The sequence below is a fragment of the Sturnus vulgaris genome, chromosome 5 (genome assembly GCF_052056855.1).
Source record: "Sturnus vulgaris isolate bStuVul1 chromosome 5, bStuVul1.hap1, whole genome shotgun sequence".
Lineage (NCBI taxonomy): Eukaryota > Metazoa > Chordata > Aves > Passeriformes > Sturnidae > Sturnus > Sturnus vulgaris.
This window is the reverse complement of record NC_142247.1, coordinates 71,370,461-71,432,070: the sequence shown is the minus strand read 5'-3', so window position 1 is coordinate 71,432,070 and position 61,610 is coordinate 71,370,461. Positions and strand designations below refer to the sequence as shown.

General features: G+C 45.7%; 5 protein-coding genes and 2 pseudogenes across 5 annotated transcripts; 5 read left to right on the top strand and 2 right to left on the bottom strand.

The window, feature by feature from the left end:
* The first annotated feature begins 1,398 nt into the window (after nucleotides 1-1,398).
* Nucleotides 1,399-7,740, top strand: LOC148223780 (endonuclease domain-containing 1 protein-like). Its single transcript, XM_088165977.1, has 3 exons — nucleotides 1,399-1,564; nucleotides 3,609-3,924; nucleotides 5,936-7,740. The coding sequence occupies exons 2-3, from the start codon at nucleotides 3,643-3,645 to the stop codon at nucleotides 6,485-6,487; spliced, it is 834 nt and encodes a 277-aa protein (XP_088022103.1). The 5' UTR covers nucleotides 1,399-1,564; nucleotides 3,609-3,642; the 3' UTR covers nucleotides 6,488-7,740.
* A 7,177-nt stretch (nucleotides 7,741-14,917) lies between these two features.
* Nucleotides 14,918-16,167, bottom strand: LOC148223779 (uncharacterized). Its single transcript, XM_088166121.1, is given in 4 exon segments — nucleotides 14,918-15,073; nucleotides 15,263-15,485; nucleotides 15,550-15,758; nucleotides 15,760-16,167. Coding segments are annotated over 4 exon segments (996 nt in total).
* A 4,677-nt stretch (nucleotides 16,168-20,844) lies between these two features.
* Nucleotides 20,845-22,791, top strand: LOC148223778 (uncharacterized; annotated as a pseudogene).
* A 3,431-nt stretch (nucleotides 22,792-26,222) lies between these two features.
* Nucleotides 26,223-32,433, top strand: LOC148223777 (endonuclease domain-containing 1 protein-like). Its single transcript, XM_088165975.1, has 3 exons — nucleotides 26,223-26,328; nucleotides 28,378-28,693; nucleotides 30,705-32,433. The coding sequence occupies exons 2-3, from the start codon at nucleotides 28,412-28,414 to the stop codon at nucleotides 31,254-31,256; spliced, it is 834 nt and encodes a 277-aa protein (XP_088022101.1). The 5' UTR covers nucleotides 26,223-26,328; nucleotides 28,378-28,411; the 3' UTR covers nucleotides 31,257-32,433.
* Nucleotides 32,434-39,707: 7,274 nt separating this feature from the next.
* Nucleotides 39,708-40,936, bottom strand: LOC148223776 (uncharacterized). The gene is given in 4 exon segments (XM_088166120.1): nucleotides 39,708-39,842; nucleotides 40,032-40,254; nucleotides 40,319-40,527; nucleotides 40,529-40,936. Coding segments are annotated over 4 exon segments (975 nt in total).
* Nucleotides 40,937-45,613: 4,677 nt separating this feature from the next.
* On the top strand, nucleotides 45,614-47,560 carry LOC148223775 (uncharacterized; annotated as a pseudogene).
* A 3,423-nt stretch (nucleotides 47,561-50,983) lies between these two features.
* On the top strand, nucleotides 50,984-57,277 carry LOC148223774 (endonuclease domain-containing 1 protein-like). The gene is made up of 3 exons (XM_088165974.1): nucleotides 50,984-51,089; nucleotides 53,139-53,454; nucleotides 55,466-57,277. The coding sequence occupies exons 2-3, from the start codon at nucleotides 53,173-53,175 to the stop codon at nucleotides 56,015-56,017; spliced, it is 834 nt and encodes a 277-aa protein (XP_088022100.1). The 5' UTR covers nucleotides 50,984-51,089; nucleotides 53,139-53,172; the 3' UTR covers nucleotides 56,018-57,277.
* The last annotated feature ends 4,333 nt before the right edge of the window (nucleotides 57,278-61,610 follow it).

Genomic DNA, 61,610 nt, shown 5'->3' with positions numbered 1-61,610 from the left:
GTTATTCCTGGACTTTTGGAAATGGAAGGGAATGAGTCCAGTTTAGTTTGAATAAATGAATGATCATTGAACCACAGAAGATTTTGGATTGGAAAGGACCTTAATGACCAGCTAGTTCCATGCCCTCTCATGGACAGGGACACCTTCCACTATGCCAAATTGTTCCAAGCCCCAGCCAGCAGGGCCATGGACACTTCCAGGAATGAGGCAGTCTCAGCTTCTGTGGGCAACCTGTGTTGTGGCTTCAACGCTCCCACTGTACCAAATACCTTCCTAATATCCAATCTATACCTACATTCAGTCCAGTTCAAGCTGCTTCACCTTGTCTTAATGTCCTGGTTTAACCCCAGCCAGCAGCCACGCCCCCCACACCCACTCCATCAATCCCCAGACACCGGGATCAGGGAGAGAAATGGAAGGATAAAATCTGGAATACTCGTGGGTGGAGATAAAGACAGCTTAACTGGGAAAGCAAAAGCTGTGCACACAAACAAAGCACATTCAAGGAATTCTTTGCCCATTTCCCATGCACAGAAACGTGCTCAGCACCTCCAGGTGAGCAGGGCCCCATCCCACATAACATGGGAAGACAAAACACACCACTCCAAATATCCCCTCCTTCTTCCTTCTTCCCCTCACTTTATATTCTTAGCATGATGTCATATGGTCTGGAATAGCCCTCTGGTCAGTTAGGGTCAGCTGTCCTGACTGTGTGTCCTCCCAACCTCCCAAGTACCCCCAGCCTGCTGGCAGAAGTACAAAAAGCAGAAATGGCCTGGGTTCTGTGAAAGCTCTGCTCAGCAATAACAAAAATATCTCTGTGTTGTCAACTTTCTGTATAACAGAACTCCCAAAACACAGCCTCACACCTGCCAGTGTCAAGAAAATTAACTCTGAATCCAGCAGATCTAACAAGTCCATACCCTTGTCCAAAGTCTCGCTGCAGCTCTCCTGGAGGCTCCTAAAGTCCTGGCAGGTGCTCTGAGGTATCCCCAGAGCCTTCTCCTTCCCAGACGGCTGGGATGAAGCTGTTACAAAGCCATGGCCATCAGGTAAGAGAGTATTTGTTGCCTGGCCATGGGAATGATGTTATGTGAGGCTGCAGAAGAGCAGCCTGTGACTATCTGAGTGTACTCAGAGACAGGCCAGTCCATCTCATGTCACCAGAGATGTTGTGTTGGGAACAGAAACACATGTAGGTGCTGGAGCAGCAGCAGCAGCAGCTGGTGGCATTGATGAAATGATCAAGGAAGTCACCAGACCGTGTTAACTGATCGTGACATACCATGCTGCAAGTCAGCAAATTTCAGAGAAATTCTGAGGAAACTATTACAAGCAACTGTCAACCTATTTCATGGTGGGTATTAACCAAGGCCCCTAAATAAAATTTTAAAAAAAACCAAAAAAAACTTCTCATTTCTGTGGAATTTCCTTTTTATAAGAAGGGGCCAATCTATGAGTGGGTATATATTGCAGTGGCACTCCTGAGGATTCAAACAGTTCTTTCTCCAGGGAGAAGACTGAAGGAACGGTTCAGCTGCCTGTTCTGAGACTCTGCTTCAAGGTACGCTCCTGCTCCTTCCTCACCATTCATTAAAATATACAAAGGTTTTCCTGAGCTTTGCAAAAAAATATCTATAAAAAAACCTAGGCTGGTGTTGCTGAACTCCAAGGACCAATCAGAGCTGATCCATGCACTGAATGTTGCAGCACTTTAGTATTCTCTGTCAGTCAGGAGGGCAAGGAGAGAAGGAGGGATTTGGGAAAGAAACTGAAGCCAGCTAACCTGAAAATGAATATGCAAGTGTTGAATAAGAAAGAGGGTTAGTTTATTGAGCAGCAGAACTCCACCCATGATCTTGCATGAGGCCTTTGGACAAACACAGATGACCGTACTGGAAAATTCACTCTAGGTCCTGTTTGGGAAATCCAACAACTCTGTCTACTTGGAAATCATATAAAAGCAGCCAATCTGAGACTGCAGCAGAGGCATTTGAGAATCCTCTGCCACTTTGGAGCTGCAATCAGAATTCTGAGCTGCTCTTTGTCATTGAAAGTTTTTATCTATGTATATATTAAGTTAGATTTGAAGTTAGTTAGATAAATTTTAATCTCATTGTGTGGGTAACCCTAAAGGACTTCTCAGTCACTTCTCAGCTTGATTTGGGCAAATAGGGCCGTGATCTGCAGAATACTGTAAGAAGTCACTGCCTGTGGGTCATGTTCTCAGTTTCCAGCTCATGGGTCACCACGTTCCTGGTGCAGGGGTTGAAAAGAGAAATAGGACAAGATATCTTGGGTCAGAGTAGGTCTGTGTGTAGCTCAACATCCTGAATGCAATAGAAATGGAGATATGAGGGTCAGGGAGAAGAATAAGAAAAGAGCAAATGTGCAAGGTGACTTGTCAAGCCTTCAGCAGCCTTCAGCTCAGACCCTTCCCAGCCAAAGGTGGGCTTTGTGCTTTAGAGGCTGTGGCAGCTTTCTCTCCCAGGAACCCTTTGACCTGCCTGTCCTACCTGCCTTATTCCAAATCCTGATGATAAGAAATTACTCCACTGAGTGTCTGTCCATGCAAATGGAAGCATCCCTGCTATCCCAAACCTGTGCTGCCTCTGAAAGGACACAAAGCCCCTTGCTTGGTTGCCAGCATCCCAGGGAGATTTTCAGCAGTTTTCTCATAAAGGAATGATCTTACTGACTGCTGAGAATCACATCAGTACTGAGAAAGACAAAATGGGACAGCTGGCTGTGTGAGAAATTCCTGCAATGGTGCCTTTGACTGTACAGGAAAATCCATCATCACAGCTGAAGATGGGCATCAGCAGGAATCCCAAGCACCCACAGGAAGAGCTGCCCCCCTCCCTTCAGTGCTTGCATTGCAGCAGGCATTGTGTGATAAGACAGAGGTGTTATCCCTCGTGCTTGCTGCTACCATCTGCTTGGCCTCTTCATTTTCTCTCTCCACGTGTCTGCAAGTTCAGAGTCTGGGGTTGGATAATGTGGAAATGCAGGGTGAGCAGCAGGACACCCCTTGCCCAATGTCAGCTGAGAGGCAGGGCCCCAAGTGCATCATTTGGGTTCAGGATTGGGTGTGACAGGAGGAGCTGTGTCTGTGTGAACCTGGATGGGGCCAGAGACATGTAGGAAGTGCAGCAGTGCTGTTCTTTCCCTGCCCAATGCCCCATGAGATTCAAGCCCAGCTCAGCATTGCAGGGGGCTGAGCAGAGTCCATGCCCAGCTGCAGGTGTCTGCTGTGGGGAGGTGCTCAGAGCAGGAGGGAGGTGGGAAAAGGTGACCTTGTCCAAGGGCTGTGCCTCACTTGCAAGATAATTTGCAGTGAGAGATGATTACACTCGTGGAGGATTTGTCTCCTTCCTCACCCAGGCTGACTTCTCCCACTGCTGCCTTCTCCTCTGGGCACCTAAACCCTGGTTTAGATTTCACTCTTATTGCCCTCATGATTTTTCCATCTCCAGGAGGACAGAAATTACTCCTTTCCTGGTCTCTCATAATCCCCTCCTCTGCCAGTTCTGTCCCCCTGCACAAAAAGCCTCCAGGCCATGCCCAGCTCTCTCCCAGCTGAGTGTCCCTCTTCATTTGCCTTGCAGGGGAGCAAGAGCCCTTCACTGAAATCCTCCCACGATGCTGGGGCTGCTGCTGCTGCAGATGTTGGCGAGCTGCCTCTGGCTGGGACACAGCGAGGTGGTGAAGTCCTTTACACGTTGTCCTCAGTTTTTCTATGCACAGACCCCCCCAAATGATGTCCTGCGTCCAACGAACGCAGCCCGGATCTGCCAGGTCTATGCAAACAAATATCGCTTTGCCACCCTGTATGACAGAAACAGGAGAATTCCAGTGTACTCTGCTTACAAATACGAGCGTGGACCTGGAGACAGATATAACTCATGGTTTGTTGAGCCCCAGGTGAGTGTCTCTCTTACAGCACATCACACTGCACTCACTCAGAGATGAGCTGCAGCATTTATATTACCACTTCTACTTCCTACCACCCCACTGCACACATGAAAATTTACACACTGGATGGGAATTTAATTCTTTTACTTCAAACACCTGCACCACATGGTTCCTCTGATGCATCTGAGACATCAGCAGGAGGATGAGATGAATCATATTCCAGAGTTGCCCAGTTTTCTGCCTTCACCTGACAGCAACAGCAAATCAGATTAATTTGCATTACATTACTAAGTCAAATGATTCCCCTCCCTATGTCCTGCTGTGGTGGGGGACCAAGTGATGGGGAAAAGGCACCCAAGGGAGGCTAAACTTGAGGGACCAACTGTCCTGTTGGGATCTGCTCCTCACTTTGCCCTGAGTTGTTCTGCACCACTGACAGAGCTCATCTGCTCCCAGTGAAGAGTCAAACATGCTTGGTGAGGGGTGTGAGAGAAGTGAGGAGAAACTCAGAAGGGGTGAGATGGCCCAGGGACAAAGCTTTGGGGGAAGAGGCACAGGAGATGAGAGGGTCAGCTTAACTGTGGAGAGATTTCTATAGTGATGTTTCAGGCAGTGAAAGGTGAGGAGCATCAGTGTCTCTCCAGTCAGAAGGGTGTGATCTCCATGCATGGGCAGTGACCCCTGAGCACCTTTGGCTCAGGCTTGATCCAGAAGGATCCAGCAGACAGACAAAACTCAAAAGCTATGGAGCCCTCACAAATGTCCTTCAGACCTGCAGGAACACAGTCCAGGCCAATTGTAGAATAGAAAGGCAATAAATTCAGGACCTTTTCATGGGCAGAGTAGGGGGAGAATTTTGTGTGAAAAGTGGAAGATCATAATGTCCAGTTCCAGAAGAAGGCTAAATATGCTTCCCTACAGATGACTAGCAACCTGTTGGAGTGATGAAAAAAATAATGGTTCACAATTCTTACTCACGTGAACATGAGCAATTATTCTCCTCTTGCACCACTGCAGCCTCCAAGTTAGCGAGGCATAAAAACTTCTGTCATTTTGTAGAATCGGAGAGTGATTTGTATTGGTAGGAACCTTAAAGATCATCTCAATACAAACCCCCTGCATTGGCCAGGCCAGAATGCTCCAATCCCATTACTGGTCTTCTCTTCCTACACAATAGACACAGGGTACCTGGAAAATCTTTGATTTTGTTAACTTTCTCCAGAGGCCTTTTTGGAGTACTAGCAGTTTCGCCAGGAGTCTTTTGGGATTACAGGATCCTCTCAGAGGCTGATCATTTGTAACTTCTTTTCAGTGATGCTGCAGAAAATGCTCCCTGGCCCAGATCAGCTCTCAGACACATTCTTAGCACTGCTGGAACGGATTCCATTTACATGGAGATCTTTTGGCTTACTGAGAAAATACGTTCATCCTTGAACAAACTGCAGCCCTCCCAGGGAATCCTCAGCTCCAGGACTAATTTCCTGTCACATCTGCCTGGGTATGGGGTTAGAGGAGGCAACCTCTGGTGTTCCAGGACTGGGGTACACCTGCAGCAACCACATATAAAATCACAGAATCACAGAATCACAGAATCACAGAATCACAGAGTGGTATGAGGGTGTCCATGGAGAGCCCTGGGCAGATGTGGGCTGTGGAGACAGGAGGAAAGAGATGCAGATTTGTCAGGGAAGGTGTCTCACCAAAGTCATCTTTCAGTCCTAGGAGGGGGAAATGCTCCTTGTTTCATGCATCCATCCATGCTCCCAGCACAGGCTGCAGACTGAATCACAAAGGTCAAAAGACAAAATGAGAGCAGTCACATTCTGACCTGCATTCTAGTTAAATATTTGTGTTCACACAGGAAAGGCATGTCTATGATTTCTCTCAGATTCCTCCATTTTTCTGCATTGAGATGACAGAAAATGGGCTTTTAACAATCAGAGATGTCTGTTTCTTGGTAATCTGTTTCATTCCATGCCTGCTTAGTACTGACACCTTTTCCTCTTCTTACCCTGTCAAGCTCATCAATGAAACTTACGACAAGTCTATGGATGAAGAGGCTTCCATCGTAAAAAAGTACAACATCACTCCACCGGATATTGCCCTGAGTCAGGCTATTGACCAAGACTACAGAGATGCCCTGGGTCTGGACCGTGGTCACTTGTGTCCCAGTGGCCACCAAAATGGCAACCACAGCAAGTGGGCTACCTTCACCCTCACCAACATAGTGCCCCAGGATATGGTATTCAACCAGGGTACCTGGCATGACTACGAGGAAGTAACAATGCCCGAAAAAACCCAGGGCTGTGACACCACCTATGTCATCACAGGTGCTGTGCCTGGGAACACCTTCATCTCCAATAAGAGGGTTAATGTACCCAGCCACATCTGGTCAGCTGCCTGCTGCCTGAAGGGCAAAAAACCCATTAAGGCTTGGGGAGCCATTGCGAAGAACGAGAGAAACCAGAACAGGGTAAAGATCATTGATCTGGCAGAGCTGGAGAACAGGTTGGCCCAGCTCTATGACATGAAAGGGGTTGATCTGTTCAAGAATGCCTGTGGCCAGAAATAAGTCTCACATCCTTGATGGAAAAGGCTCAGGAGATTTTCCAACATGTCACAGAATCACAGAATGGGTTGGTTTTGATGGGACATTAAAGCCTTCAAGATCATCTCATTTTGACTTGCGTGCCAAGGGCAGGGGCACCTTCCACTACCCTAGGATATTCCAAGCCCTCCCCAGCCTGGCCTTAAACGCTTGCAGGGATGGGGCAGTCAAAACAGCTCTGGGTAACTTTTGCTCGTACCACAGCCTGCTCCCAGGAATTTCCTTCTTTAGAATATCCCTGCCCTCCATCAGTGTGAAACCATTCCCTCTTGTCCTGTCACTCCATACCCTTGTCCAAAGACCCTCTCCAGCCCTCTTAGACATCCTGGAGGTACTGGACTCTCTGGAGTCTTCTCCAGGCTCAACATCCCCAGCTCTCTCACCCTCTCTCCAGAGCAGACGTGCTCCAGCCATCAGAGCACCTTCATGGCCTGCACTGGACTCCACTCCAGCAGCTTTGTATCCTTCTCGTGCTGTGGGCCCCACAGCTGGAGGCAGCACTGCAGCTGGGCTCTCACCACAGCAGAGCAGAGGGGGACAAATGTCCTGTGCAGCTTCTGTGCTGCTTCCTTGTCTGCTGTGTTTCCAGCTCTGTCCCTCAGGGCACCTCCTCCTCTGCCCAAAGGCACAAAGACGTGGGCACAGCCTCCAGCTGCTTTGCTTTGCTGCCCATCTCAGGAGAGAGCTCTCAGGGACGAGTCCTCTCCTCCTTAGCTGTCCCCGACAGTGTGCAGCTGACTTGTCCCTCACCTCCTTAGCAAGGCTGTGGGACCAGGGCACCTCAGGCTGCCCAGACATCTTGTCTGCACATCTCCATGTCTGCAGATCCCCAAACCCCAACAAGGATTCTGGACAACCTGCTCTAGCTCCTCCTGCTTGAGCCTGGAGTGTGGACTAGAAGATCTTGAGAAGTCCCTCCAAAACCCAACAATTCAGTGATTCTGTGTTTCTTTGTTTGCTTGCTTTTGAAACTGCACCTTGAGAGCTGCACCTGTTGTATCAGACAGGCAGGCTTTGGCATCAGATACATAGAAAGCTTAGAGCAGCCAAAGATAAATTCCTGGGATGTACTCCTTGCAAACCTTCATTCTCTGCTCTGCTTCTGAAGCTTTTCTGCAACTTAATGGGAAATTGATTTGTGGAAATGTATTTTATGGTTTTAAAAGATCAATGTATGCCTCATCATTTTGTTTCAAGAGCTTCCAATAAAAGTAATTTGCTGCAGTGCTGGATTGCACGGTCATGTCTTATATAAACCACAAGTTGCTTCTCTCTGAAATTTCTACAACCACCAGTGATATCACAGTGCCCAGAGCATCCTTGCAGGACATTGGGGGTCCAAGTGCAATCTGAGGATGCCATAACACCCACATAACTGTCAGCATTAGACACTATGTATTTTTCCCTTGTAGACACCTGTTCTGTACCTCAGGAGGTTCCTGACTTTCTCAGCCACCTCTGCAGACTGGATGGGGCTTGAGACCACTCTCATCCTCACCCTTGCTTAAGCCATCCCCACTGTCCCTACTTTCCAGGCTCTGGAACCACTGGCTGCTCCAGCCTGGGAGCAGGGGACTCCTCTCTTCATTGTGTCCCCCACTGGATCACAGCCTCCTCCACGCATTCACCCACTCTGGTGTGAGCACCAACCCGTGGGCTGTGGGTTGATCTCTGCATCCCCCTTGGATCCATGGGCTGCAGGGGCACAGATGCCTCACCATGTGCCAACACAGAGGGGGGGTCGTGATGGTTCATTCAGTCTCAGAGGTGCATAGAGGCAACAGTGGGGGACAAAATCAGTTTTATTCACAGCAAGGCATTTTTATTAAATGCTATATATTTAATTAATTGCTATAGAGGGGAGAGATGTAGGACAGAGAAAAATAGAGAGAGAAAAGGAGGGGAATGGGAAAATAGCTATCAACAGATGAGATGGACATCCTCGTGGGCCAGCCAATGGATGGGTCTTCATCCATGGGGGAATCCCAAGGGTCTTCTCCAGAGGATGGCTCTTTTATAGTCCTTCTCCAAAGCGAGTGGCTTCTGGCCAAGAAGTGGGAAGATTTATGGACCATTGTGAGGTGCTCTGAGTGACAAGTGGTTACGTGCAGTACATGCAGGCTTCAGATGGTACCAGGACAGAACAGTGCAGTGAGCACAACACACGTGCACACAGTCACTTGGCAAGCATCCACCTCAGTCAGGCCAGTAACCCATTTTCCGGAGTCATCCTGGGTGGGGGTCCTTGAGTCTTCTTGCTACGGTCGTGAGGCAAAAATGAGGGAAACTTCAGACCGACCCTTACGCCACCTCAGGACTCACGATCATTGTCAAGAGCGCTCCTTTCTAGTGTTGTTGCGAAGTCTTCAGGACTCGTCCAAGCTGGTAGCATATCCTGGAAAACAGAGACAGTCAGACAGAATAGAGAAGTAGGAAAAAATAAGGGAAAGGAAAAGGAAAAAAAGGAAAAGGAAAAGGAAAAGGAAAAGGAAAAGGAAAAGGAAAAGGAAAAGGAAAAGGAAAAGGAAAAGGAAAAGGAAAAGGAAAAAGGAAAAGGAGAGAAAGAGATAAAACAAAACAAAACAAATAATCAATTCCTAATTAAAATATACATTCAATTTTGATTACAAAGAAATAAACCATTTTTAATTTTTTGATTACCAAACACAACAAAATAAAAAGTAAATTTTTAATCTTTAACAACAACAACAAAAAAAGTGATTTTAATTCTAGAAAAAACACCATACCACACAATTTAAAATGAGCAATTTCAGTCAATACCACAGTTTATCCTATTTTTTAATACCTGGGTAGTTCGTCTTGTGTCAGTAACCTTAGGGATGTCAACAGTGACTGATTTGGGTACATCCATTACAGATGCCAATTGTGTTAACCGTTTCATCATCCTCCAATTCATGATGTACAGGATTGCTGGTAAAACCAATTAAAACCAAAATCAAGAGAACAATGATGGGATGACACAATTTGTTCTGGACACCTGTAGCAGTAGGTGACCACCCAAAGAGAGCATCCTACAACCTGTGTTTGGCATCTTTCTTTACTCTTTCTAAAAGATGTATTTCTTCCACATTGTGATGGATGGTTATTAAGGTTTTTTGTCCGTTTTTCTTGATCCTCTCCAAAATGTCAATTAGATCCTGGTGGAGCAACAGTTGCTTCAACAGAGAGAGGTTCATTCCAATGGGAGTGAGCAATAGAAGGTGGATCAAAGTGTGATTTGACTGCAAAAAGTGATAAGAAGTAACTGGAGCTACATAGGAAAAGTCACATCCTGAAATTCTGGTAAAGTTACAAACACAAAGATTTGAATAATATTTAGTGTCCACTACAAAATTTTCTATGAAAACACTATCACAAACAGTTCTAAAGCATGCACATCCATTGCCTATATACACCAGTACTGTTTCAGGAATGTTGTTTAGATGAATTTCAAAACTACAAACATTCTGTTCTGTGCCCAAGCAAATATCTTGAGCTCTAATTGCATTACCTTCACAGATAAACCCTTGTTGTTCCTGGACAATGCAAGTTCCCAAATTAACAGTTTGCCACTTCTCACCAATTTGACAGGCCCGTTTCCCATGCTTGAAAGGATACAGAATAGCTCCATCATGGTTCTACCCTAATGCAATGATGGGGAGTACTGAATGCACTGAAGCATTGTGTATCGTCAATATAAAGGCTGTGGCTGTGTTTGTGTTGCGGTCATAGGTAAAATTTACTAAGTTCCACCAGGATTGGAATTCTCTTTCAAAATATAGTCCCAGACTATATTTTGAATTTCAGTAGGAAAAGTGCCTTCCTCACCTTCTCTTATAATTGAGGCAGCAACCGACTGCATCCACAACTGGACCTGGATACAGCTGAGAGCCAGAGAGATGTTATTTTGTGTAACACCAAGTGCATCGATTATCAATTTGTGGTCATTTACATTTACCTTTTCCCAACTTGGCAATATGTTTGATAACAACCACTGTTGGGTTCCCAAAGCTGCTAAGGATGATTGCAGGGGCTGTGTAATTTGGTTACATCTCCAGCTGTAGTAGTCAATTTATTCGTTAGTACTTCTGAATCGATGTTATTCAAAATTCCCAATCCTGTTCCCACAACACCGGTTATGTCTCTTGTCATTCGTTTCTTGGAAGCATTCCATTTTCGCAACCAGGTTGTCCATCCCTCAAAAGAAGTTTGCAAAAAAGGTGAACAAGCTGGCTGAACTTCTGAGACATTATATTGCATCGACAATTTGATTTGTTTAAGAGACCATACCAGATTAAACAATATTTGTTGTTGGCCAGTTTTTCTGATTACCTATGGTCCGGTTTCAAAAATTCTCAGACTCAGCATAACCGGGGGTTGGGTGGTAGGTGTTGCAACATGAACATCAAGTTCTCCCAAGTATTTTGTATTGTTTTTACTACACATGATTTTATGGGAAAATTGTACAGCAGTTTAGCCAACAATCCTGATTTTGAATTTTACAGTATAAAACACGGCCATGAGGTCCTATGCCATAACTGTATGCAGGTTCGATGAGGGACTCAGCAATTAATTTACAGGTTATTACGACATCATCACCTTGTGTTACCATGAAAGGAAGAAAAACCTTGCTTTTGTCATCCAACACTAGGGGAGTACTTACACCATGGTGTGTCATTACTGCAGTCAGTGTGGGTTTTTCTACAGCGTTTATTTTGAACCTATAGGTTAAACCTTTCAAGCCGGACTCATCTGCTGTGTCATTCTGCCAATAGCATGTTACATAGGTTGGTCTGGTTAAAGTTATGCCAACAGTCGGTAAGTTTGTCCACACAAAGCTTTGTAATTTCGACATTGTTGGTGTTGGAGTCCAAGGCATAGTTACCAACCTTTTTCTGGCAACAACATGGTATAAGAGGGACTTGTTTTTCACATGTTCATACTGTTGTGGGGCAGAGACTCGCCATAATATTGGGGTGCAAGCTACTAGTTATATCTGATTCTAAAAAATTCCCATCAATTGCAATGGTGGTAGTTTTCTCGTGAAGGGATTTTTTTTACTTTTCTGCATCCTACCTTAATTTCTTCACCAGTTATTCCCGTTAGTACCCTAGCCCAATCCTTTTTGTCCCAACCCCAGTCACTTGAACGGTATACCTCAGAATTGTGCAGCACTACGGTCACAAGGTTTGGGTGACGATCTCTGGGGTAGGGTCCTAGAGCACTGGTATACCTGATGGTAGCTTCAGACCATGGTGTTGTGGTAGGATACAGAGAAGTATCAAAAAGTTTATCATGGTTTAACTGGTCTTCATGTCCCTTGGTGTTCTTCTGTGAAAAGTAAACACAACAGAGTCTGCCACCAAGAGGCAGGAGATCAAAATGATGGAACGATCCAACAGGTACTTATCCCATGCTTCTTGCCCAAAGCATTGGTGGCTACCCATGCATATTTATTCAGAGGGGTTTTTAGCACTAGTGGTACTTCTCCTACAGTAGAGAGATTTACTAAGACAGGTTGCCCAGGGGAATGGGCTGGATTTTTAGGATCATCTGGTCCCTGGAGTGCAGGCATGATGCTAGGGGCTTTTGGACAAAAAAAAGTTATTTTGGGACACCCATTTACCTCCCATCTGTCATTTATACCTTTTACAGCTTGCCATAATTGAAGATCCTAACTTCCCTCATGTGGTTTAAGGAGTCACTTTAGGAGACCATTGGTTCTTTCTACAATTCCGTTAGCTTGGGGGTAATAGGGGGTGTGAAAAGTCCATTTAAGTCCTTCCTCCTTTGCCCAATCCTCTACTACTTTAGCAGTAATGTGAGACCCATTATCAGATTGAATTTCCTGTGGTTTTGGGAAAGTTCCAAACCACCCTTGCAATGCCTTAACAGTATTATCTCCTGTAGCTCTATTAAAAGCTTCAGCATGAACTAACCCCAATATTATCTCCAGTCCCACCAGCAAGAAATGTTTACCACCTGACTTCTCAAAGGGACCGATATCATCTACCTGCCACACATCCCATAAGCCTTTACCCTTTCTTAAGTGCAAAAGGTCGTCTTCCAAAGGATGCCTTTCTAATTGTCTGTGGCATTGACCACAAGCTGATATGCATGTTTTACACATTTCCCTAGTGACAGGCCAGCCAAGGGCAAAAGCTTATTTGTATAAATCTTTTGCACCTGTATGTTGTCTTTTTATATGCAGCCATTCTAACAGGTGCTCCCAGTCCTCTATAATTTGTTCCTTTTTCAGGGGACTTAGTCTTGCTAACTCATCAACTGTATTGTTCCATTCACCAACTGGATTTGCATCTGTCTGGCGAGAAGCAACCCAACCTACGGCAAAATTCCCATGACTTGCTCTATTTAGAATCTCTTGCCACCTTTCCTTTTGCCATACTGGAATTCTGTTAACTTCCCAATAATTTTGCTTCCAGAAAGGAAGCCACTCTGTACATCCTTTAAACACAGCATAGGAGTCAGTATAGATGCAAACAAGAGCGGTATTCTGTGTCTCACGCTGGAAAACACTCCAAACAGCAATCAGTTCACCAACCTGAGCACTGCCTTCTCCCTCAGTAATAATTTGTTCACCAAATGGAGAGCTACTGCCCTGTATTTCCACACCTTTCCCTCTTGTTTGGCAGAAGCACCAGTGAACCAAGAATTTGCTGATTGTTCAGGAGAAAAAGGAGGGGCCACTTTAATTACTGAGGCAGGTTTGTCATGGATGCTAGCCAAGCTTTCAGTTTCTTGTATTGCCAGAGCTTTTACAGCTCCTTCTGTTACTGAAAAGATGTTACAGTAATGTTCGATCTGGGCATACCACTTCGTGACCGAGGATCTTTGGGCTACCCTGTCAGGGGGAGGGGTCCCGCTGGTAACTGCTTTAATAACTTTGAAAGGGCCTCTCAGTACAATTGGTTGTTGTCGTGTAATTTTCTCCACTTCTATAAGAGCTAAGATAACAACAGACAGTCCTTTTCCCCAGGTAGTGTATCTTTTTTCAGCATCTTTAAAACAACAGGAATAAAATCCAACAGGCCTTGTAAGGCCTTCTGGGCCCTGTTGCCAGTCATATGTGTACTGACAATCCCGAGGTGGCAAATCCCCATTCTACCTGGAAAGGATCTGTGGGATAAATAGGGCCCAGAGCTTGATGTGCAGTTGCTTCAAAAATCAACAATTGCAGTGCTTCCTCCTGAGAAGGAGTCCAATCCCATTTTATCCCTTTCCTCAGCACATCATAAAGGGGCCTGGCAATTATTGAAAAATCTGGAATGTGTTTTCTCCAGAACACCAACAGACATAGAGCCTGTTGGAGCTCTTTCCTGGATTCAGGCATTTTAATTTGATCTAAAGAGGTTAGAGTGTCAGGTGGAATACATGTCATACCTCCTTTCCACCAAATTCCCAAAAACTTCACCTCCTGAGGTTTCTGAATTTTCTCTGGGGGAATTTGTAAATCAAGGCTTTCCAAATCGGAAATTATTTTTTGTTGGATATCCCCCACTACTTGAATTTCATCCCCTCCCACCAGAATATCATCAATGTATTGATAGACAGCTACATTGTCAGGTTTGGATATCTTTTCTAATTCTTGTGCTAAAGCATGGTGGGCCAAAGTGGGGGAGTGTTTATATCCTTGAGGAAGCCTAGTGAAAGTGTATTGCTGTCCTTCCCAGGTGAAGGCAAAACAGTCCATGTCCTCTGTCTGTACAGGTATCATAAAAAAACATGTCTTTGACATCTATAGTTGCCATAATTGAATGAGCCTTTTCCTGAATTGAAATGATCAATTCAGCTAAATTTGGGACAGCTGCTGTGAGAGGGTCTACTGTCAGCCTCCACTTTCCGTTAGGTTTACGGACTGGCCATACCGGAGAGTTAAAAGGAGAATGAGTGTCAATTATTATGCCCTGATCTCACAAATCCTGAATAACCAATTTGATTCCTTCCTTGGCACCAGTGGGAAGAGAGTATTGTTTTACATTAGTAATTTTGCTGTATGGTAAAAAAGGTGCAGCTTGGAGCAGTCTAATATTAAGATGTGGTGTGCCAAAAGACCAAAGGCGACCCTCTTCGTCTTCCCACTGTCTCCCAGCAAGGACATCCATTCCTAATAAATCATTTGGAATATCTCCAATTACAATTTTAATAAGTAACAAATTCTCCTCTCCAGGAAGTAAGACTTTTATCAGGGCTATATCCATAGCTTCTGTGGTTCCTAATGCAGTGAGAACAAAACATTGTGTCCTTGTTGGAACAATTCCACATTCCTGGGCAGCTTTTCTTGTTAATGCAGAAATTTGGGCTCCAGTGTCAACCACAAAGGTAACAGGTGCCCTTTTAGGACCAACTATTGCTGTTATCAGGAGGTCCCCAGTATCAGGATTTCTGGTGAGAGCTCTTATAAATAACCAGTTTCTCCTCCTCGTCCCTCTGCTCACCCATGAGAGATGGAGTTTCTAGTTTCCCTGCTTCTGAAGCTGTTTTGGTTCCACTCCCAAAAGTTGAGAAGGAGAAAACTTTGGCTCCCAGAACCTGTGGAGGAGATTGCTTTGGCTCACTGCCCAGAACCTGTGGAGGGGTTCTATTTAGCTCACTGGCCACAACCAGTGGAGGAGGGGGTGCACTAGGCTGGACAGTAGGGGAGTTAGGTGCAATAGACTTGGGGCAATGCCAATTCAATACAATTTTTATCAACTTGTCAAGTGGTAAGCCATCCATTACATCTTTAGGAACTTGTTTCTTTAGCCCTAACGACCACCAATACTGGCGGTTAGAGGTCTGTTTCCCCTTTTCTGGTTTATCACTAGGAGAAACAATGTGTCTAACACCTTTAGTTTTCTCTAATTTTTCCTCTGGAACTTTTATAGGTCCATATTTCCTGCTGTAATTCATCAGCTCTTCTGCAACTTTGCTCCATGTCAAAATTTTATGGTTATTGTCAAGGAGACTCTGGAGCCCGTCTAGAAAGGGTTTCAGAGGGAGGGAAAAAGTCCATGGAATCAGATCAGTCTCCTGAGTGCCCAAGGACTCTATCCAATCTATCTACAGGTGTCATGGATGCCATAGTTTTTTGAAGGAGAATTGCGGTAGATTTGAGTGTTTCTGGGAGACCACGAATTAAAGGGGTCATGATTTCAGGCATTACAGGTAATTGCATAGGTGATTCATAGTTAGTATTCAATTTTCTCTCATGCATCATTTGCAAGCTTGCAGCTTTTGTGAATGTTTTCCAAAAGTTGGTCCGGGGTACCAACTAAAGTTCCAGGATCTCCCCTTTCTATGGAGTTAAGCCTCTCGGCCCAAAAAGCTGCATGCTGGGTAAAGAACCATGGGTAGTTTCTATCTCCTGTTGTTAAGAAAACCCCATGTCTCCAATACCCACCAGCTTCTCTTTCTGATAATTGAATTTGATCTCCCCCAGTAAGAGACACTCGAAATATATATCCAGTCTCTGTCTCATGAGGGAGTCGCCCATATTCCTTTTTCAGTTTAGCCAATTCAGTAGCAGAATATGGGATTTCTTTTGTAGCTATGTGTGGGTCAAAATCTTCAGGACCAAGATAACTGTATTGTGTTTTACTCACAGGTCTCAATTTTGGGCAGCAGTGTTCCCCATAATCCTTCATTAAAGTTAACTCCTTTTGGTGATAGATTTGATTAATATGAACAATTTCCTTCTCCTCTCTTTCTGTTAGTGTTTCAACCTGCTTTGAATTTTGGGCACATTCTTCTCTTAGGGCAGCTTGTAACAAATGGTTTTCATCTCATTCCTTTCTTGAACTAATTGTTTTTGCAAAATTTGAACGAGATTTTGCAGGGAATCTATGACTATATTTTCCTCACTTCCTCGCTTAGAGAGAGTTTCTATGGCAGTTACAAGACAAGCTCCCAAAACTAAGCAGAGTACGGTTTTATTTTTGCCTAGTTTGATCTTTTATTCGTGTTGCAAAGAACTTCTTCTATCAATCACATTTTCTACATTAAAACAATTATTGTTTGCCCATTCCTCCCTACCTTGGGACGGTCTGGCACTATATTTAGCTATTAAAGCATAAAATGCAGTTTTATCTGTTGCACTGGAATTTTCAGTCATTTTGTGAAGGGATAAGTAAAAAACACAACAGGGAGGTCTATTGCTTAAGTTACACACACACAGAGCAAAACAACTTTCTCTGTGTGCCCCTCTTCACTTCCCTGTGCGGGTGAAGAGACCAGAGCAACTTGGGAGGCGCTCCTTAGTTACAAAACATCGATTTGCCTCTTCACTACACCAAGTAATCAATTTTCACACAAAAGTGACAAACAATAACAACAGCAGTGTCCCGCCTTTTGCACTAAGAGATCTTTTGTGAAATTCTGACAAGAGAGCATGGGGATGCTTTCCACCAAGATGTCTGTATTTTGCAGGAAATCTGAATGGCCCCCCTTGCTTTCTAGACAGGCTCACCCTTTCAAGGTGGCCAGCTAGGTTTGGCCGGAGCAAGATGTCCTTTCCCCACTACAGAAAACCTTGCATCACATCTTTCTGCCAGAAAATCCTGTCCACGATGCCAATTTAATGTCATGATCCGCCAACACAGGGTGGAGATCGTGATGGTTCATATGATCTCAGAGGTGCAAACAGGAAGCAGCGCAGGACAAATCAGTTTATTCACAGCAATGCATGTTTATTAAATGCCAACACCTCAATTGCAATAGAGGGAAGAGATACAGGAGAGAGAAAGAGAGGAATGGGGAAAAAGCTACCAACAAATGAGATTGACGTCTTCGTGGGCCAGCCAATGGATGGGTCTTCATCCATGGGGGAATCCCAAGGGTCTTCTCCAGAGGATGGCTCTTTTATAGTCCTTCTCCAAAGCGAGTGGCTTCTGGCCAAGAAGTGGGAAGATTTATGGACCATTGTGAGGTGCTCTGAGTGACAGGTGGTTACGTGCAGTACATGCAGGCTTCAGATGGTACCAGGACAGGACAGTGCAGTGAGCACAACACAGGTGCACACAGTCACTTGGCAAGCATCCACCTCAGTCAGGCCAGTAACCCATTTTCCGGAGTCATCCTGGGTGGGGGTCCTTGGGGTCTTCTTGCTACGGTCGTGAGGCAAAAATGAGGGAAACTTCAGACCGACCCTTACGCCATGGTCTCACCATGACCTGCAGTGGAATCATGGCTCCAGTGCCTGGAACAGTTCCTCCACCTCTGTCTCCACTGACACGGGTGTCTCCATGTTGCTTCCCTCACATGTTCTCACCTCCTCCTCTTTTCTGATTGGAATTGAAACCACACACCCTGCTTTGTTTTGATACTCTTCTTAAATATATTCTCACAGAGGCATTATCAACATTATTCATTGGCCCAGCCTTGGCACTTGTCATCTGGGATTGCCTCTGTTTTCTGCTGAGCCTGCTGTGAATGGGGAATAGGGATAGAGCCCTTTGCTGAGCCCAGAGCTGGTCCATGCCCACGGTGCAGTGGGAAGCATCTCTGCTCCCTGGGAAGGTGCAGCTGCACTGACATGGGAGGGTAATTTTGCAGTTTGCTCAGTGTCTGTCCATCTTTGGGAACAGCTCTGGGCTCCAGTGTGTGACAGGGATTTTAGCCACAATGGAAAAATTGTTTTTGCAGGGAGCTGTGAGGAAACCTAAAGCCACTTGACTGCAAAGTGGGTTGGATCATGGAACTTGCTTGGTCCTTTTTCAGTAACACCAAGAGTTCCCATTCTGTGGACTGAACATGTTGCCATGTGCTGTCCCAAAAGAGAAGGAAACAAGAGAATCAAGACAGTGGCATCTTCTGGCCTCTGCTTGTGAGGACTGCTGAGCAAAGCTCCCTTGGACCATCCAGAAGCCAAACTTTCCTGTTAGGCAACATTTATAAGGTTATATTGTGAGCTTACACCTCAGATTTCTGAGGAACTACTTATCTGTTGTGAATCTTCATTAGTTTCTTGTTACACTTCCGGCACTGAGTTTCTCACTTTGTGTATCAGGGTAAAATGTTGTTGAGCAACAAAATGCTTTTGGGCAACAGCACTTTGGCACAGGAATATCAGCCAAGGACTGCTGAGAGTCAGGTGAGGAGGTGTTCAGGAATGCTGCTGCCAAGCACTTTTCCCCACACCCGAAGATCCTGCAGACAACATTGATACCCTGGCAGTGCTTTTGAGGAATACAAACTGAGTTTCCAGCATCACTCAGGGCAGCCACCCCCACACAGTGCTCCAGGCTCTGCCTGATTTGTGTGGAAGATCAGCCTGTGAACGTCTGTCACATCAGGAGTGTTGGAAACTCCTGGCTGCTGATTACCATGAAGAAGGAAACACTGCTTGACAGACCATGTCCCCGAGAGAATTATTGACACAATGTACCCAACAGGATTCTGGATTTGGAGCTGCTCTCTGGATGCTCAGACAGCAGAAAGTACCAGTTAAATCTGATATTTAGAAGCTGCACAATACCAGTTATACCACAGAAATAAATTTTTTAAAATTCAATTTCTTGTCTTTAGAAAGATATAAGTGAGGAAAAAATGGATTTGGAGTAAGCTTAAAGAATCCACGATAATACTCATTCAAGATTTTGAAGTGTTTTACCATCAGCAAGTGATAGACATAGATGTCTGACAGGAGAAATGAAGCAGGAAAATGAAAAGAAGCTTGCCTAAGTTTATGCAAGAAAAGAGAAGCACAAACAGCACACAGACCTCCAGGATCCATCTCTGTGTCCTACCATGCTTACATTTTACAAAATGTACTTCTCACATTGTACTACAGTTTTCCACACAGTTTTAAGTATTAATTCTAAGCTTCATGGATGATTTTTTCCTGATGTGGTGTCATTCAAGTCATTATCCCCTCCTCCGTACACACATGATAGAAAAGGATTTAGTACTTCAGAATGACAAAATGTGAAGAAAAAGAAGAAATTCTTAAATTTTACTGTCAAGGCAAATTCTCTTTCTTATTGGCAGAGTAAACATAAGTTTGAACTAGCTCTCATTCCTCCTCTTTGAAGGAGAGAAAACACTGTGTAGAAAGTGCAAGACTAATAAATGTACATGTTTAAGATGTTGTGATTTCCTGCATTAATATGTTGTAGAATGTGTTTTGTGTGTTATCTGTTCATCTGGCAGATTTCACTGCAGGCAGATTTAAAACAAGTACCCAAACAGCTGACAGACACATCACAGAATCCTTAAGGGCACCCATTAAATCCAAAGTTTCTTTCCTTCACATGTGCAAACTGCAGCTTAGGTGCAGAAAACTTTGCACTTACAGGCAGAGCAGTGGGTGGAGGGGCCCTAGAGAATTTACAGAGTTCAATACAGCAGCATCCAGAGACAGAAAATTTCTACATAGAAGCGAGCTGTGGTACCAGAATTGCCATTCATACTGTGTTGTGCTCAGAGTAAGAGATCTGGATTTCCAGCTCCACTAAATACTCTGCTCAGACTCTGGGGAGGACAATACGGTTTTTGCTGCCTTTTCTCGAATCACTGCTTTCCAAAATGTTTTTGGGTTCTGCTCAAAGCTCTGGTGTGCACCGGTCATGGTTCTGAGTGCTCTCCTGAAAGCTCATCTCCCTCCTCATCAGTGTGTGGAGCAACAAGCTCCAGAGGTACTTCAGTGGTGTGGGCAAACCCGGCCCTTTCCCCAGCAGCAGCTCTGGAGGCTCTGCACACCTGAGCACAGGGAAGCAGATGCCAGCACAGACACGGGGCACTGCCTGGGAGCACCATGGACTTGAGCTCCCGCTGCCTCCAGTTGCCATGGGCAGAGCAGCAAGAGCCCTGCCTGGAGCCAGCTGGGCTGCACAGAGACCCGGGAGAAGATTTGGCTTTGTAGGAGAACAAAGTGAGCACATCACTCTCACCCCTTTTGCTGGACAGCTCCTGCAATCCTGGGCCTCAGCTTGGATGCATTTTTGCTCCTGGCATCAGATACTGACACAGCCCCTGATGGGATGAGAGCATCAGATTACTTTGTGTTACATGACAAAGTGAAATGATTCCCTTCACTGTGTCCAGCTGTGGTGGGGAATCAAGTGATGGGAAAAGGCACCCAAGGGAGGCCAAACTTCAGGGACCAACTGTCCTGCTGGGATCTGATCCCCACATTGCCCTGCGCTGTTCTGCACCCTTGACAAAGCTGAACTGCTCCCAGTGAAGAGTCAAACAGGTTTGGTGAGGGGTGTGAGAGAAGTGAGGAGAAACTCAGAAGGGGATGAGATGGCCCAGGGACAAAGCCTTGGGGGAAGAGGCACAGGAGATGATAGGGTCAGCTTAACTGTGGAAGTATTTCTGGCGTGATGTTTCAGGCAGTGAAAAGTGAGGAGCATCAGCATCACCCCAGTCAGAAGGGTGTGATCTCCATGCATGGGCAGAGGCCCCTGAGCGCCTTTGGCTCAGGCTTGGTCCAGAAGGATCCAGCAGACAGACAGAACTCCAATGCTGTAGAGTCCTCACAAATGTCTTTCAGACAAACTTCAGTCGAAAAGGCCAGGCACATTGCTGAAGAGAAAAAGAGGCAATTCCTGTCATTGCAAAGGACAGAGTGGCAGAATGGCTTTTGGGGGTAGCTGAGCCAGAGAAGGAACCCACGTGCCCTACTGCAGAAGAAGGCTAAATATGCTTCCCTAACGACAAACAAAAAACTGTTAAAATTATGAAAAAATAATCTTTTCATCTTATGACCCATAGGAACTTGAGCAACAATTCTGGTCTTGCACCACTGCAGCCTCTACTGTCTCGTTATTTGAAGAATCATAGAATGGTTTGTGCTGGAAGGAACATTAAAGATCATCTCAGTGCAACACCCTGCATGGGCCAGGCCACTTGCCACTAGACTATCATGCTCCAAGTCCTATTCAACTTGGCATTTTCCTCCTGGATCTTCGACTGAGGCCACCAAAAATATCTTTGATTTTGTTAACTTCCCCAGGACTCTATTGAGCTTACAGAGCCCTTTCAGAGGTTGATCATTTGTAACTACTTTTGAGTGATGCTGCAGAAAATGCTCCCTGGTGCAGAAAATGCTCTCAGACACATTCTTAGCACTGCTGGAACAGATTCCATTTATATTAAGATCTTTTGGCTTACTGAAAAAATATGTTCATCCTTGAACAAACCTGCCGCCCTCCCAGGGCAACCTCAACTCCAGGACTGATTTCCTATCACATCTCCCTGAGTATGGGGTTAGAGGAGGCAACCTCTGGTGTTCCAGAGTTCCAGGAATGGGGTACACCTGCAGCAACCACACATAAAATCACAGAATCACAGAATCTCAGTGTGGTGTGAGGGTATCCAGGGACACCCGTTGGGCAGATTTGGGCTTTGGAGACAGGAGGAAAGAGAAGCAGATTTGTCAGGGAAGGTGTCTCACAAAAGTCACTTTTCAATCCTAGAAGAGGGAAATGCTCCTTGTCTCATGCATCCATCCATGCTCCCAGCACAGGCTGCAGGCTGGGTCACAAAGGTCATAAGACAAAATGAGAGCACTCGCATTCTGAGCTGCATTCTTGTTAAATATTTGTGTTGATGCAGGGAGGCATGTCTATGATTTCTCCGAGATTCTTCCATTTTCCCACATTGTGATGACATAAATGGGATTTTGACAATCTGAGACCTCTGTTCCAGGGAAATTTTGTGCATTAATCCCATTCTCCATTCTAACATCTCTTTCTCTTTCCCTGTCCAGCGGATAAGTGACAATAAACTTAGAGAGATGGAAAAAGATTCGATCCTCATAAATCAACACCAATTCATCTTAGAGCAAATCAAAGAGAGCCAGTCTATGCTTGATGACTACGACCAAATGAGTGATTTGGACGCTGGCCATTTGTGCCCCAATGGCCATCTGAATAGTAGAGAGATCAAGACAGCAACCTTCACCCTCACCAACATAGTGCCCCGGGACAGCACACTCAACACTGGCCAGTGGAGCACCTCTGAGTCTAGAACAATGCCTGTAAGGACAAAGGGCTGTAGAAAACCTGTGTCATCATGGGTGCTGTGCCTGGGAACACCAAGGTCACCAATGGGAGGATTAATGTACCCAGCCACATCTGGTCAGCTGCCTGCTGCCTGGTGGGTGCAAATCCCACAAGGGCTTGGGGTGCCACTGTTGAGAATGACAAGAACAAGATGGAGAAAATCAAGCAGGGGCAGCTGAAGGATAGGCTGACTGACCTCTTTGGGTATAAACGATTACTGTGTTGAAGAATGCCTGTACCCAGAAATAAGCCTCACATCCTTGAATGGAAAAGGCTCAGGAGATTTCCCCACATGTCACTCAATCACCGAATGGGTTGGTTTTGATGGGATATTAAAGCCTTCAAGATCATCTCATTTTGACTTGCATGCCAGGGGCAGAGACACCTTCCACTACTCCAGGTTGTTCCAAGTCCTCCCCAGCCTGGCCTTAAACGCTTGCAGGGATGGGGCAGTCAAAACAGTTCTGGGTAACTTTTGCTCGTACCACAGCCTGATCCCAGGAATTTCCTTCTTTAGAATATCCCTACCCTCCATCAGTGTGAAGCCATTCCCTCTTGTCCTGTCACTCCATACCCTTGTCCAAAGACCCTCTCCAGCCCTCTTAGACATCCTGGAGGTACTGGACTCTCTGGAGTCTTCTCCAGGCTCAACATCCCCAGCTCTCTCACCCTCTCTCCAGAGCAGACGTGCTCCAGCCATCAGAGCACCTTCATGGCCTGCACTGGACTCCACTCCAGCAGCTTTGTATCCTTCTCGTGCTGTGGGCCCCACAGCTGGAGGCAGCACTGCAGCTGGGCTCTCACCACAGCAGAGCAGAGGGGGACAAATGTCCTGTGCAGCTTCTGTGCTGCTTCCTTGTCTGCTGTGTTTCCAGCTCTGTCCCTCAGGGCACCTCCTCCTCTGCCCAAAGGCACAAAGACGTGGGCACAGCCTCCAGCTGCTTTGCTTTGCTGCCCATCTCAGGAGAGAGCTCTCAGGGACGAGTCCAGTCCTCCTTAGCTGTCCCCTGACAGTGTGCAGCTGACTTGTCCCTCACCTCCTTAGCAAGGCTGTGGGACCAGGGCACCTCAGGCTGCCCAGACATCTTGTCTGCACATCTCCATGTCTGCAGATCCCCAAACCCCAACAAGGATTCTGGACAACCTGCTCTAGCTCATCCTGCTTGAGCCTGGAGTGTGGACTAGAAGATCTTGAGAAGTCCCTCCAAAACCCAACAATTCAGTGATTCTGTGATCCTGGGACATGCTTTTGTGTGCTTGCTTTTGAAACTGCACCTTGAGAGCTGCACCTGTTGTATCAGACAGGCAGGCTTTGGCATCAGATACATAGAAAGCTTAGAGCAGCCAAAGCTAAATTCCTGGGATGTACTCCTTGGATACCTTCATTCTCTGCTCTGCTTCTGAAGCTTTTCTGCAACTTAATGGGAAATTGATTTGGGGAAATATATTGAATGGATGTAAAAGATCAATGTGTGCCACATCATTTAGTTTGCAAGCGCTTACATTAAAAGTAATTTGCTGCAGTGCTGGATTGCAGGGTCATGTCTTCTATAAACCACAAGTTGCTTCTCACTGAAATTTCTACAACCACCAGTGATGTCACAGTGCCCAGAGCATCCTTGCAGGACATTGGGGGTCCAAGTGCAATCTGAGGATGCCATAACACCCACACAAGTATCACCTTCAGACACCAGTTATTCTCCTGTGAATGGGCATGGACAAAGTGGGCCAGGGTGCCAACAGCTCTTACAAGATATCCCCATGGCTCCAGCAATGAGATCTGAAATTTTTATGTCCTCAGTCTTGATCCTTAAGGGGTGCGGGCCAGTGCAATGAAGAGTTCAATGGGTTCTGTGTCTCCAGGCTCTAGTGAGATTGCCCCACTTTTCCCCTGGCAGGGGTTTACCCTGTGTCATGCAGCTCTGTGGAATTGGGGGACACTCTCAGGGTGTCTGATGCTTTATGGACCCTTCTAATGATGAGACCAGGGATGGGCCCTTCTTTGTTATGTCAGCAGGGCCTCATCAGAAGGAGAAATTTGCCCCAACTCTGTAAGATCTGCTTCTTCTTGGCCTTCTCCCTCATTCTCGCTAAACCAGACTTTGCTTAAAGCATTAGTCCCAGGTTAACAGAGACAAAAGGAAACACATGACTCAACCAGTTTTTTGTAGAAAAGTTTCAGTCTAACACACTTTTCTGGATAGTTTTGGTTGTAACAACCAACTCATCATTCTGTTATTCCTGGACTTTTGGAAATGGAAGGGAATGAGTCCAGTTTAGTTTGAATAAATGAATGATCATTGAACCACAGAAGATTTTGGATTGGAAAGGACCTTAATGACCAGCTAGTTCCATGCCCTCTCATGGACAGGGACACCTTCCACTATGCCAAATTGTTCCAAGCCCCAGCCAGCAGGGCCATGGACACTTCCAGGAATGAGGCAGTCTCAGCTTCTGTGGGCAACCTGTGTTGTGGCTTCAACGCTCCCACTGTACCAAATACCTTCCTAATATCCAATCTATACCTACATTCAGTCCAGTTCAAGCTGCTTCACCTTGTCTTAATGTCCTGGTTTAACCCCAGCCAGCAGCCACGCTACCACAGCCACTCCTTCACTCCCCAGACACCGGGATCAGGGAGAGAACTGGAAGGATAAAATCTGGAACACTCGTGGGTGGAGATAAAGACAGCTTAACTGGGAAAGCAAAAGCTGTGCACACAAACAAAGCACATTCAAGGAATTCTTTGCCCATTTCCCATGCACAGAAACGTGCTCAGCACCTCCAGGTGAGCAAGGCCCCATCCCACATAACATGGGAAGACAAAACTCACCACTCCAAATATCCCCTCCTTCTTCCTTCTTCCCCTCACTTTATATTCTTAGCATGATGTCATATGGCCTGGAATATCCCTCTGGTCAGTTAGGGTCAGCTGTCCTGACTGTGTCTCCTCCCAACCTCCCAAGTACCCCCAGCCTGCTGGCAGAAGTACAAAAAGCAGAAATGACCTGGGTTCTGTGAAAGCTCTGCTCAGCAATAACAAAAATATCTCTGTGTTGTCAACTTTCTGTATAACAGAACTCCCAAAACACAGCCTCACACCTGCCAGTGTCAAGAAAATTAACTCTGAATCCAGCAGATCTAACAAGTCCATACCCTTGTCCAAAGTCTCGCTGCAGCTCTCCTGGAGGCTCCTAAAGTCCTGGCAGGTGCTCTGAGGTATCCCCAGAGCCTTCTCCTCCCCAGACGGCTGGGATGAAGCTGTTACAAAGCCATGGCCATCAGGTAAGAGAGTATTTGTTGCCTGGCCATGGGAATGATGTTATGTGAGGCTGCAGAAGAGCAGCCTGTGACTATCTGAGTGTACTCAGAGACAGGCCAGTCCATCTCATGTCACCAGAGATGTAGTGTTGGGAACAGAAACACATGTAGGTGCTGGAGCAGCAGCAGCAGCAGCAGCAGCTGGTGGCATTGATGAAATGATCAAGGAAGTTACCAGACCGTGTTAACTGATCGTGACATACCATGCTGCAAGTCAGCAAATTTCAGAGAAATTCTGAGGAAACTATTACAAGCAACTGTCAACCTATTTCATGGTGGGTATTAACCAAGCCCCCTAAATAAAATTAAAAAAAACCAAAAAAAACTTCTCATTTCTGTGGAGTTTCCTTTTTATAAGAAGGGGCCAATCTATGAGTGGGTATATATTGCAGTGGCACTCCTGAGGATTCAAACAGTTCTTTCTCCAGGGAGAAGACTGAAGGAACGGTTCAGCTGCCTGTTCTGAGACTCTGCTTCAAGGTACGCTCCTGCTCCTTCCTCACCATTCATTAAAATATACAAAGGTTTTCCTGAGCTTTGCAAAAAAAAAAATATCTATAGAAAAGGCCTAGGCTGGAGTTGCTGAACTCCAAGGACCAATCAGAGCTGATCCATGCACTGAATGTTGCAGCACTTTAGTATTCTCTGTCAATCAGGAGGGCAAGGAGAGAAGGAGGGATTTGGGAAAGAAACTGAAGCCAGCTAACCTGAAAATGAATATGCAAGTGTTGAATAAGAAAGAGGGTTAGTTTATTGAGCAGCAGAACTCCACCCATGACCTTGCATGAGGCCTTTGGACAAACACAGATGACCGTACTGGAAAATTCACTCTAGGTCCTGTTTGGGAAATCCAACAACTCTGTCTACTTGGAAATCATATAAAAGCAGCCAATCTGAGACTGCAGCAGAGGCATTTGAGAATCCTCTACCACTTTGGGGCTGCAATCAGAATTCTGAGCTGCTCTTTGTCATTGAAAGTTTTTATCTATGTATATATTAAGTTAGATTTGAAGTTAGTTAGATAAATTTTAATCTCATTGTGTGGGTAACCCTAAAGGACTTCTCAGTCACTTCTCAGCTTGATTTGGGCAAATAGGGCCGTGATCTGCAGAATACTGTAAGAAGTCACTGCCTGTGGGTCATGTTCTCAGTTTCCAGCTCATGGGTCACCACGTTCCTGGTGCAGGGGTTGAAAAGAGAAATAGGACAAGATATCTTGGGTCAGAGTAGGTCTGTGTGTAGCTCAACATCCTGAATGCAATAGAAATGGAGATATGAGGGTCAGGGAGAAGAATAAGAAAAGAGCAAATGTGCAAGGTGACTTGTCAAGCCTTCAGCAGCCTTCAGCTCAGACCCTTCCCAGCCAAAGGTGGGCTTTGTGCTTTAGAGGCTGTGGCAGCTTTCTCTCCCAGGAACCCTTTGACCTGCCTGTCCTACCTGCCTTATTCCAAATCCTGATGATAAGAAATTACTCCACTGAGTGTCTGTCCATGCAAATGGAAGCATCCCTGCTATCCCAAACCTGTGCTGCCTCTGAAAGGACACAAAGCCCCTTGCTTGGTTGCCAGCATCCCAGGGAGATTTTCAGCAGTTTTCTCATAAAGGAATGATCTTACTGACTGCTGAGAATCACATCAGTACTGAGAAAGACAAAATGGGACAGCTGGCTGTGTGAGAAATTCCTGCAATGGTGCCTTTGACTGTACAGGAAAATCCATCATCACAGCTGAAGATGGGCATCAGCAGGAATCCCAAGCACCCACAGGAAGAGCTGCCCCCCTCCCTTCAGTGCTTGCATTGCAGCAGGCATTGTGTGATAAGACAGAGGTGTTATCCCTCGTGCTTGCTGCTACCATCTGCTTGGCCTCTTCATTTTCTCTCTCCACGTGTCTGCAAGTTCAGAGTCTGGGGTTGGATAATGTGGAAATGCAGGGTGAGCAGCAGGACACCCCTTGCCCAATGTCAGCTGAGAGGCAGGGCCCCAAGTGCATCATTTGGGTTCAGGATTGGGTGTGACAGGAGGAGCTGTGTCTGTGTGAACCTGGATGGGGCCAGAGACATGTAGGAAGTGCAGCAGTGCTGTTCTTTCCCTGCCCAATGCCCCATGAGATTCAAGCCCAGCTCAGCATTGCAGGGGGCTGAGCAGAGTCCATGCCCAGCTGCAGGTGTCTGCTGTGGGGAGGTGCTCAGAGCAGGAGGGAGGTGGGAAAAGGTGACCTTGTCCAAGGGCTGTGCCTCACTTGCAAGATAATTTGCAGTGAGAGATGATTACACTCGTGGAGGATTTGTCTCCTTCCTCACCCAGGCTGACTTCTCCCACTGCTGCCTTCTCCTCTGGGCACCTAAACCCTGGTTTAGATTTCACTCTTATTGCCCTCATGATTTTTCCATCTCCAGGAGGACAGAAATTACTCCTTTCCTGGTCTCTCATAATCCCCTCCTCTGCCAGTTCTGTCCCCCTGCACAAAAAGCCTCCAGGCCATGCCCAGCTCTCTCCCAGCTGAGTGTCCCTCTTCATTTGCCTTGCAGGGGAGCAAGAGCCCTTCACTGAAATCCTCCCACGATGCTGGGGCTGCTGCTGCTGCAGATGTTGGCGAGCTGCCTCTGGCTGGGACACAGCGAGGTGGTGAAGTCCTTTACACGTTGTCCTCAGTTTTTCTATGCACAGACCCCCCCAAATGATGTCCTGCGTCCAACGAACGCAGCCCGGATCTGCCAGGTCTATGCAAACAAATATCGCTTTGCCACCCTGTATGACAGAAACAGGAGAATTCCAGTGTACTCTGCTTACAAATACGAGCGTGGACCTGGAGACAGATATAACTCATGGTTTGTTGAGCCCCAGGTGAGTGTCTCTCTTACAGCACATCACACTGCACTCACTCAGAGATGAGCTGCAGCATTTATATTACCACTTCTACTTCCTACCACCCCACTGCACACATGAAAATTTACACACTGCATGGGAATTTAATTCTTTTACTTCAAACACCTGCACCACATGGTTCCTCTGATGCATCTGAGACATCAGCAGGAGGATGAGATGAATCATATTCCAGAGTTGCCCAGTTTTCTGCCTTCACCTGACAGCAACAGCAAATCAGATTAATTTGCATTACATTACTAAGTCAAATGATTCCCCTCCCTATGTCCTGCTGTGGTGGGGGACCAAGTGATGGGGAAAAGGCACCCAAGGGAGGCTAAACTTGAGGGGCCAACTGTCCTGTTGGGATCTGCTCCTCACTTTGCCCTGAGTTGTTCTGCACCACTGACAGAGCTCATCTGCTCCCAGTGAAGAGTCAAACATGCTTGGTGAGGGGTGTGAGAGAAGTGAGGAGAAACTCAGAAGGGGTGAGATGGCCCAGGGACAAAGCTTTGGGGGAAGAGGCACAGGAGATGAGAGGGTCAGCTTAACTGTGGAGAGATTTCTATAGTGATGTTTCAGGCAGTGAAAGGTGAGGAGCATCAGTGTCTCTCCAGTCAGAAGGGTGTGATCTCCATGCATGGGCAGTGACCCCTGAGCACCTTTGGCTCAGGCTTGATCCAGAAGGATCCAGCAGACAGACAAAACTCAAAAGCTATGGAGCCCTCACAAATGTCCTTCAGACCTGCAGGAACACAGTCCAGGCCAATTGTAGAATAGAAAGGCAATAAATTCAGGACCTTTTCATGGGCAGAGTAGGGGGAGAATTTTGTGTGAAAAGTGGAAGATCATAATGTCCAGTTCCAGAAGAAGGCTAAATATGCTTCCCTACAGATGACTAGCAACCTGTTGGAGTGATGAAAAAAATAATGGTTCACAATTCTTACTCACGTGAACATGAGCAATTATTCTCCTCTTGCACCACTGCAGCCTCCAAGTTAGCGAGGCATAAAAACTTCTGTCATTTTGTAGAATCGGAGAGTGATTTGTATTGGTAGGAACCTTAAAGATCATCTCAATACAAACCCCCTGCATTGGCCAGGCCAGAATGCTCCAATCCCATTACTGGTCTTCTCTTCCTACACAATAGACACAGGGTACCTGGAAAATCTTTGATTTTGTTAACTTTCTCCAGAGGCCTTTTTGGAGTACTAGCAGTTTCGCCAGGAGTCTTTTGGGATTACAGGATCCTCTCAGAGGCTGATCATTTGTAACTTCTTTTCAGTGATGCTGCAGAAAATGCTCCCTGGCCCAGATCAGCTCTCAGACACATTCTTAGCACTGCTGGAACGGATTCCATTTACATGGAGATCTTTTGGCTTACTGAGAAAATACGTTCATCCTTGAACAAACTGCAGCCCTCCCAGGGAATCCTCAGCTCCAGGACTAATTTCCTGTCACATCTGCCTGGGTATGGGGTTAGAGGAGGCAACCTCTGGTGTTCCAGGACTGGGGTACACCTGCAGCAACCACATATAAAATCACAGAATCACAGAATCACAGAATCACAGAATCACAGAGTGGTATGAGGGTGTCCATGGAGAGCCCTGGGCAGATGTGGGCTGTGGAGACAGGAGGAAAGAGATGCAGATTTGTCAGGGAAGGTGTCTCACCAAAGTCATCTTTCAGTCCTAGGAGGGGGAAATGCTCCTTGTTTCATGCATCCATCCATGCTCCCAGCACAGGCTGCAGACTGAATCACAAAGGTCAAAAGACAAAATGAGAGCAGTCACATTCTGACCTGCATTCTAGTTAAATATTTGTGTTCACACAGGAAAGGCATGTCTATGATTTCTCTCAGATTCCTCCATTTTTCTGCATTGAGATGACAGAAAATGGGCTTTTAACAATCAGAGATGTCTGTTTCTTGGTAATCTGTTTCATTCCATGCCTGCTTAGTACTGACACCTTTTCCTCTTCTTACCCTGTCAAGCTCATCAATGAAACTTACGACAAGTCTATGGATGAAGAGGCTTCCATCGTAAAAAAGTACAACATCACTCCACCGGATATTGCCCTGAGTCAGGCTATTGACCAAGACTACAGAGATGCCCTGGGTCTGGACCGTGGTCACTTGTGTCCCAGTGGCCACCAAAATGGCAACCACAGCAAGTGGGCTACCTTCACCCTCACCAACATAGTGCCCCAGGATATGGTATTCAACCAGGGTACCTGGCATGACTACGAGGAAGTAACAATGCCCGAAAAAACCCAGGGCTGTGACACCACCTATGTCATCACAGGTGCTGTGCCTGGGAACACCTTCATCTCCAATAAGAGGGTTAATGTACCCAGCCACATCTGGTCAGCTGCCTGCTGCCTGAAGGGCAAAAAACCCATTAAGGCTTGGGGAGCCATTGCGAAGAACGAGAGAAACCAGAACAGGGTAAAGATCATTGATCTGGCAGAGCTGGAGAACAGGTTGGCCCAGCTCTATGACATGAAAGGGGTTGATCTGTTCAAGAATGCCTGTGGCCAGAAATAAGTCTCACATCCTTGATGGAAAAGGCTCAGGAGATTTTCCAACATGTCACAGAATCACAGAATGGGTTGGTTTTGATGGGACATTAAAGCCTTCAAGATCATCTCATTTTGACTTGCGTGCCAAGGGCAGGGGCACCTTCCACTACCCTAGGATATTCCAAGCCCTCCCCAGCCTGGCCTTAAACGCTTGCAGGGATGGGGCAGTCAAAACAGCTCTGGGTAACTTTTGCTCGTACCACAGCCTGCTCCCAGGAATTTCCTTCTTTAGAATATCCCTGCCCTCCATCAGTGTGAAACCATTCCCTCTTGTCCTGTCACTCCATACCCTTGTCCAAAGACCCTCTCCAGCCCTCTTAGACATCCTGGAGGTACTGGACTCTCTGGAGTCTTCTCCAGGCTCAACATCCCCAGCTCTCTCACCCTCTCTCCAGAGCAGACGTGCTCCAGCCATCAGAGCACCTTCATGGCCTGCACTGGACTCCACTCCAGCAGCTTTGTATCCTTCTCGTGCTGTGGGCCCCACAGCTGGAGGCAGCACTGCAGCTGGGCTCTCACCACAGCAGAGCAGAGGGGGACAAATGTCCTGTGCAGCTTCTGTGCTGCTTCCTTGTCTGCTGTGTTTCCAGCTCTGTCCCTCAGGGCACCTCCTCCTCTGCCCAAAGGCACAAAGACGTGGGCACAGCCTCCAGCTGCTTTGCTTTGCTGCCCATCTCAGGAGAGAGCTCTCAGGGACGAGTCCTCTCCTCCTTAGCTGTCCCCGACAGTGTGCAGCTGACTTGTCCCTCACCTCCTTAGCAAGGCTGTGGGACCAGGGCACCTCAGGCTGCCCAGACATCTTGTCTGCACATCTCCATGTCTGCAGATCCCCAAACCCCAACAAGGATTCTGGACAACCTGCTCTAGCTCCTCCTGCTTGAGCCTGGAGTGTGGACTAGAAGATCTTGAGAAGTCCCTCCAAAACCCAACAATTCAGTGATTCTGTGTTTCTTTGTTTGCTTGCTTTTGAAACTGCACCTTGAGAGCTGCACCTGTTGTATCAGACAGGCAGGCTTTGGCATCAGATACATAGAAAGCTTAGAGCAGCCAAAGATAAATTCCTGGGATGTACTCCTTGCAAACCTTCATTCTCTGCTCTGCTTCTGAAGCTTTTCTGCAACTTTATGGGAAATTGATTTGTGGAAATGTATTTTATGGTTTTAAAAGATCAATGTATGCCTCATCATTTTGTTTCAAGAGCTTCCAATAAAAGTAATTTGCTGCAGTGCTGGATTGCACGGTCATGTCTTATATAAACCACAAGTTGCTTCTCTCTGAAATTTCTACAACCACCAGTGATATCACAGTGCCCAGAGCATCCTTGCAGGACATTGGGGGTCCAAGTGCAATCTGAGGATGCCATAACACCCACATAACTGTCAGCATTAGACACTATGTATTTTTCCCTTGTAGACACCTGTTCTGTACCTCAGGAGGTTCCTGACTTTCTCAGCCACCTCTGCAGACTGGATGGGGCTTGAGACCACTCTCATCCTCACCCTTGCTTAAGCCATCCCCACTGTCCCTACTTTCCAGGCTCTGGAACCACTGGCTGCTCCAGCCTGGGAGCAGGGGACTCCTCTCTTCATTGTGTCCCCCACTGGATCACAGCCTCCTCCACGCATTCACCCACTCTGGTGTGAGCACCAACCCGTGGGCTGTGGGTTGATCTCTGCATCCCCCTTGGATCCATGGGCTGCAGGGGCACAGATGCCTCACCATGTGCCAACACAGAGGGGGGGTCGTGATGGTTCATTCAGTCTCAGAGGTGCATAGAGGCAACAGTGGGGGACAAAATCAGTTTTATTCACAGCAAGGCATTTTTATTAAATGCTATATATTTAATTAATTGCTATAGAGGGGAGAGATGTAGGACAGAGAAAAATAGAGAGAGAAAAGGAGGGGAATGGGAAAATAGCTATCAACAGATGAGATGGACATCCTCGTGGGCCAGCCAATGGATGGGTCTTCATCCATGGGGGAATCCCAAGGGTCTTCTCCAGAGGATGGCTCTTTTATAGTCCTTCTCCAAAGCGAGTGGCTTCTGGCCAAGAAGTGGGAAGATTTATGGACCATTGTGAGGTGCTCTGAGTGACAAGTGGTTACGTGCAGTACATGCAGGCTTCAGATGGTACCAGGACAGAACAGTGCAGTGAGCACAACACACGTGCACACAGTCACTTGGCAAGCATCCACCTCAGTCAGGCCAGTAACCCATTTTCCGGAGTCATCCTGGGTGGGGGTCCTTGAGTCTTCTTGCTACGGTCGTGAGGCAAAAATGAGGGAAACTTCAGACCGACCCTTACGCCACCTCAGGACTCACGATCATTGTCAAGAGCGCTCCTTTCTAGTGTTGTTGCGAAGTCTTCAGGACTCGTCCAAGCTGGTAGCATATCCTGGAAAACAGAGACAGTCAGACAGAATAGAGAAGTAGGAAAAAATAAGGGAAAGGAAAAGGAAAAAAAGGAAAAGGAAAAGGAAAAGGAAAAGGAAAAGGAAAAGGAAAAGGAAAAGGAAAAGGAAAAGGAAAAGGAAAAGGAAAAGGAAAAAGGAAAAGGAGAGAAAGAGATAAAACAAAACAAAACAAATAATCAATTCCTAATTAAAATATACATTCAATTTGGATTACAAAGAAATAAACCATTTTTAATTTTTTGATTACCAAACACAACAAAATAAAAAGTAAATTTTTAATCTTTAACAACAACAACAAAAAAAGTGATTTTAATTCTAGAAAAAACACCATACCACACAATTTAAAATGAGCAATTTCAGTCAATACCACAGTTTATCCTATTTTTTAATACCTGGGTAGTTCGTCTTGTGTCAGTAACCTTAGGGATGTCAACAGTGACTGATTTGGGTACATCCATTACAGATGCCAATTGTGTTAACCGTTTCATCATCCTCCAATTCATGATGTACAGGATTGCTGGTAAAACCAATTAAAACCAAAATCAAGAGAACAATGATGGGATGACACAATTTGTTCTGGACACCTGTAGCAGTAGGTGACCACCCAAAGAGAGCATCCTACAACCTGTGTTTGGCATCTTTCTTTACTCTTTCTAAAAGATGTATTTCTTCCACATTGTGATGGATGGTTATTAAGGTTTTTTGTCCGTTTTTCTTGATCCTCTCCAAAATGTCAATTAGATCCTGGTGGAGCAACAGTTGCTTCAACAGAGAGAGGTTGATTCCAATGGGAGTGAGCAATAGAAGGTGGATCAAAGTGTGATTTGACTGCAAAAAGTGATAAGAAGTAACTGGAGCTACATAGGAAAAGTCACATCCTGAAATTCTGGTAAAGTTACAAACACAAAGATTTGAATAATATTTAGTGTCCACTACAAAATTTTCTATGAAAACACTATCACAAACAGTTCTAAAGCATGCACATCCGTTGCCTATATACACCAGTACTGTTTCAGGAATGTTGTTTAGATGAATTTCAAAACTACAAACATTCTGTTCTGTGCCCAAGCAAATATCTTGAGCTCTAATTGCATTACCTTCACAGATAAACCCTTGTTGTTCCTGGACAATGCAAGTTCCCAAATTAACAGTTTGCCACTTCTCACCAATTTGACAGGCCCGTTTCCCATGCTTGAAAGGATACAGAATAGCTCCATCATGGTTCTACCCTAATGCAATGATGGGGAATACTGAATGCACTGAAGCATTGTGTATCGTCAATATAAAGGCTGTGGCTGTGTTTGTGTTGCGGTCATAGGTAAAATTTACTAAGTTCCACCAGGATTGGAATTCTCTTTCAAAATATAGTCCCAGACTATATTTTGAATTTCAGTAGGAAAAGTGCCTTCCTCACCTTCTCTTATAATTGAGGCAGCAACCGACTGCATCCACAACTGGACCTGGATACAGCTGAGAGCCAGAGAGATGTTATTTTGTGTAACACCAAGTGCATCGATTATCAATTTGTGGTCATTTACATTTACCTTTTCCCAACTTGGCAATATGTTTGATAACAACCACTGTTGGGTTCCCAAAGCTGCTAAGGATGATTGCAGGGGCTGTGTAATTTGGTTACATCTCCAGCTGTAGTAGTCAATTTATTCGTTAGTACTTCTGAATCGATGTTATTCAAAATTCCCAATCCTGTTCCCACAACACCGGTTATGTCTCTTGTCATTCGTTTCTTGGAAGCATTCCATTTTCGCAACCAGGTTGTCCATCCCTCAAAAGAAGTTTGCAAAAAAGGTGAACAAGCTGGCTGAACTTCTGAGACATTATATTGCATCGACAATTTGATTTGTTGAAGAGACCATACCAGATTAAACAATATTTGTTGTTGGCCAGTTTTTCTGATTACCTATGGTCCAGTTTCAAAAATTCTCAGACTCAGCATAACCGGGGGTTGGGTGGTAGGTGTTGCAACATGAACATCAAGTTCTCCCAAGTATTTTGTATTGTTTTTACTACACATGATTTTATGGGAAAATTGTACAGCAGTTTAGCCAACAATCCTGATTTTGAATTTTACAGTATAAAACAGGGCCATGAGGTCCTATGCCATAACTGTATGCAGGTTCGATGAGGGACTCAGCAATTAATTTACAGGTTATTACGACATCATCACCTTGTGTTACCATGAAAGGAAGAAAAACCTTGCTTTTGTCATCCAACACTAGGGGAGTACTTACACCATGGTGTGTCATTACTGCAGTCAGTGTGGGTTTTTCTACAGCGTTTATTTTGAACCTATAGGTTAAACCTTTCAAGCCGGACTCATCTGCTGTGTCATTCTGCCAATAGCATGTTACATAGGTTGGTCTGGTTAAAGTTATGCCAACAGTCGGTAAGTTTGTCCACACAAAGCTTTGTAATTTCGACATTGTTGGTGTTGGAGTCCAAGGCATAGTTACCAACCTTTTTCTGGCAACAACATGGTATAAGAGGGACTTGTTTTTCACATGTTCATACTGTTGTGGGGCAGAGACTCGCCATAATATTGGGGTGCAAGCTACTAGTTATATCTGATTCTAAAAAATTCCCATCAATTGCAATGGTGGTAGTTTTCTCGTGAAGGGATTTTTTTTACTTTTCTGCATCCTACCTTAATTTCTTCACCAGTTATTCCCGTTAGTACCCTAGCCCAATCCTTTTTGTCCCAACCCCAGTCACTTGAACGGTATACCTCAGAATTGTGCAGCACTACGGTCACAAGGTTTGGGTGACGATCTCTGGGGTAGGGTCCTAGAGCACTGGTATACCTGATGGTAGCTTCAGACCATGGTGTTGTGGTAGGATACAGAGAAGTATCAAAAAGTTTATCATGGTTTAACTGGTCTTCATGTCCCTTGGTGTTCTTCTGTGAAAAGTAAACACAACAGAGTCTGCCACCAAGAGGCAGGAGATCAAAATGATGGAACGATCCAACAGGTACTTATCCCATGCTTCTTGCCCAAAGCATTGGTGGCTACCCATGCATATTTATTCAGAGGGGTTTTTAGCACTAGTGGTACTTCTCCTACAGTAGAGAGATTTACTAAGACAGGTTGCCCAGGGGAATGGGCTGGATTTTTAGGATCATCTGGTCCCTGGAGTGCAGGCATGATGCTAGGGGCTTTTGGACAAAAAAAAGTTATTTTGGGACACCCATTTACCTCCCATCTGTCATTTATACCTTTTACAGCTTGCCATAATTGAAGATCCTAACTTCCCTCATGTGGTTTAAGGAGTCACTTTAGGAGACCATTGGTTCTTTCTACAATTCCGTTAGCTTGGGGGTAATAGGGGGTGTGAAAAGTCCATTTAAGTCCTTCCTCCTTTGCCCAATCCTCTACTACTTTAGCAGTAATGTGAGACCCATTATCAGATTGAATTTCCTGTGGTTTTGGGAAAGTTCCAAACCACCCTTGCAATGCCTTAACAGTATTATCTCCTGTAGCTCTATTAAAAGCTTCAGCATGAACTAACCCCAATATTATCTCCAGTCCCACCAGCAAGAAATGTTTACCACCTGACTTCTCAAAGGGACCGATATCATCTACCTGCCACACATCCCATAAGCCTTTACCCTTTCTTAAGTGCAAAAGGTCGTCTTCCAAAGGATGCCTTTCTAATTGTCTGTGGCATTGACCACAAGCTGATATGCATGTTTTACACATTTCCCTAGTGACAGGCCAGCCAAGGGCAAAAGCTTATTTGTATAAATCTTTTGCACCTGTATGTTGTCTTTTTATATGCAGCCATTCTAACAGGTGCTCCCAGTCCTCTATAATTTGTTCCTTTTTCAGGGGACTTAGTCTTGCTAACTCATCAACTGTATTGTTCCATTCACCAACTGGATTTGCATCTGTCTGGCGAGAAGCAACCCAACCTACGGCAAAATTCCCATGACTTGCTCTATTTAGAATCTCTTGCCACCTTTCCTTTTGCCATACTGGAATTCTGTTAACTTCCCAATAATTTTGCTTCCAGAAAGGAAGCCACTCTGTACATCCTTTAAACACAGCATAGGAGTCAGTATAGATGCAAACAAGAGCGGTATTCTGTGTCTCACGCTGGAAAACACTCCAAACAGCAATCAGTTCACCAACCTGAGCACTGCCTTCTCCCTCAGTAATAATTTGTTCACCAAATGGAGAGCTACTGCCCTGTATTTCCACACCTTTCCCTCTTGTTTGGCAGAAGCACCAGTGAACCAAGAATTTGCTGATTGTTCAGGAGAAAAAGGAGGGGCCACTTTAATTACTGAGGCAGGTTTGTCATGGATGCTAGCCAAGCTTTCAGTTTCTTGTATTGCCAGAGCTTTTACAGCTCCTTCTGTTACTGAAAAGATGTTACAGTAATGTTCGATCTGGGCATACCACTTCGTGACCGAGGATCTTTGGGCTACCCTGTCAGGGGGAGGGGTCCCGCTGGTAACTGCTTTAATAACTTTGAAAGGGCCTCTCAGTACAATTGGTTGTTGTCGTGTAATTTTCTCCACTTCTATAAGAGCTAAGATAACAACAGACAGTCCTTTTCCCCAGGTAGTGTATCTTTTTTCAGCATCTTTAAAACAACAGGAATAAAATCCAACAGGCCTTGTAAGGCCTTCTGGGCCCTGTTGCCAGTCATATGTGTACTGACAATCCCGAGGTGGCAAATCCCCATTCTACCTGGAAAGGATCTGTGGGATAAATAGGGCCCAGAGCTTGATGTGCAGTTGCTTCAAAAATCAACAATTGCAGTGCTTCCTCCTGAGAAGGAGTCCAATCCCATTTTATCCCTTTCCTCAGCACATCATAAAGGGGCCTGGCAATTATTGAAAAATCTGGAATGTGTTTTCTCCAGAACACCAACAGACATAGAGCCTGTTGGAGCTCTTTCCTGGATTCAGGCATTTTAATTTGATCTAAAGAGGTTAGAGTGTCAGGTGGAATACATGTCATACCTCCTTTCCACCAAATTCCCAAAAACTTCACCTCCTGAGGTTTCTGAATTTTCTCTGGGGGAATTTGTAAATCAAGGCTTTCCAAATCGGAAATTATTTTTTGTTGGATATCCCCCACTACTTGAATTTCATCCCCTCCCACCAGAATATCATCAATGTATTGATAGACAGCTACATTGTCAGGTTTGGATATCTTTTCTAATTCTTGTGCTAAAGCATGGTGGGCCAAAGTGGGGGAGTGTTTATATCCTTGAGGAAGCCTAGTGAAAGTGTATTGCTGTCCTTCCCAGGTGAAGGCAAAACAGTCCATGTCCTCTGTCTGTACGGGTATCATAAAAAAACATGTCTTTGACATCTATAGTTGCCATAATTGAATGAGCCTTTTCCTGAATTGAAATGATCAATTCAGCTAAATTTGGGACAGCTGCTGTGAGAGGGTCTACTGTCAGCCTCCACTTTCCGTTAGGTTTACGGACTGGCCATACCGGAGAGTTAAAAGGAGAATGAGTGTCAATTATTATGCCCTGATCTCACAAATCCTGAATAACCAATTTGATTCCTTCCTTGGCACCAGTGGGAAGAGAGTATTGTTTTACATTAGTAATTTTGCTGTATGCTAAAAAAGGTGCAGCTTGGAGCAGTCTAATATTAAGATGTGGTGTGCCAAAAGACCAAAGGCGACCCTCTTCGTCTTCCCACTGTCTCCCAGCAAGGACATCCATTCCTAATAAATCATTTGGAATATCTCCAATTACAATTTTAATAAGTAACAAATTCTCCTCTCCAGGAAGTAAGACTTTTATCAGGGCTATATCCATAGCTTCTGTGGTTCCTAATGCAGTGAGAACAAAGCATTGTGTCCTTGTTGGAACAATTCCACATTCCTGGGCAGCTTTTCTTGTTAATGCAGAAATTTGGGCTCCAGTGTCAACCACAAAGGTAACAGGTGCCCTTTTAGGACCAACTATTGCTGTTATCAGGAGGTCCCCAGTATCAGGATTTCTGGTGAGAGCTCTAATAAATAACCAGTTTCTCCTCCTCGTCCCTCTGCTCACCCATGAGAGATGGAGTTTCTAGTTTCCCTGCTTCTGAAGCTGTTTTGGTTCCACTCCCAAAAGTTGAGAAGGAGAAAACTTTGGCTCCCAGAACCTGTGGAGGAGATTGCTTTGGCTCACTGCCCAGAACCTGTGGAGGGGTTCTATTTAGCTCACTGGCCACAACCAGTGGAGGAGGGGGTGCACTAGGCTGGACAGTAGGGGAGTTAGGTGCAATAGACTTGGGGCAATGCCAATTCAATACAATTTTTATCAACTTGTCAAGTGGTAAGCCATCCATTACATCTTTAGGAACTTGTTTCTTTAGCCCTAACGACCACCAATACTGGCAGTTAGAGGTCTGTTTCCCCTTTTCTGGTTTATCACTAGGAGAAACAATGTGTCTAACACCTTTAGTTTTCTCTAATTTTTCCTCTGGAACTTTTATAGGTCCATATTTCCTGCTGTAATTCATCAGCTCTTCTGCAACTTTGCTCCATGTCAAAATTTTATGGTTATTGTCAAGGAGACTCTGGAGCCCGTCTAGAAAGGGTTTCAGAGGGAGGGAAAAAGTCCATGGAATCAGATCAGTCTCCCGAGTGCCCAAGGACTCTATCCAATCTATCTACAGGTGTCATGGATGCCATAGTTTTTTGAAGGAGAATTGCGGTAGATTTGAGTGTTTCTGGGAGACCACGAATTAAAGGGGTCATGATTTCAGGCATTACAGGTAATTGCATAGGTGATTCATAGTTAGTATTCAATTTTCTCTCATGCATCATTTGCAAGCTTGCAGCTTTTGTGAATGTTTTCCAAAAGTTGGTCCGGGGTACCAACTAAAGTTCCAGGATCTCCCCTTTCTATGGGGTTAAGCCTCTCGGCCCAAAAAGCTGCATGCTGGGTAAAGAACCATGGGTAGTTTCTATCTCCTGTTGTTAAGAAAACCCCATGTCCCCAATACCCACCAGCTTCTCTTTCTGATAATTGAATTTGATCTCCCCCAGTAAGAGACACTCGAAATACATATCCAGTCTCTGTCTCATGAGGGAGTCGCCCATATTCCTTTTTCAGTTTAGCCAATTCAGTAGCAGAATATGGGATTTCTTTTGTAGCTATGTGTGGGTCAAAATCTTCAGGACCAAGATAACTGTATTGTGTTTTACTCACAGGTCTCAATTTTGGGCAGCAGTGTTCCCCATAATCCTTCATTAAAGTTAACTCCTTTTGGTGATAGATTTGATTAATATGAACAATTTCCTTCTCCTCTCTTTCTGTTAGTGTTTCAACCTGCTTTGAATTTTGGGCACATTCTTCTCTTAGGGCAGCTTGTAACAAATGGTTTTCATCTCATTCCTTTCTTGAACTAATTGTTTTTGCAAAATTTGAACGAGATTTTGCAGGGAATCTATGACTATATTTTCCTCACTTCCTCGCTTAGAGAGAGTTTCTATGGCAGTTACAAGACAAGCTCCCAAAACTAAGCAGAGTACGGTTTTATTTTTGCCTAGTTTGATCTTTTATTCGTGTTGCAAAGAACTTCTTCTATCAATCACATTTTCTACATTAAAACAATTATTGTTTGCCCATTCCTCCCTACCTTGGGACGGTCTGGCACTATATTTAGCTATTAAAGCATAAAATGCAGTTTTATCTGTTGCACTGGAATTTTCAGTCATTTTGTGAAGGGATAAGTAAAAAACACAACAGGGAGGTCTATTGCTTAAGTTACACACACACAGAGCAAAACAACTTTCTCTGTGTGCCCCTCTTCACTTCCCTGTGCGGGTGAAGAGACCAGAGCAACTTGGGAGGCGCTCCTTAGTTACAAAACATCGATTTGCCTCTTCACTACACCAAGTAATCAATTTTCACACAAAAGTGACAAACAATAACAACAGCAGTGTCCCGCCTTTTGCACTAAGAGATCTTTTGTGAAATTCTGACAAGAGAGCATGGGGATGCTTTCCACCAAGATGTCTGTATTTTGCAGGAAATCTGAATGGCCCCCCTTGCTTTCTAGACAGGCTCACCCTTTCAAGGTGGCCAGCTAGGTTTGGCCGGAGCAAGATGTCCTTTCCCCACTACAGAAAACCTTGCATCACATCTTTCTGCCAGAAAATCCTGTCCACGATGCCAATTTAATGTCATGATCCGCCAACACAGGGTGGAGATCGTGATGGTTCATATGATCTCAGAGGTGCAAACAGGAAGCAGCGCAGGACAAATCAGTTTATTCACAGCAATGCATGTTTATTAAATGCCAACACCTCAATTGCAATAGAGGGAAGAGATACAGGAGAGAGAAAGAGAGGAATGGGGAAAAAGCTACCAACAAATGAGATTGACGTCTTCGTGGGCCAGCCAATGGATGGGTCTTCATCCATGGGGGAATCCCAAGGGTCTTCTCCAGAGGATGGCTCTTTTATAGTCCTTCTCCAAAGCGAGTGGCTTCTGGCCAAGAAGTGGGAAGATTTATGGACCATTGTGAGGTGCTCTGAGTGACAGGTGGTTACGTGCAGTACATGCAGGCTTCAGATGGTACCAGGACAGGACAGTGCAGTGAGCACAACACAGGTGCACACAGTCACTTGGCAAGCATCCACCTCAGTCAGGCCAGTAACCCATTTTCCGGAGTCATCCTGGGTGGGGGTCCTTGGGGTCTTCTTGCTACGGTCGTGAGGCAAAAATGAGGGAAACTTCAGACCGACCCTTACGCCATGGTCTCACCATGACCTGCAGTGGAATCATGGCTCCAGTGCCTGGAACAGTTCCTCCACCTCTGTCTCCACTGACACGGGTGTCTCCATGTTGCTTCCCTCACATGTTCTCACCTCCTCCTCTTTTCTGATTGGAATTGAAACCACACACCCTGCTTTGTTTTGATACTCTTCTTAAATATATTCTCACAGAGGCATTATCAACATTATTCATTGGCCCAGCCTTGGCACTTGTCATCTGGGATTGCCTCTGTTTTCTGCTGAGCCTGCTGTGAATGGGGAATAGGGATAGAGCCCTTTGCTGAGCCCAGAGCTGGTCCATGCCCACGGTGCAGTGGGAAGCATCTCTGCTCCCTGGGAAGGTGCAGCTGCACTGACATGGGAGGGTAATTTTGCAGTTTGCTCAGTGTCTGTCCATCTTTGGGAACAGCTCTGGGCTCCAGTGTGTGACAGGGATTTTAGCCACAATGGAAAAATTGTTTTTGCAGGGAGCTGTGAGGAAACCTAAAGCCACTTGACTGCAAAGTGGGTTGGATCATGGAACTTGCTTGGTCCTTTTTCAGTAACACCAAGAGTTCCCATTCTGTGGACTGAACATGTTGCCATGTGCTGTCCCAAAAGAGAAGGAAACAAGAGAATCAAGACAGTGGCATCTTCTGGCCTCTGCTTGTGAGGACTGCTGAGCAAAGCTCCCTTGGACCATCCAGAAGCCAAACTTTCCTGTTAGGCAACATTTATAAGGTTATATTGTGAGCTTACACCTCAGATTTCTGAGGAACTACTTATCTGTTGTGAATCTTCATTAGTTTCTTGTTACACTTCCGGCACTGAGTTTCTCACTTTGTGTATCAGGGTAAAATGTTGTTGAGCAACAAAATGCTTTTGGGCAACAGCACTTTGGCACAGGAATATCAGCCAAGGACTGCTGAGAGTCAGGTGAGGAGGTGTTCAGGAATGCTGCTGCCAAGCACTTTTCCCCACACCCGAAGATCCTGCAGACAACATTGATACCCTGGCAGTGCTTTTGAGGAATACAAACTGAGTTTCCAGCATCACTCAGGGCAGCCACCCCCACACAGTGCTCCAGGCTCTGCCTGATTTGTGTGGAAGATCAGCCTGTGAACGTCTGTCACATCAGGAGTGTTGGAAACTCCTGGCTGCTGATTACCATGAAGAAGGAAACACTGCTTGACAGACCATGTCCCCGAGAGAATTATTGACACAATGTACCCAACAGGATTCTGGATTTGGAGCTGCTCTCTGGATGCTCAGACAGCAGAAAGTACCAGTTAAATCTGATATTTAGAAGCTGCACAATACCAGTTATACCACAGAAATAAATTTTTTAAAATTCAATTTCTTGTCTTTAGAAAGATATAAGTGAGGAAAAAATGGATTTGGAGTAAGCTTAAAGAATCCACGATAATACTCATTCAAGATTTTGAAGTGTTTTACCATCAGCAAGTGATAGACATAGATGTCTGACAGGAGAAATGAAGCAGGAAAATGAAAAGAAGCTTGCCTAAGTTTATGCAAGAAAAGAGAAGCACAAACAGCACACAGACCTCCAGGATCCATCTCTGTGTCCTACCATGCTTACATTTTACAAAATGTACTTCTCACATTGTACTACAGTTTTCCACACAGTTTTAAGTATTAATTCTAAGCTTCATGGATGATTTTTTCCTGATGTGGTGTCATTCAAGTCATTATCCCCTCCTCCGTACACACATGATAGAAAAGGATTTAGTACTTCAGAATGACAAAATGTGAAGAAAAAGAAGAAATTCTTAAATTTTACTGTCAAGGCAAATTCTCTTTCTTATTGGCAGAGTAAACATAAGTTTGAACTAGCTCTCATTCCTCCTCTTTGAAGGAGAGAAAACACTGTGTAGAAAGTGCAAGACTAATAAATGTACATGTTTAAGATGTTGTGATTTCCTGCATTAATATGTTGTAGAATGTGTTTTGTGTGTTATCTGTTCATCTGGCAGATTTCACTGCAGGCAGATTTAAAACAAGTACCCAAACAGCTGACAGACACATCACAGAATCCTTAAGGGCACCCATTAAATCCAAAGTTTCTTTCCTTCACATGTGCAAACTGCAGCTTAGGTGCAGAAAACTTTGCACTTACAGGCAGAGCAGTGGGTGGAGGGGCCCTAGAGAATTTACAGAGTTCAATACAGCAGCATCCAGAGACAGAAAATTTCTACATAGAAGCGAGCTGTGGTACCAGAATTGCCATTCATACTGTGTTGTGCTCAGAGTAAGAGATCTGGATTTCCAGCTCCACTAAATACTCTGCTCAGACTCTGGGGAGGACAATACGGTTTTTGCTGCCTTTTCTCGAATCACTGCTTTCCAAAATGTTTTTGGGTTCTGCTCAAAGCTCTGGTGTGCACCGGTCATGGTTCTGAGTGCTCTCCTGAAAGCTCATCTCCCTCCTCATCAGTGTGTGGAGCAACAAGCTCCAGAGGTACTTCAGTGGTGTGGGCAAACCCGGCCCTTTCCCCAGCAGCAGCTCTGGAGGCTCTGCACACCTGAGCACAGGGAAGCAGATGCCAGCACAGACACGGGGCACTGCCTGGGAGCACCATGGACTTGAGCTCCCGCTGCCTCCAGTTGCCATGGGCAGAGCAGCAAGAGCCCTGCCTGGAGCCAGCTGGGCTGCACAGAGACCCGGGAGAAGATTTGGCTTTGTAGGAGAACAAAGTGAGCACATCACTCTCACCCCTTTTGCTGGACAGCTCCTGCAATCCTGGGCCTCAGCTTGGATGCATTTTTGCTCCTGGCATCAGATACTGACACAGCCCCTGATGGGATGAGAGCATCAGATTACTTTGTGTTACATGACAAAGTGAAATGATTCCCTTCACTGTGTCCAGCTGTGGTGGGGAATCAAGTGATGGGAAAAGGCACCCAAGGGAGGCCAAACTTCAGGGACCAACTGTCCTGCTGGGATCTGATCCCCACATTGCCCTGCGCTGTTCTGCACCCTTGACAAAGCTGAACTGCTCCCAGTGAAGAGTCAAACAGGTTTGGTGAGGGGTGTGAGAGAAGTGAGGAGAAACTCAGAAGGGGATGAGATGGCCCAGGGACAAAGCCTTGGGGGAAGAGGCACAGGAGATGATAGGGTCAGCTTAACTGTGGAAGTATTTCTGGCGTGATGTTTCAGGCAGTGAAAAGTGAGGAGCATCAGCATCACCCCAGTCAGAAGGGTGTGATCTCCATGCATGGGCAGAGGCCCCTGAGCGCCTTTGGCTCAGGCTTGGTCCAGAAGGATCCAGCAGACAGACAGAACTCCAATGCTGTAGAGTCCTCACAAATGTCTTTCAGACAAACTTCAGTCGAAAAGGCCAGGCACATTGCTGAAGAGAAAAAGAGGCAATTCCTGTCATTGCAAAGGACAGAGTGGCAGAATGGCTTTTGGGGGTAGCTGAGCCAGAGAAGGAACCCACGTGCCCTACTGCAGAAGAAGGCTAAATATGCTTCCCTAACGACAAACAAAAAACTGTTAAAATTATGAAAAAATAATCTTTTCATCTTATGACCCATAGGAACTTGAGCAACAATTCTGGTCTTGCACCACTGCAGCCTCTACTGTCTCGTTATTTGAAGAATCATAGAATGGTTTGTGCTGGAAGGAACATTAAAGATCATCTCAGTGCAACACCCTGCATGGGCCAGGCCACTTGCCACTAGACTATCATGCTCCAAGTCCTATTCAACTTGGCATTTTCCTCCTGGATCTTCGACTGAGGCCACCAAAAATATCTTTGATTTTGTTAACTTCCCCAGGACTCTATTGAGCTTACAGAGCCCTTTCAGAGGTTGATCATTTGTAACTACTTTTGAGTGATGCTGCAGAAAATGCTCCCTGGTGCAGAAAATGCTCTCAGACACATTCTTAGCACTGCTGGAACAGATTCCATTTATATTAAGATCTTTTGGCTTACTGAAAAAATATGTTCATCCTTGAACAAACCTGCCGCCCTCCCAGGGCAACCTCAACTCCAGGACTGATTTCCTATCACATCTCCCTGAGTATGGGGTTAGAGGAGGCAACCTCTGGTGTTCCAGAGTTCCAGGAATGGGGTACACCTGCAGCAACCACACATAAAATCACAGAATCACAGAATCTCAGTGTGGTGTGAGGGTATCCAGGGACACCCGTTGGGCAGATTTGGGCTTTGGAGACAGGAGGAAAGAGAAGCAGATTTGTCAGGGAAGGTGTCTCACAAAAGTCACTTTTCAATCCTAGAAGAGGGAAATGCTCCTTGTCTCATGCATCCATCCATGCTCCCAGCACAGGCTGCAGGCTGGGTCACAAAGGTCATAAGACAAAATGAGAGCACTCGCATTCTGAGCTGCATTCTTGTTAAATATTTGTGTTGATGCAGGGAGGCATGTCTATGATTTCTCCGAGATTCTTCCATTTTCCCACATTGTGATGACATAAATGGGATTTTGACAATCTGAGACCTCTGTTCCAGGGAAATTTTGTGCATTAATCCCATTCTCCATTCTAACATCTCTTTCTCTTTCCCTGTCCAGCGGATAAGTGACAATAAACTTAGAGAGATGGAAAAAGATTCGATCCTCATAAATCAACACCAATTCATCTTAGAGCAAATCAAAGAGAGCCAGTCTATGCTTGATGACTACGACCAAATGAGTGATTTGGACGCTGGCCATTTGTGCCCCAATGGCCATCTGAATAGTAGAGAGATCAAGACAGCAACCTTCACCCTCACCAACATAGTGCCCCGGGACAGCACACTCAACACTGGCCAGTGGAGCACCTCTGAGTCTAGAACAATGCCTGTAAGGACAAAGGGCTGTAGAAAACCTGTGTCATCATGGGTGCTGTGCCTGGGAACACCAAGGTCACCAATGGGAGGATTAATGTACCCAGCCACATCTGGTCAGCTGCCTGCTGCCTGGTGGGTGCAAATCCCACAAGGGCTTGGGGTGCCACTGTTGAGAATGACAAGAACAAGATGGAGAAAATCAAGCAGGGGCAGCTGAAGGATAGGCTGACTGACCTCTTTGGGTATAAACGATTACTGTGTTGAAGAATGCCTGTACCCAGAAATAAGCCTCACATCCTTGAATGGAAAAGGCTCAGGAGATTTCCCCACATGTCACTCAATCACCGAATGGGTTGGTTTTGATGGGATATTAAAGCCTTCAAGATCATCTCATTTTGACTTGCATGCCAGGGGCAGAGACACCTTCCACTACTCCAGGTTGTTCCAAGTCCTCCCCAGCCTGGCCTTAAACGCTTGCAGGGATGGGGCAGTCAAAACAGTTCTGGGTAACTTTTGCTCGTACCACAGCCTGATCCCAGGAATTTCCTTCTTTAGAATATCCCTACCCTCCATCAGTGTGAAGCCATTCCCTCTTGTCCTGTCACTCCATACCCTTGTCCAAAGACCCTCTCCAGCCCTCTTAGACATCCTGGAGGTACTGGACTCTCTGGAGTCTTCTCCAGGCTCAACATCCCCAGCTCTCTCACCCTCTCTCCAGAGCAGACGTGCTCCAGCCATCAGAGCACCTTCATGGCCTGCACTGGACTCCACTCCAGCAGCTTTGTATCCTTCTCGTGCTGTGGGCCCCACAGCTGGAGGCAGCACTGCAGCTGGGCTCTCACCACAGCAGAGCAGAGGGGGACAAATGTCCTGTGCAGCTTCTGTGCTGCTTCCTTGTCTGCTGTGTTTCCAGCTCTGTCCCTCAGGGCACCTCCTCCTCTGCCCAAAGGCACAAAGACGTGGGCACAGCCTCCAGCTGCTTTGCTTTGCTGCCCATCTCAGGAGAGAGCTCTCAGGGACGAGTCCAGTCCTCCTTAGCTGTCCCCTGACAGTGTGCAGCTGACTTGTCCCTCACCTCCTTAGCAAGGCTGTGGGACCAGGGCACCTCAGGCTGCCCAGACATCTTGTCTGCACATCTCCATGTCTGCAGATCCCCAAACCCCAACAAGGATTCTGGACAACCTGCTCTAGCTCATCCTGCTTGAGCCTGGAGTGTGGACTAGAAGATCTTGAGAAGTCCCTCCAAAACCCAACAATTCAGTGATTCTGTGATCCTGGGACATGCTTTTGTGTGCTTGCTTTTGAAACTGCACCTTGAGAGCTGCACCTGTTGTATCAGACAGGCAGGCTTTGGCATCAGATACATAGAAAGCTTAGAGCAGCCAAAGCTAAATTCCTGGGATGTACTCCTTGGATACCTTCATTCTCTGCTCTGCTTCTGAAGCTTTTCTGCAACTTAATGGGAAATTGATTTGGGGAAATATATTGAATGGATGTAAAAGATCAATGTGTGCCACATCATTTAGTTTGCAAGCGCTTACATTAAAAGTAATTTGCTGCAGTGCTGGATTGCAGGGTCATGTCTTCTATAAACCACAAGTTGCTTCTCACTGAAATTTCTACAACCACCAGTGATGTCACAGTGCCCAGAGCATCCTTGCAGGACATTGGGGGTCCAAGTGCAATCTGAGGATGCCATAACACCCACACAAGTATCACCTTCAGACACCAGTTATTCTCCTGTGAATGGGCATGGACAAAGTGGGCCAGGGTGCCAACAGCTCTTACAAGATATCCCCATGGCTCCAGCAATGAGATCTGAAATTTTTATGTCCTCAGTCTTGATCCTTAAGGGGTGCGGGCCAGTGCAATGAAGAGTTCAATGGGTTCTGTGTCTCCAGGCTCTAGTGAGATTGCCCCACTTTTCCCCTGGCAGGGGTTTACCCTGTGTCATGCAGCTCTGTGGAATTGGGGGACACTCTCAGGGTGTCTGATGCTTTATGGACCCTTCTAATGATGAGACCAGGGATGGGCCCTTCTTTGTTATGTCAGCAGGGCCTCATCAGAAGGAGAAATTTGCCCCAACTCTGTAAGATCTGCTTCTTCTTGGCCTTCTCCCTCATTCTCGCTAAACCAGACTTTGCTTAAAGCATTAGTCCCAGGTTAACAGAGACAAAAGGAAACACATGACTCAACCAGTTTTTTGTAGAAAAGTTTCAGTCTAACACACTTTTCTGGATACTTCTGGTTGTAACAACCATTCTGTTATTCCTGGACTTTTGGAAATGGAAGGAAATGAGTCCAGTTTAGTTTGAATAAATGAATGATCATTGAACCACAGAAGATTTTGGATTGGAAAGGACCTTAATGACCAGCTAGTTCCATGCCCTCGCATGGACAGGGACACCTTCCACTATGCCAAATTGTTCCAAGCCCCAGCCAGCGGGGCCATGGACACTTCCAGGAATGAGGCAGTCTCAGCTTCTGTGGGCAACCTGTGCTGGGGCTTCAACGCCCCCACTGTACCAAATACCTTCCTAATATCCAATCTATACCTACATTCAGTCCAGTTCAAGCTGCTTCACCTTGTCTTAATGTCCTGGTTTAACCCCAGCCAGCAGCCACGCTACCACAGCCACTCCTTCACTCCCCAGACACCGGGATCAGGGAGAGAACTGGAAGGATAAAATCTGGAACACTCGTGGGTGGAGATAAAGACAGCTTAACTGGGAAAGCAAAAGCTGTGCACACAAACAAAGCACATTCAAGGAATTCTTTGCCCATTTCCCATGCACAGAAACGTGCTCAGCACCTCCAGGTGAGCAAGGCCCCATCCCACATAACATGGGAAGACAAAACTCACCACTCCAAATATCCCCTCCTTCTTCCTTCTTCCCCTCACTTTATATTCTTAGCATGATGTCATATGGCCTGGAATATCCCTCTGGTCAGTTAGGGTCAGCTGTCCTGACTGTGTCTCCTCCCAACCTCCCAAGTACCCCCAGCCTGCTGGCAGAAGTACAAAAAGCAGAAATGACCTGGGTTCTGTGAAAGCTCTGCTCAGCAATAACAAAAATATCTCTGTGTTGTCAACTTTCTGTATAACAGAACTCCCAAAACACAGCCTCACACCTGCCAGTGTCAAGAAAATTAACTCTGAATCCAGCAGATCTAACAAGTCCATACCCTTGTCCAAAGTCTCGCTGCAGCTCTCCTGGAGGCTCCTAAAGTCCTGGCAGGTGCTCTGAGGTATCCCCAGAGCCTTCTCCTCCCCAGACGGCTGGGATGAAGCTGTTACAAAGCCATGGCCATCAGGTAAGAGAGTATTTGTTGCCTGGCCATGGGAATGATGTTATGTGAGGCTGCAGAAGAGCAGCCTGTGACTATCTGAGTGTACTCAGAGACAGGCCAGTCCATCTCATGTCACCAGAGATGTAGTGTTGGGAACAGAAACACATGTAGGTGCTGGAGCAGCAGCAGCAGCAGCAGCAGCTGGTGGCATTGATGAAATGATCAAGGAAGTTACCAGACCGTGTTAACTGATCGTGACATACCATGCTGCAAGTCAGCAAATTTCAGAGAAATTCTGAGGAAACTATTACAAGCAACTGTCAACCTATTTCATGGTGGGTATTAACCAAGCCCCCTAAATAAAATTAAAAAAAACCAAAAAAAACTTCTCATTTCTGTGGAGTTTCCTTTTTATAAGAAGGGGCCAATCTATGAGTGGGTATATATTGCAGTGGCACTCCTGAGGATTCAAACAGTTCTTTCTCCAGGGAGAAGACTGAAGGAACGGTTCAGCTGCCTGTTCTGAGACTCTGCTTCAAGGTACGCTCCTGCTCCTTCCTCACCATTCATTAAAATATACAAAGGTTTTCCTGAGCTTTGCAAAAAAAAAAATATCTATAGAAAAGGCCTAGGCTGGAGTTGCTGAACTCCAAGGACCAATCAGAGCTGATCCATGCACTGAATGTTGCAGCACTTTAGTATTCTCTGTCAATCAGGAGGGCAAGGAGAGAAGGAGGGATTTGGGAAAGAAACTGAAGCCAGCTAACCTGAAAATGAATATGCAAGTGTTGAATAAGAAAGAGGGTTAGTTTATTGAGCAGCAGAACTCCACCCATGACCTTGCATGAGGCCTTTGGACAAACACAGATGACCGTACTGGAAAATTCACTCTAGGTCCTGTTTGGGAAATCCAACAACTCTGTCTACTTGGAAATCATATAAAAGCAGCCAATCTGAGACTGCAGCAGAGGCATTTGAGAATCCTCTACCACTTTGGGGCTGCAATCAGAATTCTGAGCTGCTCTTTGTCATTGAAAGTTTTTATCTATGTATATATTAAGTTAGATTTGAAGTTAGTTAGATAAATTTTAATCTCATTGTGTGGGTAACCCTAAAGGACTTCTCAGTCACTTCTCAGCTTGATTTGGGCAAATAGGGCCGTGATCTGCAGAATACTGTAAGAAGTCACTGCCTGTGGGTCATGTTCTCAGTTTCCAGCTCATGGGTCACCACGTTCCTGGTGCAGGGGTTGAAAAGAGAAATAGGACAAGATATCTTGGGTCAGAGTAGGTCTGTGTGTAGCTCAACATCCTGAATGCAATAGAAATGGAGATATGAGGGTCAGGGAGAAGAATAAGAAAAGAGCAAATGTGCAAGGTGACTTGTCAAGCCTTCAGCAGCCTTCAGCTCAGACCCTTCCCAGCCAAAGGTGGGCTTTGTGCTTTAGAGGCTGTGGCAGCTTTCTCTCCCAGGAACCCTTTGACCTGCCTGTCCTACCTGCCTTATTCCAAATCCTGATGATAAGAAATTACTCCACTGAGTGTCTGTCCATGCAAATGGAAGCATCCCTGCTATCCCAAACCTGTGCTGCCTCTGAAAGGACACAAAGCCCCTTGCTTGGTTGCCAGCATCCCAGGGAGATTTTCAGCAGTTTTCTCATAAAGGAATGATCTTACTGACTGCTGAGAATCACATCAGTACTGAGAAAGACAAAATGGGACAGCTGGCTGTGTGAGAAATTCCTGCAATGGTGCCTTTGACTGTACAGGAAAATCCATCATCACAGCTGAAGATGGGCATCAGCAGGAATCCCAAGCACCCACAGGAAGAGCTGCCCCCCTCCCTTCAGTGCTTGCATTGCAGCAGGCATTGTGTGATAAGACAGAGGTGTTATCCCTCGTGCTTGCTGCTACCATCTGCTTGGCCTCTTCATTTTCTCTCTCCACGTGTCTGCAAGTTCAGAGTCTGGGGTTGGATAATGTGGAAATGCAGGGTGAGCAGCAGGACACCCCTTGCCCAATGTCAGCTGAGAGGCAGGGCCCCAAGTGCATCATTTGGGTTCAGGATTGGGTGTGACAGGAGGAGCTGTGTCTGTGTGAACCTGGATGGGGCCAGAGACATGTAGGAAGTGCAGCAGTGCTGTTCTTTCCCTGCCCAATGCCCCATGAGATTCAAGCCCAGCTCAGCATTGCAGGGGGCTGAGCAGAGTCCATGCCCAGCTGCAGGTGTCTGCTGTGGGGAGGTGCTCAGAGCAGGAGGGAGGTGGGAAAAGGTGACCTTGTCCAAGGGCTGTGCCTCACTTGCAAGATAATTTGCAGTGAGAGATGATTACACTCGTGGAGGATTTGTCTCCTTCCTCACCCAGGCTGACTTCTCCCACTGCTGCCTTCTCCTCTGGGCACCTAAACCCTGGTTTAGATTTCACTCTTATTGCCCTCATGATTTTTCCATCTCCAGGAGGACAGAAATTACTCCTTTCCTGGTCTCTCATAATCCCCTCCTCTGCCAGTTCTGTCCCCCTGCACAAAAAGCCTCCAGGCCATGCCCAGCTCTCTCCCAGCTGAGTGTCCCTCTTCATTTGCCTTGCAGGGGAGCAAGAGCCCTTCACTGAAATCCTCCCACGATGCTGGGGCTGCTGCTGCTGCAGATGTTGGCGAGCTGCCTCTGGCTGGGACACAGCGAGGTGGTGAAGTCCTTTACACGTTGTCCTCAGTTTTTCTATGCACAGACCCCCCCAAATGATGTCCTGCGTCCAACGAACGCAGCCCGGATCTGCCAGGTCTATGCAAACAAATATCGCTTTGCCACCCTGTATGACAGAAACAGGAGAATTCCAGTGTACTCTGCTTACAAATACGAGCGTGGACCTGGAGACAGATATAACTCATGGTTTGTTGAGCCCCAGGTGAGTGTCTCTCTTACAGCACATCACACTGCACTCACTCAGAGATGAGCTGCAGCATTTATATTACCACTTCTACTTCCTACCACCCCACTGCACACATGAAAATTTACACACTGCATGGGAATTTAATTCTTTTACTTCAAACACCTGCACCACATGGTTCCTCTGATGCATCTGAGACATCAGCAGGAGGATGAGATGAATCATATTCCAGAGTTGCCCAGTTTTCTGCCTTCACCTGACAGCAACAGCAAATCAGATTAATTTGCATTACATTACTAAGTCAAATGATTCCCCTCCCTATGTCCTGCTGTGGTGGGGGACCAAGTGATGGGGAAAAGGCACCCAAGGGAGGCTAAACTTGAGGGGCCAACTGTCCTGTTGGGATCTGTTCCTCACTTTGCCCTGAGTTGTTCTGCACCACTGACAGAGCTCATCTGCTCCCAGTGAAGAGTCAAACATGCTTGGTGAGGGGTGTGAGAGAAGTGAGGAGAAACTCAGAAGGGGTGAGATGGCCCAGGGACAAAGCTTTGGGGGAAGAGGCACAGGAGATGAGAGGGTCAGCTTAACTGTGGAGAGATTTCTATAGTGATGTTTCAGGCAGTGAAAGGTGAGGAGCATCAGTGTCTCTCCAGTCAGAAGGGTGTGATCTCCATGCATGGGCAGTGACCCCTGAGCACCTTTGGCTCAGGCTTGATCCAGAAGGATCCAGCAGACAGACAAAACTCAAAAGCTATGGAGCCCTCACAAATGTCCTTCAGACCTGCAGGAACACAGTCCAGGCCAATTGTAGAATAGAAAGGCAATAAATTCAGGACCTTTTCATGGGCAGAGTAGGGGGAGAATTTTGTGTGAAAAGTGGAAGATCATAATGTCCAGTTCCAGAAGAAGGCTAAATATGCTTCCCTACAGATGACTAGCAACCTGTTGGAGTGATGAAAAAAATAATGGTTCACAATTCTTACTCACGTGAACATGAGCAATTATTCTCCTCTTGCACCACTGCAGCCTCCAAGTTAGCGAGGCATAAAAACTTCTGTCATTTTGTAGAATCGGAGAGTGATTTGTATTGGTAGGAACCTTAAAGATCATCTCAATACAAACCCCCTGCATTGGCCAGGCCAGAATGCTCCAATCCCATTACTGGTCTTCTCTTCCTACACAATAGACACAGGGTACCTGGAAAATCTTTGATTTTGTTAACTTTCTCCAGAGGCCTTTTTGGAGTACTAGCAGTTTCGCCAGGAGTCTTTTGGGATTACAGGATCCTCTCAGAGGCTGATCATTTGTAACTTCTTTTCAGTGATGCTGCAGAAAATGCTCCCTGGCCCAGATCAGCTCTCAGACACATTCTTAGCACTGCTGGAACGGATTCCATTTACATGGAGATCTTTTGGCTTACTGAGAAAATACGTTCATCCTTGAACAAACTGCAGCCCTCCCAGGGAATCCTCAGCTCCAGGACTAATTTCCTGTCACATCTGCCTGGGTATGGGGTTAGAGGAGGCAACCTCTGGTGTTCCAGGACTGGGGTACACCTGCAGCAACCACATATAAAATCACAGAATCACAGAATCACAGAATCACAGAATCACAGAGTGGTATGAGGGTGTCCATGGAGAGCCCTGGGCAGATGTGGGCTGTGGAGACAGGAGGAAAGAGATGCAGATTTGTCAGGGAAGGTGTCTCACCAAAGTCATCTTTCAGTCCTAGGAGGGGGAAATGCTCCTTGTTTCATGCATCCATCCATGCTCCCAGCACAGGCTGCAGACTGAATCACAAAGGTCAAAAGACAAAATGAGAGCAGTCACATTCTGACCTGCATTCTAGTTAAATATTTGTGTTCACACAGGAAAGGCATGTCTATGATTTCTCTCAGATTCCTCCATTTTTCTGCATTGAGATGACAGAAAATGGGCTTTTAACAATCAGAGATGTCTGTTTCTTGGTAATCTGTTTCATTCCATGCCTGCTTAGTACTGACACCTTTTCCTCTTCTTACCCTGTCAAGCTCATCAATGAAACTTACGACAAGTCTATGGATGAAGAGGCTTCCATCGTAAAAAAGTACAACATCACTCCACCGGATATTGCCCTGAGTCAGGCTATTGACCAAGACTACAGAGATGCCCTGGGTCTGGACCGTGGTCACTTGTGTCCCAGTGGCCACCAAAATGGCAACCACAGCAAGTGGGCTACCTTCACCCTCACCAACATAGTGCCCCAGGATATGGTATTCAACCAGGGTACCTGGCATGACTACGAGGAAGTAACAATGCCCGAAAAAACCCAGGGCTGTGACACCACCTATGTCATCACAGGTGCTGTGCCTGGGAACACCTTCATCTCCAATAAGAGGGTTAATGTACCCAGCCACATCTGGTCAGCTGCCTGCTGCCTGAAGGGCAAAAAACCCATTAAGGCTTGGGGAGCCATTGCGAAGAACGAGAGAAACCAGAACAGGGTAAAGATCATTGATCTGGCAGAGCTGGAGAACAGGTTGGCCCAGCTCTATGACATGAAAGGGGTTGATCTGTTCAAGAATGCCTGTGGCCAGAAATAAGTCTCACATCCTTGATGGAAAAGGCTCAGGAGATTTTCCAACATGTCACAGAATCACAGAATGGGTTGGTTTTGATGGGACATTAAAGCCTTCAAGATCATCTCATTTTGACTTGCGTGCCAAGGGCAGGGGCACCTTCCACTACCCTAGGATATTCCAAGCCCTCCCCAGCCTGGCCTTAAACGCTTGCAGGGATGGGGCAGTCAAAACAGCTCTGGGTAACTTTTGCTCGTACCACAGCCTGCTCCCAGGAATTTCCTTCTTTAGAATATCCCTGCCCTCCATCAGTGTGAAACCATTCCCTCTTGTCCTGTCACTCCATACCCTTGTCCAAAGACCCTCTCCAGCCCTCTTAGACATCCTGGAGGTACTGGACTCTCTGGAGTCTTCTCCAGGCTCAACATCCCCAGCTCTCTCACCCTCTCTCCAGAGCAGACGTGCTCCAGCCATCAGAGCACCTTCATGGCCTGCACTGGACTCCACTCCAGCAGCTTTGTATCCTTCTCGTGCTGTGGGCCCCACAGCTGGAGGCAGCACTGCAGCTGGGCTCTCACCACAGCAGAGCAGAGGGGGACAAATGTCCTGTGCAGCTTCTGTGCTGCTTCCTTGTCTGCTGTGTTTCCAGCTCTGTCCCTCAGGGCACCTCCTCCTCTGCCCAAAGGCACAAAGACGTGGGCACAGCCTCCAGCTGCTTTGCTTTGCTGCCCATCTCAGGAGAGAGCTCTCAGGGACGAGTCCTCTCCTCCTTAGCTGTCCCCGACAGTGTGCAGCTGACTTGTCCCTCACCTCCTTAGCAAGGCTGTGGGACCAGGGCACCTCAGGCTGCCCAGACATCTTGTCTGCACATCTCCATGTCTGCAGATCCCCAAACCCCAACAAGGATTCTGGACAACCTGCTCTAGCTCCTCCTGCTTGAGCCTGGAGTGTGGACTAGAAGATCTTGAGAAGTCCCTCCAAAACCCAACAATTCAGTGATTCTGTGTTTCTTTGTGTGCTTGCTTTTGAAACTGCACCTTGAGAGCTGCACCTGTTGTATCAGACAGGCAGGCTTTGGCATCAGATACATAGAAAGCTTAGAGCAGCCAAAGCTAAATTCCTGGGATGTACTCCTTGGATACCTTCATTCTCTGCTCTGCTTCTGAAGCTTTTCTGCAACTTAATGGGAAATTGATTTGTGGAAATGTATTTTATGGTTTTAAAAGATCAATGTATGCCTCATCATTTTGTTTCAAGAGCTTCCAATAAAAGTAATTTGCTGCAGTGCTGGATTGCACGGTCATGTCTTATATAAACCACAAGTTGCTTCTCTCTGAAATTTCTACAACCACCAGTGATATCACAGTGCCCAGAGCATCCTTGCAGGACATTGGGGGTCCAAGTGCAATCTGAGGATGCCATAACACCCACATAACTGTCAGCATTAGACACTATGTATTTTTCCCTTGTAGACACCTGTTCTGTACCTCAGGAGGTTCCTGACTTTCTCAGCCACCTCTGCAGACTGGATGGGGCTTGAGACCACTCTCATCCTCACCCTTGCTTAAGCCATCCCCACTGTCCCTACTTTCCAGGCTCTGGAACCACTGGCTGCTCCAGCCTGGGAGCAGGGGACTCCTCTCTTCATTGTGTCCCCCACTGGATCACAGCCTCCTCCACGCATTCACCCACTCTGGTGTGAGCACCAACCCGTGGGCTGTGGGTTGATCTCTGCATCCCCCTTGGATCCATGGGCTGCAGGGGCACAGATGCCTCACCATGTGCCAACACAGAGGGGGGGTCGTGATGGTTCATTCAGTCTCAGAGGTGCATAGAGGCAACAGTGGGGGACAAAATCAGTTTTATTCACAGCAAGGCATTTTTATTAAATGCTATATATTTAATTAATTGCTATAGAGGGGAGAGATGTAGGACAGAGAAAAATAGAGAGAGAAAAGGAGGGGAATGGGAAAATAGCTATCAACAGATGAGATGGACATCCTCGTGGGCCAGCCAATGGATGGGTCTTCATCCATGGGGGAATCCCAAGGGTCTTCTCCAGAGGATGGCTCTTTTATAGTCCTTCTCCAAAGCGAGTGGCTTCTGGCCAAGAAGTGGGAAGATTTATGGACCATTGTGAGGTGCTCTGAGTGACAAGTGGTTACGTGCAGTACATGCAGGCTTCAGATGGTACCAGGACAGAACAGTGCAGTGAGCACAACACACGTGCACACAGTCACTTGGCAAGCATCCACCTCAGTCAGGCCAGTAACCCATTTTCCGGAGTCATCCTGGGTGGGGGTCCTTGAGTCTTCTTGCTACGGTCGTGAGGCAAAAATGAGGGAAACTTCAGACCGACCCTTACGCCACCTCAGGACTCACGATCATTGTCAAGAGCGCTCCTTTCTAGTGTTGTTGCGAAGTCTTCAGGACTCGTCCAAGCTGGTAGCATATCCTGGAAAACAGAGACAGTCAGACAGAATAGAGAAGTAGGAAAAAATAAGGGAAAGGAAAAGGAAAAAAAGGAAAAGGAAAAGGAAAAGGAAAAGGAAAAGGAAAAGGAAAAGGAAAAGGAAAAGGAAAAGGAAAAGGAAAAGGAAAAGGAAAAAGGAAAAGGAGAGAAAGAGATAAAACAAAACAAAACAAATAATCAATTCCTAATTAAAATATACATTCAATTTGGATTACAAAGAAATAAACCATTTTTAATTTTTTGATTACCAAACACAACAAAATAAAAAGTAAATTTTTAATCTTTAACAACAACAACAAAAAAAGTGATTTTAATTCTAGAAAAAACACCATACCACACAATTTAAAATGAGCAATTTCAGTCAATACCACAGTTTATCCTATTTTTTAATACCTGGGTAGTTCGTCTTGTGTCAGTAACCTTAGGGATGTCAACAGTGACTGATTTGGGTACATCCATTACAGATGCCAATTGTGTTAACCGTTTCATCATCCTCCAATTCATGATGTACAGGATTGCTGGTAAAACCAATTAAAACCAAAATCAAGAGAACAATGATGGGATGACACAATTTGTTCTGGACACCTGTAGCAGTAGGTGACCACCCAAAGAGAGCATCCTACAACCTGTGTTTGGCATCTTTCTTTACTCTTTCTAAAAGATGTATTTCTTCCACATTGTGATGGATGGTTATTAAGGTTTTTTGTCCGTTTTTCTTGATCCTCTCCAAAATGTCAATTAGATCCTGGTGGAGCAACAGTTGCTTCAACAGAGAGAGGTTGATTCCAATGGGAGTGAGCAATAGAAGGTGGATCAAAGTGTGATTTGACTGCAAAAAGTGATAAGAAGTAACTGGAGCTACATAGGAAAAGTCACATCCTGAAATTCTGGTAAAGTTACAAACACAAAGATTTGAATAATATTTAGTGTCCACTACAAAATTTTCTATGAAAACACTATCACAAACAGTTCTAAAGCATGCACATCCGTTGCCTATATACACCAGTACTGTTTCAGGAATGTTGTTTAGATGAATTTCAAAACTACAAACATTCTGTTCTGTGCCCAAGCAAATATCTTGAGCTCTAATTGCATTACCTTCACAGATAAACCCTTGTTGTTCCTGGACAATGCAAGTTCCCAAATTAACAGTTTGCCACTTCTCACCAATTTGACAGGCCCGTTTCCCATGCTTGAAAGGATACAGAATAGCTCCATCATGGTTCTACCCTAATGCAATGATGGGGAATACTGAATGCACTGAAGCATTGTGTATCGTCAATATAAAGGCTGTGGCTGTGTTTGTGTTGCGGTCATAGGTAAAATTTACTAAGTTCCACCAGGATTGGAATTCTCTTTCAAAATATAGTCCCAGACTATATTTTGAATTTCAGTAGGAAAAGTGCCTTCCTCACCTTCTCTTATAATTGAGGCAGCAACCGACTGCATCCACAACTGGACCTGGATACAGCTGAGAGCCAGAGAGATGTTATTTTGTGTAACACCAAGTGCATCGATTATCAATTTGTGGTCATTTACATTTACCTTTTCCCAACTTGGCAATATGTTTGATAACAACCACTGTTGGGTTCCCAAAGCTGCTAAGGATGATTGCAGGGGCTGTGTAATTTGGTTACATCTCCAGCTGTAGTAGTCAATTTATTCGTTAGTACTTCTGAATCGATGTTATTCAAAATTCCCAATCCTGTTCCCACAACACCGGTTATGTCTCTTGTCATTCGTTTCTTGGAAGCATTCCATTTTCGCAACCAGGTTGTCCATCCCTCAAAAGAAGTTTGCAAAAAAGGTGAACAAGCTGGCTGAACTTCTGAGACATTATATTGCATCGACAATTTGATTTGTTGAAGAGACCATACCAGATTAAACAATATTTGTTGTTGGCCAGTTTTTCTGATTACCTATGGTCCAGTTTCAAAAATTCTCAGACTCAGCATAACCGGGGGTTGGGTGGTAGGTGTTGCAACATGAACATCAAGTTCTCCCAAGTATTTTGTATTGTTTTTACTACACATGATTTTATGGGAAAATTGTACAGCAGTTTAGCCAACAATCCTGATTTTGAATTTTACAGTATAAAACAGGGCCATGAGGTCCTATGCCATAACTGTATGCAGGTTCGATGAGGGACTCAGCAATTAATTTACAGGTTATTACGACATCATCACCTTGTGTTACCATGAAAGGAAGAAAAACCTTGCTTTTGTCATCCAACACTAGGGGAGTACTTACACCATGGTGTGTCATTACTGCAGTCAGTGTGGGTTTTTCTACAGCGTTTATTTTGAACCTATAGGTTAAACCTTTCAAGCCGGACTCATCTGCTGTGTCATTCTGCCAATAGCATGTTACATAGGTTGGTCTGGTTAAAGTTATGCCAACAGTCGGTAAGTTTGTCCACACAAAGCTTTGTAATTTCGACATTGTTGGTGTTGGAGTCCAAGGCATAGTTACCAACCTTTTTCTGGCAACAACATGGTATAAGAGGGACTTGTTTTTCACATGTTCATACTGTTGTGGGGCAGAGACTCGCCATAATATTGGGGTGCAAGCTACTAGTTATATCTGATTCTAAAAAATTCCCATCAATTGCAATGGTGGTAGTTTTCTCGTGAAGGGATTTTTTTTACTTTTCTGCATCCTACCTTAATTTCTTCACCAGTTATTCCCGTTAGTACCCTAGCCCAATCCTTTTTGTCCCAACCCCAGTCACTTGAACGGTATACCTCAGAATTGTGCAGCACTACGGTCACAAGGTTTGGGTGACGATCTCTGGGGTAGGGTCCTAGAGCACTGGTATACCTGATGGTAGCTTCAGACCATGGTGTTGTGGTAGGATACAGAGAAGTATCAAAAAGTTTATCATGGTTTAACTGGTCTTCATGTCCCTTGGTGTTCTTCTGTGAAAAGTAAACACAACAGAGTCTGCCACCAAGAGGCAGGAGATCAAAATGATGGAACGATCCAACAGGTACTTATCCCATGCTTCTTGCCCAAAGCATTGGTGGCTACCCATGCATATTTATTCAGAGGGGTTTTTAGCACTAGTGGTACTTCTCCTACAGTAGAGAGATTTACTAAGACAGGTTGCCCAGGGGAATGGGCTGGATTTTTAGGATCATCTGG

Bases quoted from the DNA above. Each gene is read 5' to 3' on its own strand.
- LOC148223774 (XM_088165974.1), top strand. From the start codon at position 53,173: ATGCTGGGGCTGCTGCTGCTGCAGATGTTGGCGAGCTGCCTCTGGCTG. The intron at 53,455-55,465 runs GTGAGTGTCTCT...TACCCTGTCAAG, and splicing joins CATGGTTTGTTGAGCCCCAG to CTCATCAATGAAACTTACGA.
- LOC148223780 (XM_088165977.1), top strand. From the start codon at position 3,643: ATGCTGGGGCTGCTGCTGCTGCAGATGTTGGCGAGCTGCCTCTGGCTG. The intron at 3,925-5,935 runs GTGAGTGTCTCT...TACCCTGTCAAG, and splicing joins CATGGTTTGTTGAGCCCCAG to CTCATCAATGAAACTTACGA.
- LOC148223777 (XM_088165975.1), top strand. From the start codon at position 28,412: ATGCTGGGGCTGCTGCTGCTGCAGATGTTGGCGAGCTGCCTCTGGCTG. The intron at 28,694-30,704 runs GTGAGTGTCTCT...TACCCTGTCAAG, and splicing joins CATGGTTTGTTGAGCCCCAG to CTCATCAATGAAACTTACGA.